The sequence below is a fragment of the Borostomias antarcticus genome (assembly GCF_949987555.1).
Source record: "Borostomias antarcticus genome assembly, chromosome: 2".
NCBI lineage: Eukaryota > Metazoa > Chordata > Actinopteri > Stomiiformes > Stomiidae > Borostomias > Borostomias antarcticus.
In genome coordinates this window covers 13,946,417-14,007,713 of record NC_140235.1, presented here as the reverse complement: position 1 = coordinate 14,007,713, position 61,297 = coordinate 13,946,417, and the positions used below count along the sequence as shown (strand labels likewise).

At 43.4% G+C, this 61,297-nt stretch overlaps 2 protein-coding genes across 2 annotated transcripts; one reads left to right on the top strand and one right to left on the bottom strand.

The window, feature by feature from the left end:
- Positions 1 to 13,431: 13,431 nt before the first annotated feature.
- LOC311321404 (E3 SUMO-protein ligase ZBED1-like) lies at positions 13,432 to 49,121 on the bottom strand (the record flags this gene model as incomplete). The annotated part of the gene is made up of 7 exons (XM_084453380.1): positions 13,432 to 13,905; positions 14,074 to 14,184; positions 14,380 to 14,909; positions 15,035 to 15,646; positions 18,712 to 18,963; positions 19,567 to 19,670; positions 48,880 to 49,121. The coding sequence occupies 7 exons, from the start codon at positions 49,119 to 49,121 to the stop codon at positions 13,432 to 13,434; spliced, it is 2,325 nt and encodes a 774-aa protein (XP_084309506.1).
- A 5,427-nt stretch (positions 49,122 to 54,548) lies between these two features.
- LOC311321393 (uncharacterized protein) lies at positions 54,549 to 56,835 on the top strand (the record flags this gene model as incomplete). Its single annotated transcript, XM_084453369.1, has 3 exons — positions 54,549 to 54,563; positions 55,003 to 55,923; positions 56,011 to 56,835. The coding sequence occupies 3 exons, from the start codon at positions 54,549 to 54,551 to the stop codon at positions 56,296 to 56,298; spliced, it is 1,224 nt and encodes a 407-aa protein (XP_084309495.1). The 3' UTR covers positions 56,299 to 56,835.
- Between the last annotated feature and the right edge of the window lie 4,462 nt (positions 56,836 to 61,297).

The window sequence follows — 61,297 nt, the reverse complement described above, 5'->3', positions numbered from 1 at the left end:
ATTACATTACATGACCCAGAATATTCATTTGGCCAATTTCAATTCATTTTTAATGCAATGTCAATTTAACAGTCAGCAAGTCTTAAATATTATGGCATATAGATAAATCATAAATAAAAAGTTCACAGATTCTTTAACTTAAGGTTAAACCTCCTTTGAGGTCCTCTCCAGAAATTCTCTCAAGAGTACTTCAAACCCCGCCTGGGAAGCTTTGAGCTGGGCAAGGTTTTCCTCATGCCTCCTCTGACTGGAAGCCTCCGACTCACGCAAGAACTCAAGTAGAGAGTCTTCTGTTCTTCGTCGCTTGCCTGTAGTTGCTGGTACTTGATTCTCTTTACCACCTTCCACCACCAAGGCCTCCGGTCTGCGCACCTCGATACCTGTAGCTGTCCCAACTACTGGAAAGTCAATATCGTGGTGCCCGCTCAACAGCTCCTCCATCTCATTATAGAATTGAAAACGCATAGCTCCTTTGCCAGTAGAGCGGTTATTGTCTTTAATTTTCTTATACGCATCCTCTAGTGTATGCCATTTTCTAGCCACTTTCTCTGCGTCGAACAACTGCATGAACTGGTCTGACATTTTTTGTGCCATTCACGCCACGTGTTTTTTATGACCTTTTGTTCCTTTTACTCTTTCGTTGAGCTCCAAACTTTTGGGGAGACCTCCACCATCAATCACCAACTGGTGCCGCATCAAGTCTATTAAAAATAGTGTTTGTTCTTTAGTGAAAGACTCATTGGTAGGCAGGGGTGTGGAACTTGGACCTGGTTCTTCTCTCTCCATTTCCTCACAGTTGACTTCTATAATGAAGAATAACACAATTGATAGACATATGAGTAACACAATATTATCAAAATATAGCCATCCAAGTTATACGATGGCAAAAGCAGGTTACCACTATTTCAAAAATGGTAGACAAGCACATGATAACTTTATGCTTTTATTCTGATCCTTCATAATAAAAGCATGCTTCTGATTTCATCATGCTTTAATTTTGATCCTGTTTAATCTGATGTGTAACATGCAAGTGACCAGTAGGAGGACTGACACCAGTAACTCACCAGCAGCATGCAACTGTACTTGGACTGTCAGGGCCTGGTCCAAGTAGTAGGTGATGGGGTCCCATTCAGCCTGGTACAGGGGGGTAGGGAGAGGAGTCCTCAGCTCTTTGTCCAGGAAGAGGTTCATGTCTCTGTCTGTATACACTACAGAATTGAAGTGTATAGTTAAGGGCAAGGTCATTACCCAGAGAGTTTTAGAACATTGTAGACACTTTTTTATTCAGTTTGTCTTATATGAACTACACTGGGATAAAAAATATAATCTTGTTCTAACCATTTTTTAAATGACATTACCTAGATACGTTACCTAGCTAGCTAACGCGTTAGGGCTAAAGCTTGCCTGTAACGTTAGCTAGACGACGGTTGTGACCGTTTCATCACTTTTGCTAGTCGCAAGTTACAACTTCACCGTTGAAAAAACACTGAACGGCTAATAACGATAGGTTTTAGTAACTACTGCATTAGAAAGTTGAACATTGTCTTTTCAATTCACACATTTGTGTTTAAATAATATTTTTACTTACCGTTTATCGTATTTGCAGCCATTTTGGATGACGTCATCCGGCAACTGGGGGCTGAAAAACATATCCGAATTTGCGACGAGGAAGTGCGAGTTCATGCGGCGTTTTATTTAATAATTCCTAGTAGCAAGTCGCAATTTGCGACCTCCCAGTTATAAACGAACGCACCATTATAGGCCTATGTTAGACTAGACCTGGTCCAGGGCGATATCCTACGTATAACGCCCTGTTACTCTCAATGCAATTTGCCTATGAAAGCGCTTCATCGGCCCGGTCGTCCGACTCTACAGACAAAACCGTTTCTTTACTCACCAAAGTAAACACATCGTTGGAAAGATGAAAGCCTTTTCTCCTAAAGCGCTACAGTTTGTAGTCCCCCACCTTTCAAATAAAGGACAAATTTGTACACTTAAATGTTTTATATCCACAGCGCATCGACTGTCTTCTTCTACCGGCGAATCGGCGCTCTCCGCTTTGTTTAGCCTACTAACTGCTGCCGCCCATGTCGGGGATGATGCATTACATCTTAGTCTCTCAACACCATTTAAGATGTATGCATCATCCCCGAAATGGGCGGCAGCAGTGAGAAGCCTAAACAAAGCGGAGAGCGCCGATTCGCCGGTAGAAGAAGACAGTCGATGTGCTGTGGATATAAAACATTTAAGTGTACAAATTTGCCCTTTATTTGAAAGGTGGGGGACTACAAACTGTAGCGCTTTAGGAGAAAAGGCTTTCATCTTTCCAACGATGTGTTTACTTTGGTGAGTAACGAAACGGTTTTGTCTCTAGAGTCGGACGACCGGGCCGATGAAGCGCTTTCATAGGCAAATTGCATTGAGAGTAACAGGGCGTTATACGTAGGATATCGCCCTGGACCAGGTCTAATGTTAGACCTGGTCCAGGGCGATATCCTACAGATAACGCCCTGTACTCTCAATGCAATTTACCTATGAATGTGCTTCCTCGTCCCGCTCGTCCAAGTCTACAGACAAAATCGTTTAGTTACTCACCAAAGTAACAAAGATGAAAGCCTTTTCCCCGAGGTCGCTACAGTTTGTAGTCACCCACCTTTCAAATAAAAGGCAATTTGTCAATTCTTAACCAACATACAAAATATAACATCCACATATACATATAACCCCCCCCCCCACACACACACACCCCTTAACTTGTCATCACTACATACAGAATTGCATTAGGTTGTCTACAAGAATATCCTCCCTCGTCTGCATTGGATACGTAAAATAAAACATAACTATACCTTTAGAAAACCATAAAGATCAACATAAGTACAGTACATACTTTTTGTCCATGCATAAAAACAACACAACACCATATACACGTCTCCCCACATACTAACCATCCTTGTCAGTATCCCTCCAAAAAGGTTAAATATTTACCCCATTTTCTCATATACACATCCAACCCACCAAACCTTTTATACGACATTCTCTCAAAAGCTGCCACCCTTGCCATCTCGGCGATCCATTTGTGGACTGAAGGCACACCCTCTGTCTTCCATTCTCTGAGTAGGATCTGTCTGCCTATCATGATACTAGTTTGCACCCAGCTTCTAATATGTTTGCCCCCTTCCGTTAGGACTGCACTATCCCCTAAAACAAAGAGTCTAGGGTTGAATGGAATTCGGAACCCTAAAATCTCACATAGACTATCATATATCCTGGTCCAAAACTCTTGTACTTTATCACAGGACCACAACACATGAAGTAGATGACCATCCTCAGACTTACAACGCCAGCAGTCCGGTGTATCTTTCAACCCAATTCTAAATAATCTGGAAGGAGTCCAATAAAAGCGTTGCATAGTTTTAAATTGAATAAGGCGTAGCCTTGCATCCCTTGACATCTTTTTAACATTCATACAAATCCTCCCCCATTCCCCATCTTCTAATGTCAGATTCAGGTCCCTTTCCCACGTCTTTTTGAGAGCTGACATTGCCCCGCTACCCAGGTCCTGCATCAGCATGGAATAGTACACAGACGCCTCATGTCCTTTCCCATAGTTCCTTAAAATTGTATCTAATAACTCGGCAGGTGTGGGAGCTGATGTACTAGATCTGAATATCCTCGAGAACAAATGGCGTAGTTGTAAGTATTTGAAGAATTAAGACCTGGGAATTCCAAATTGTTGTACACAGTCCTCAGAAGATTTCAATATCCCATTATAATATAAATCACCCAATGTAACCACACCCTTCTCTAGACAGTTTTCCCAGCACATAGGGGATTTATCAATACATAACTTGGGGTTCATCCAGATACTTGAGGAAACATTTAGATATGGGTCTAACTTAAACAACCGGGCAACTTTGGACCACACTGATTTCAGATGAGCAATTATAGGATGAGCTTTTGCTTCACTACTCAGTTTGATAGACAGACTTTGCATAGGTGACAATGGGGCAAGGACTGATTGTTCAATATTATACCAGGAAGGGGCCCTCTCAGGAGGAAGTGACCAGTGGGCCAGGTGTCTCAAATTAAAAGCATAGTAGTAAAATAAAATCTTAGGCAAACCTAGACCCCCTCTCTCAATTGGTCTTTGCAGTTTGCTAAGGTGTACCCGGGGTCGCTTGCCACTCCAAATAAACTCCTTTGTTATCCTATCAAACCAGTTGAAATATGAAAGAGGAACTTCTAGTGGAAGAGAATGAATAAGGTAGTTGAGTTTAGGAATGCAATTCATTTTTATGATATTCACCTTCCCAGCTATTGATAAATTGAGAGCTGCCCATCTAACAGTATCACAAGAGATTTTATGCAGTAACGGATCAAAATGTACTTTAATTAGATCTTTCAACTGAGGAGGAAACAAGATGCCTAGGTATCTAATCCCTTGCTTAGGCCACTGAAACACCCCTGGCCGCAAAGCCGTAACAGGGCAATATGCTGTTAAAGGCAGCGCTTCAGACTTGGACCAATTCACCCTATATCCTGAGAATTTTGAAAAGGAGTCAATGATCCTGAGGAGGCTAGGTATTGATCGAGCAGGGTCAGACACAAATAATAATATATCATCGGCATAAAGCATCAACTTGTGAGCCACCCCCCCTGCCAATATGCCTGGGAAATCAGTATCCACCCTAATGGCAGCTGCTAAGGGTTCTATAGCTAAGCAAAACAACAAAGGAGATAGGGGCGAACCTTGTCTCGTTCCTCTCCCAAGAGCAAAATATTCCGATATAAGCCCATTGGTTTGCACTGCAGCCTCCGGGAGATTATACAATAACTGAATCCATTTTATGTAAGTATCCCCAAACCCAAATACCCTCAAAATTTGAAATAAATAGCCCCATTTATAATAAATAAATAGCCCCATAGCCAACCATATCAAATGCCTTTTCGGCGTCTAGAGAGATAGCAGCTATAGGAGACTGGACCTCACCTACTGACCATATGATATTAATAAAACGTTGTATGTTATCTGAGGAGCTACGACCTCCAATAAACCCCACCTGATCTGTATGTATTAAAGAATGAATTACCCTGTTCAACCTATTTGCTAGGACATTCGAAATTATTTTGACATCCACCTGCATTAAAGAAATTGGGCGATAATTTTTACAGTCGCTATGGTCTTTACCCTTTTTAGGAATCAGACTAATCAATGCCTGCCTCAAAGTCGGTGGCAGTTCACCCCTCTCCAGTGCCTCAGTGTACACCTCTAACAACAATGGAGCTAGCTCTGGTGCAAAACTCTTAAACTCTGTGGTGAAGCCATCGGGCCCCGGTGCTTTAGCTGTAGGCAAGGCTTTAATCACCTCTACAATTTCCTCCTTAGTTATGTCTGCATCAAGAAGTTCTCTTTGCTCTATTGTCAATTTAGGTAGCCCTAATGGCTCCAAGAATACACAGATTTCCTCCTCAGTAGAGGCAGAGGTTGAACTAAGAAGATTAGTGTAAAATACTTTGAACGCCATATTAATGTCTACAGTCCCAGTAAGTACTTCACCATTCAGAGACCTGATAGAGGGTATAGTGGAAGCCGACTCCCTTTGTTTTATATAGCTGGCTAGCATCTTTCCTGCCTTATCTCCTGACTCAAAATATTTTTGCCTCGCCCTAAATAAATTAAATTCAACCTTCTGAGAAAATAAATTATTATATTTATATTTTAAACAAGTCAGTTCTCTCAGGCCACTCTGTGACATTCGTCGTTTCAACTCTGTCTCAGCCAGTTTAATTTTATTCTCCAATTCTATCAGTTCTTGTGCACATCTTTTTACGGAGTGAGGAATGTTGGATAATGCGTCCCCTAACCACAGCCTTAAGGGCCTCCCATGCTACTCCCTTAGATGACACTGAGGTTCAATTAATCTCTAAATAATGTTTAAGCTCCGTCCTCAACCACTCTATATTTTCTGGTTCTTGTAAAAGTGATGAGTTAAGACGCCATCTACTGGATCGCCTTCTTTCACTTTGAGGCAGCAAATCTAAACACACCCAGGCATGATCGGAAATTATGATAGTCCCTATTAAACATGCTGCAACAGAGGAAACAAGTGTTTTGGAAATTAAGAAGAAATCTATCCTAGAATAAATCTTGGGCACTGAAGAAAAAAAAGGACAGGGTCCATTATCAAATTAAAATCCCCCCCAAGAATAATATCATAGTTCCCTGCGGCTTGTAGCTTATTTTCATGATCCACAAAGAACGGCTGATCATCAATATTGGGTGCATAGATATTAGCTAAAATAAGAACTTGCCCCTGTATTTCACCCTGCACAATAATAATTCTACCTGATTCATCTTTGATTTGTTTGAGACATTTAAACTGCAAATGTTTGCTAACCAGTATAATAACCCCCTTGCTTTTACTAGAACCCACACTGTAAAACACATGTCCAACCCAATCTCTGTGAAGCTTGTCAGACTCTTCTGAGGACATATGCGTTTCCTGTAAAAACACCACATCATATTTGTTGTTCTTAAGACTGGTCATAATCTTTTTCCTTTTGACGCAGTTCCCCAACCCCTTAACATTCCAAGTGGAGAGACGTACAGAGTTTAGCTTAGACGACATGACTGCCTACAAGTAAATGATACAACCATTCTCAGGGTAAATGACAACATAGTAGCGATGACTGAACACAATAACCCCTCCCCAACAAAACGTGCACTTGAACCTGAACATTGCACAACCGTCCCTCTGAAACTCGGGAAACCGACAGTCCGTGATTCGTCCACGAGTCCGCCCTAAGTTACGTGCCTCACAGGCTCCGCTACCGTGAAAATAATCCGAACCAGTGTCTTTATATTAATATTCATGAGTACAGTAGAAAAACATTTTACAAAATTTTTTTTTTTTTTTTTTTTTTTAAACAAGTAAAAGTAAACAATAAAGTATGCTAGGTAAACTTTATCCCCACCTTGGGATGGATATTAAGTCCCATCTCATCCCCTAGCTCCTCACTCCATAGCATCAATGAAGGCCATAGCCTTCCTGGGGCATTCAAACATTTTCACCCTGTCCTTGGCCTCAATGTTTAGCTTGGCAGGAAACAGCATTCTGAAGCTCACCTTCCGGTCATGCAGCTTTTTCTTGCACTCCTTGAATTTGTCACGTTTCAACTGTGTGGCCCTGGAGTAGTCCGGGAAAAGCATTATGTTGGTATTTCTCCAGCTCAGCTTGCCTTTGTTTCTCGCCGCTCTCAACACTGCATCCCTATCAGATGATCTCAGAAACTTTGCCAGTAAGGGTCGGGGTCTGTCTCCTGGCCTGGGCTGTTGGCTTGCGACTCTATGCACCCGTTCGATCTCACGTCTCCCCTCTATGTCCAACAACTCCGGGATCAACTCTTCCAAAAATGATGCCGCATTCCCCCCTTCTCTGCCCTCAGGGAATCCAATAAAGCGAACATTATTGCGCCTCGAGCGATTTTCCCTGTCATCAATTTTCTCCCAGAGCCGCTCGACATCCACCTTGCTAGCAGGCGGATTATCCTGCCAATCTTTCTCGGCCGTTTCGAGGTACTCCACTCGCTTCTCGACTTCATCTATTCGTGTGATCAACGTGGACAGTTTCGCCTCCACAGATGCGGTGGTTCGACGTATTTCTGCCAGGCCCTCCATATCACCAGAGATCTTCGTTAGTGTCGCGTACATTTTTCCAATGTCCTGATTTATGTCATGAGGCTGTTGCTCGTTAGCGCCTCCGAGCCCCTCCGAGCCATCTTGATCAAGCATAGCTTCAGGTCCTTGTGAGCGAAGATGTCTTTTCATATCCCCACAGGCCGAAGTCTTCGCAAGTTTTGCCATCTCAATGCACCCTTACAGTTTACCAACCAACTAAGCACAAATTTTACTGGTTATATTATCTTTTAAAGGATAAAGGTAGCAAAGCAATGCGGAGCTCAATACTCTTTGAGCTTTTTTGGGCTTTCTCTCGCATTGCGTCACGTGACCTCATAATACTGTATTCTTGAGACAAGAATGTTGACACTTCATGCAGGCTATTCAACATGTTGAATGAAATTAATTAATTAAATATTCATATAGCCTAGGCTTTGAAACATTCTATATTTTCTTGCCTATGTGAATGAATATAGGCCCATAATCTGACTTGCCGTGTTGCTTAGCTCTGGTCCAGGCAGTCAGGAGCCATTCACCTTTCACTTTTGTCACCGTTTGTAATATCTACAGAAATTGTTAATATTATTTCGTTACTCACGAAGTGAAGACAGTTTTCGAACAATGAAAGACATGAAGTGCAGACATGGCCTAAGAGAAAGGAGGCGCAGTTGAACAAAACGTGGATATTGGAAAGAATAAGCACTGTGTTTTGAAATGTTGTGGTCAATCATGCAGCTGTAACTGACTGCCCCCCCTGATCAAAAAGTCAAACTGCGCGTATGCCTGGCAGCCATATTGGTCAGTCTGGGGTGCGGATGCGGAAGTGCCCGTTGACTTCAATGTTAAAAGTTCGCTGTAAAAACACCACTTCAAGAACCAAAATAGTCAAAATAACAGGCTGAATACACTATCGGGGTTACAAACTCATCATTACCAGACTCTTATTGTTTTTCACTGCCGGGTGATTCTCTGAATTCGGTGCACTTTACGTCCCACAGGTTTACATCAAAGATTTTAATATAATGTAACCCATAAAATGTGTTTTAAAGCAATGGATAGATCCATGTGTCTTTAAATTATAACACAAAAAAAAATAAAAAAATATATGTTTTCACTTGTTTTATGGGTTGCTTAGGAGTAGATTACAGCCAAATGTGCATGTCCCCACTGACCAAAGCTCCTTTTACATTGAATATAAAATGAATAAAAATTGCAATTGAACCCAATTTTTTTCTGCTAATATAATTACTTGGCTGTCTATTTTAACCAAAATAAAATAAATCTGAAAAAGATACATTAACTCTTTATGAAATAGCACTATTTAATCATGTCCCCTAGTTTAGTTCAACCCCGTAACAGCATACCAATTTCCCCCCTTTTAAAAATAATGGTTCAGTCCAACATCCTCAGCATTAAGGAAGTGACATCGCTCAAGTCTTTTCAAGGTCATGCTGTAAAGAGAGGTAAGTGTTAGCATATTTTCTTACCTATATTTCATTGTTTTTACTGTCAGATTGACATCGTTAAGCTCAACCTTTCAACACTGTTACATAAATAAATTATATTGTTTAGGAAAAAACAAACAATAGTGTTGAAAAATATATTAATTTCATGATTTCCTAATGCCAAGTGTTGTGACATACCCTACTTAATTATGGACTTCTGGCTACTTTTAGCTAAAATCTTCAACCCAGTAACATTCAACCCCATAACAAAAAACACTGATACGGGGTTGAATTATTGTTACGTGGTTGAAAGTTGGACAGTTCTTAAGTCGATTCATTTGGAGAGATTTATGTGAACTGAGTAACACTTTACATTAAGTGTTTTAACTACTATGTAATTACATAGAAATTAATGCATTTATTACATAGTAGTTACAATTACTTACTATGTAAATACTATGCATACTATGTAAATACTATAGTGTAACCATAAGTGTAATTACACTAGTATTTACATGGTATATGTAGTAATTACTGTAATAATGTAATAAATGCATTTATTAACGACAGTAGATACATACACATAAAATGCATTTATGTAATTGATATAGTAGTTAAGAACATTTAATGTAAAGTGTTACCGTGAACTGTCTGAGAGAATAATTCATCTTAAGGGGAGACACGGTAGGTGAAAACATCGTTTTTCAACGCCCTGGTCAAATGTGAGATTTTGTGCTAGTTTGCTTCCATAACATGTCTTCTTTCATACTAGTGGAAATAAAACATCAAAAATACGCATTTAGATGTTTATTTTACTTCATTTAGTCTGTTTGCGTCTGTAGATTCTTCCTAAAATCACCAAAAGTTAGCCTTTTTTCGGAACTTCTCGCAGCGTTTCTTTCGTCTGGATCCCGTCATCCGGGGTATCTTTAGAAAGCTCTGGCTCTCTAGCACACTATTATCGCAACCAAACGTGATGGTTTCATTTGTATCAGCAACCAATCGTGGAAATACAAAGGCGGGTTTGATGCTAACCGTGAAATCTCATTGGCTGTTGTTGATTTCTGAGAACGTGATTGGTTCAGCGCGTCATGTGACACGTTTCCACTTCCTTATATCTAATCCAAACAATTCCGTCTGTAAAGCGTTCTAAACGTAATAAGCAACAACGACAACAGTGTTTGCCCGCAAGGTTGAACAGAAAACAAGAGAAACTAAATGGAAAGGTTTACATTTATGAGATATAAAGTGCCTATTCACGCAAGTTGTCATTAGCAGGTGCTAGCATGTCCAGTGAGCAGCAGAAAGATGCGGTGCGATTGAATGAGCTGATAACTGGATTGATTTGTCCTAATTGTGCAGGGACTGGTCTTAAAATTAACATAGATCCTCAGAATAGTGGGTTCTGTAGTACTTTGCTCTTAGAGTGCAGTCTTTGTGAGAAATGGCTATCGCAAAAGTGTCTACACATGAACTCGGCTTCATGATGCAACTAGGAATGACGTTGCATTTGATGTCAATGTGAGGATGGTCCTCTTAGCGCACGAGTTAGAGTTGGGGTATGCAGCTCTCCAAAAGATTAGTAAAGTGTTAGGGATCCCAGGGCTTCATCTGAAAACGTATCAGAAACATGACAAGAGGGTGACAGGTAGGCTATTGAAACGTGTTCCCTCTCTCTCTCTCTCTCTCTCTCTCTCTCTCTCTCTCTCTCTCTAGCCAATATCAGAAGCCTATACATATGCACAGTAGTCTCCCTCTCTCTACCTGTGGCATTTCTACATGCATCCATAAACTGACCAAATAAACTGTTTAAATTTCAGTTGCTGAAATAGAGGTCTGGAGTCCTTGCACAGAAGCAGAGAGCAGATTAGGCAGGCATATGCAGATGTGGACCCAGAGGTAGGTAAGCTGACTGCCAATAAATACAAAATGTTACAAAATTATTACAGTTATTGAGAATTATTACAATAATTCTCAACCAGTGTTCAGTGGACAACATGAAGGCGGCAATATGGGGTAGTCTGCTTCACTGATGACAACCCCATGCGCACCAGGAACATGACAGGAACAGGTTTTAGGACAGTTTTGTTGACTGCAGCTGAGTGGGTTCTACAGACCAGCTGCTTAGAACAGTTTTGTGAACTCCAGCTGAGTGGGTTCTACAAACTAGCTGCCTAGAACAGTTTTGTGGATAGCTAGTGTGGTGCCATCTGAGGAGTGACTCTGTAGACCTATGACGGCGTAGCTTGATGTCTCCTATGGTGTTGCTTTTGACGATGGTTATATCACTTGTTTGTTTGGCAATCTATATTTAGCTTCCATTGGTGTTTACCCTGCATTGTTTACCACATCTTGTCCTGTGTATTTATGAATCAGCTTACTCTTCATGTTCATTCATTCATTCATTCATGTTTTCTCCATGTAAAACGCTTAAAAAAACACAAAAAGCTAGATAATCTGTTTTCTCATGCATGTCCTCGTCAAATGTGTCTATCTTTGTCCATGATCTGTTTAACAAAATAATACAAGCTTTCTAAAAGGGAATGTTCTCTTCCCTACTAACATTGTCTCGTCTCTAGTCTCGTCTTACTAACACCCCACTCGTGGGCTGTACCTTGACGTGGTGAGTGGGCTTCCAACTAAACAGGTCTTGCTTCTCTATACAAAATGTCTACTCCTGGACTATTTTGAATCCACAACATGCTGTGTTATTCAGTTTTCAGTTTTTCTGTGTTTTCAGATGTTGTGTAATGTTGTTACTAATGATGTGATTGGATATTGTGTTTGTAAATATTGGTTTACAATGCAAATGTGTTTTTTTTACAATACAAATTTTCAAAGCCTGTTTTCTCAAAATGAGTTATTTCTCATCTTAGGGACATCAAAACCACCACTTGAGTAGCACCTACATACACCTAACTTTCCAGTTTTGTTCCAATCCATATTCTGAAGGGTTTGGCCAAGGGGGATTTTTTAAATTTCATTCATAGCCTGATTTATATAACAGTTTATCCCTAAAACATGGCGAAAATTGGTCTTTTTATGACTGTTGACAAGTATTTTCTTGTTCTTTTCTGAAGTGAAGAAAAGAGATATCAAAAATCCCCCTGGCCAAAGTTTTGAATAGGGATATGTGAACAAAATGAAACAAGAATTTTGAATCTGGCTTGAACCAGTTTAAAAAATTGATGTCCCGAAATTATGCAAATTAGCGCATATTTAGCGCATATAATGCATAATTTGCATATTTATCCATAAGATTTCAGAAAACTTGTAATACAAAAAAGATGCTCCTTAATGTACCTAACAAACTGGGGGAGTTTGATGGTGATGCCTATTAAGGATTTTTTTTTTCCTATTCACCTGGGGTGTCTCCCCTTAATGTTATTTCATGTCCATTATTTTCAGATATCAGTTGGCAAAATCAAATCTAGAGAGGCAAAGAGAGTACAGGGCAAGAAGAAATATAGATCCACAGAGAAGGGAAGAATATCTCAGGAAAGAGCGTGAGAGGTGGAAAAGAGATACTGAGGCAGGGAAAAATAAATCAGTTAATGACCTGAGTGAGAGAGCTAAAAAACATAAGCGAAAGATATGGCGGGAGGCAAAAAGATAACACTATTGTACAGGTTAGTAGTTACATAGCAATTACATATGGACAAAAGTGAACTACTAACATATGAACTACTCTCAGATAGATAGATACATAGATAGATTAATCTGATTATTATAATAGTTCATTGTAGATAGATACATAATTAGTGGTGGGCATAGATTAATTTTTTTGATCTAGATTAATCTCACTGCAATCCTGGAGTTAATCTAGATTAATCTAGATTAAAATGGCTCATTTGAATTCTGACGAAGGCATTCAAAATGTGTGCGCTACCTAAATAATGACCAAAAGTAAGCCCTTGAGAACGGGTTTCTCAGGCCAGGTGGCCCATTAGACCAGGAGCCCATCTACTTTTTCAAAAATACATCACAAACCGCTTGAGAAAGTTGTTCTACTCTGATAATTGGTAATGAAAATAACGTTCAATAAGATGTTCTTGTGGTTATCAATTGTTTATTCACTTAAACATGAATAGCCTTACCACCAGGCAATTTATTTGACACATCCTGTAGTTCTGTCTCTCATGTGGACAAAGCTCTTTCCTGAACTATCTGGATTTAAAAGCAGAGGGTGCAAGAACAACCCACATTTCTGGGATAATGACATTAAACTGTAGGCCTACATGAGAGGTCATGAAGAACTTTTTACAGTCAGTAGCTTTGTGACATGGCTTAAGTCAATCAGTCCAACCTCTACTTCTCCTTCTTCCACCAGTCACTCAGGCAGACCAGCTTGTTCACATTTTCTGGTGACAAACTAGATCTCTTGTTCTGTACAATATGGCCTGCTAAAGAGAACAGTCTCTCACATGGGACAGTTGTGGCAGGAGTCCCCAAGTACTTCTGGGCAAAGTGGGCCATCTTACCATAGACAGCAGCGTGCTCTGACCACCACTTCAGTGGACACTGATCCAAGCTGGCACTGGGCTCTACCTTGTACCTCTCCACAGCACTGTCTACTGGCGTCTCCTCATCCGACTCGGAGTCTGATCCCATCAGTAGCAGGGCTGTTTTTTTCTTAGGTGGTTCAGGGTTCTCCTCCCTGGGCGGCTGCAGAGCAGGTTCTTCTCCCCTCACCAACTCACTCAGCTTTGCCCACACTGGCTCCCTCTCTGCTCTGGGCAGGCACTTGAGGTCCTTAAATCGTGGATCCAGAGCAGTCGCCATCTTTGATGAATAAAAAATTATTATTGATTGATGAAAATTTAACTTTCCAAATCCAACCTCCATATTTCTTCATGACTCATTAATCTATTCATTTATCAATCTACTGGCTTAACAGTCTACAGTATAATGGTCAGACAATACAGTTATCTTCTGGTCAGTCTGACATACCTTCAGCCATTCCAGGTTTGTTTTCTCCCTCCGCTGGTTGAGGTCCTTTGAGAAGGCAGCCTTGAATCGCACAATGTAGGCAGGATCATCATCTGACATCTTCATCGCTTGCTGGAGGTGGCACAGGGCAGGTAGAACCACAGAGCAGGATACATACTTTTCCCCACCAAGGAGCTCAGTGATGTACCTACACACACACACACACACACACACACACACACACACACACACACACACACACACACAAATGAATGGCTAATTCATTTAACTCAGATAACACATTTTTTAAGTTCTTAATCCTATTACATTTAAGGGCATGAGACCATACCTGCATGGCTCCAGCAGTTTCTCCAGCTTTGCCAACTTCTCATATTCAGCATTTGTTGGGAGGGTCAGATTGTGCTTCTGCTGGGCCAGCGTTGCGTGCAGTGGGTCTCTGTTGCGTCTCACGCGCTTGATCATCTCGAGGGTGGAATTCCAACGTGTTGGAACGTCTTGCACGAGTGCCTCCTGGTCTTGTCCAAGGGAGGCTTGCTGGGCATTCAGCTCGTCTGAGTTGGCCGGACTGTGCTTGAAATGTCCAACCACTTTGCGGCACTTGGCCAGTACACCATCAAAACCACTGTCCCGAAGTGACATTACAATGGCCCTCTGTACAAGATGCGCAGCGCAGGGCAAATGGTCGAATGGCAGTATCCTCCCTGCTGCTATCATGTTGGGAGCGCTGTCTGTTCCAATTGTGGTTATTTTGTCAGCTATCCCCCACTGATTAGCGACGTCGAGAAACTGCCTGGCACACGCTTCTGCTAAGTGGCGCTCCTCTGTTCTCATCACACCTAACATTAGGACAGAAAGTAGATCATAATAAGTTCGCTAGAGTAGTTGGCTAGAGGGCAAACGTAGCTAACGTTAGCAAAACTGTGTAAATGTTAGGCTGAATTAAATACACTACATAACATACCTAAGGCGAACGAGTGAAGTTCCCAGCTGACATCGATAAGTTGTACAGTAACGCCGAGGTAGTTTTCGTTGTTGACAGATGTCCAATGGTCCCCAGTCAGTGCTACACACGTCGCCCCTGCCAACTTCTCATCTCTCGCGGCTTTCTCTGCGGCGTGCTGGTTATGGATTCTCCTCATGATAGTTCGCCTCGCAGGTAGTTTGTAAGATGGGTCGCCTGTGGCCGCCTGGAGAAGAAGCTCAAGCCCATCATCTTCAACCACACTGATAGGCCGGCAGTTGATGGCAATCCACTGAGCTAGGAGGTTAGTTAGCTTGGCTGATAGAGCTGTGCTGACGGGCTTGCCTCGGTTACATTCGAACATTGTACTTTGACGAACACGACTTTTTCCCGGCGCTTCATCAGTGCTTGGCCCGGCATCCTTGCTAACATCAACTAAGGGATGCTTTGCATTTAGGTGGTACCTGAGACTCGAGGAACTCCTACAGTAAACTAATTCCGCTTTGCACAAGGTGCACACAGCCTTGGTTTTGTCGAGGTTTCCATTGGGAAGCTTCTTGAAAACAAATTTGCCCTGGAGCAAACCCGGCTTCACAGCGTCCTCCATGTCAGCTGACATTTGATGTGGTAATTAATTTCACACATGTGCGGACCAGGTTCAGTCTTGTTCTTGCCCCCTACAGCGTAATTCGGCCAGGTATACATCCGCGCTAAAATATAAAAGTGAAAGTCATAGCTTGCTCACTATGTAGACCCAGCTCCCAGACCCAACTTTGAGAATAGATATAACGGCGATATTTTTTTTTTATCGCGCGATAAGAGTCTGGCGTTAACGCAGCACGTTAACGCCGATAACGGCCCAGCACTATACATAATACAGTATACTGAAGAACACTGCTATATACACTGCTATATACATGATTTAGAAATGCACATCTGTAGGAAGGGAGCCATGCTTTGTTGCTTTTGGTAGTGAATTCAGACATGCACAATACGCGCGTACTTATGGAATTTGTATGTTATTACACTCTTCTGCATATGTAACTACTAGTCTGTTAAACTAAACATTACCTTTCTATGTTCACTGCTGTTATGGTAATTGTTTATTGCATGGTTTTATTTTAGGCGATCAGCAGGCAAGAAAGTATCCAGAAAAGCAAGAGACAAACGGCGCAAAGAAAAAACTCAAAGGCACTTAAACATCAGAAAAAGCAGAAAGAAAAGTACAAGAAAAGACTCCAGCGATTAACCAAAGATAATGACTCTCCCAGATCCAAAGTCTGTCAACTGGTCAGGAATTGTACAGTGAACAGCAAAGTAAGGAAAACCTTGCTGCACCATAAAGCCCTTATTGCTGACATTAGAAGAAAATACAAGAATGCCAGAAATGAAAAAGGTAAACGAACTGTAGCTATGGTTACTGTAGGGAAGATTGTGAGAAAATACAGGCTGCAGAGGTGGTCTGAAAAAGCACTGGGATTCTCAAGGAAACGCAGGACCCTGTTGAAGAATGAAGACCTGAACAACTCCACCAGAAATTCTTATAACGGGTATGCCGATAAATCCATGGAGTGCAAAGTGAAGACATTCTTCACAAGAGATGATGTCAGCCGAATGACCGCAGGGAAAAAACAAACAATTACAAGAAAGAAAATAAAGATGCAAAAAAGGTTCCTTGTGGACACAATGAGAAACCTTCACAGGAAGTTTCTGGCGCAGAATAATGAGAGCCACATTTCCTACTCGGCATTTTGCCGGCTGCGACCCTTTTGGGTTGTCAACCCCTCCCTGTCAGATTGTGAGACTTGCCAGTGTAAGCTGCATGCAAAACCAAGGTTTTCTGGCTGAAAAGCTTTGTCAGCTGAAGCTAATTGAAACATCAAATGTAGAGAGCCTCACTGAACTTGTCTGCTGTGACATTGGCAGCAAGGTCTGCATGTACGGAGAGTGTGAAGATTGTAAGGACACAACCGTTCACCTCTCAAATTCATATGATGGTGCCCAGAAGGTGACCTACATGCAGTGGGCAACAGAAGAGAAAGCTAAAAAAAAATTATGAGAGCTCATTTGCAAAAATAAGTCAAGCAAATGGTTGAGAGCACTCAAGAGGAACTTGTGGAGAGGTTCCACACACACCTCACCAAGTTTAAAAGGCATCTCTTCAACATACGGCAGCAGTATGCCTACTGCCGTGAGCTGTGCAACAGCATGGCCAATGACAACTGCCTGATTCACATTGATTTCTCAGAGAACTTTTCTTACAAGTACAGTACTGAAATCCAGTCAGTACACTTTGGATCATCTCATCAACAGGCCACACTTCACACAGGGGTTATCTATGTTGGTGGAAACAAAGAGCCGACTTGCTTTACCTCAATCTCACCATCAAAGCACAAGAGTCCAGCTGCTATATGGGAGCACCTGAAACCTGCACTGGACTATGTGCAGACCACCTATCCAGAGGTGTCTGTGGTACACTTTTTCAGTGATGGGCCCTGTACCCAATACAGACAAAAAGGCAACTTTTTCCTGTTTAGCACTGAGCTAGCAAAGAGAGGCCTGAGAGGGACTTGGAACTTTTTCGAGTCGAGCCACGGGAAAGGAGCACCAGATGGTGTTGGAGCAGCCTTGAAGAGGACAGCAGACATGCTCATAAGCCATGGCCGGGACATCCACAATGCCCACAAGCTTTTCAAGGCGCTTTCAGAGACCAACACTTCCATCAAGTTGTTCTTTGTCGAAGGTGAAGCTGTCGAGCAGGCACTCGAAAGGATGCCATCCAACATACCAGCAGTCCCACAAACCATGAGGATACATCAGGTGGTAACTCTTGCTCCAGGTGAGAGAACATCACGAGATGTCAGCTGTATGTGCTCAATCTATAGGAAACAGTTACAATGTGAATGCTGGAATACACATCATTTCAGCTTTGTCAAGAAAGTGCAAGCTACTGTGTTACAAGGGCAGAAACAAATCAATTGGGATGCCCCAGAGGTCATAGGTCAGTGGTGTGTGCTTACTTATGATAAGGCATTGTATCCAGGAATAATCCTTGCCATAGACGAAACCGACGTTCAAGTCAAATGCATGCACCACGCCGGATTAAAGAGGATGTACTGTGGTGTCCATTCGATGAGGTGCTTGAGCTCATTCCACCTCCTCAGCCTGTGACAGTACGTGATGCACGTCACATGCAAATTCAGAAAGAGATTTGTGACAGACTGAGTAAAGGATGCAAACATAAGTTATTGTGGTCTGTCACCTCACTAGCTAGGCACAGTGGGCTATCTTTCCATGGGTCATTACGACTCACTCCCTCTGTGTCACACACACACACGGTAGTTCGTTGTCAGCTCATTAATTTCACGCTGTTTTATATACAGTGGGGCAAAAAAGTATTTGGTCAGCCACCAATTGTGCAAGTTCTCCCACTTAAAAAGATGAGAGAGGCCTGTAATTTTCATCATAGGTATACCTCAACTATGAGAGACAAAATGAGAAAAAAAATTCCAGAAAATCACATTGTCTGATTTTTAAAGAATTTATTTGCAAATTATGGTGGAAAATAAGTATTTGGTCAATAACAAAAGTTCATCTCAATACTTTGTTATATACCCTTTGTTGGCAATGACGGAGGTCAAACGTTTTCTTTAAGTCTTCACAAGGTTTCCACACACTGTTGCTGGTATGTTGGCCCATTCCTCCATGCAGCTCCTCTAGAGCAGTGATGTTTCGGGGCTGTCGCTGGGCAACATGGACTTTCAACTCCCTCCAAAGATTTTCTATGGGGTTGAGATCTGGAGACTGGCTAGGCCACTCCAGGACCTTGAAATGCTTCTTACGAAGCCACTCCTTCGTTGCCCGGGCGGTGTGTTTGGGATCATTGTCATGCTGAAAGACCCAGCCACGTTTCATCTTCAATGCCCTTGCTGATGGAAGGAGGTTTTCACTCAAAATCTCACGATACATGGCCCCATTCATTCTTTCCTTTACACGGATCAGTCGTCCTGGTCCCTTTGCAGAAAAACAGCCCCAAAGCATGATGTTTCCACCCCCATGCTTCACAGTAGGTATGGTGTTCTTTGGATGCAACTCAGCATTCTTTCTCCTCCAAACACGAGAAGTTGAGTTTCTACCAGAAAGTTCTATTTTGGTTTCATCTGACCATATGACATTCTCCCAATCCTCTTCTGGATCATCCAAATGCTCTCTAGCAAACCTCATACGGGCCTGGACATGTAATGGCTTAAGCAGGGGGACACGTCTGGCACTGCAGGATTTGAGTCCCTGGCGGCGTAGTGTGTTACTGATGGTAGCCTTTGTTACTTTGATCCCAGCTCTCTGCAGGTCATTCACTAGGTCCCCCCGTGTGGTTCTGGGATTTTTGCTCACCATTCTTGTGATCATTTTGATCCCAAGGGGTGAGATCTTGCGTGGAGCCCCAGATCGAGGGAGATTACCAGTGGTCTTGTATGTCTTCCATTTTCTAATAATTGCTCCCACAGTTGATTTCTTCACACCAAGCTGCTTACCTATTGCAGATTCAGTCTTCCCAGCCTGGTGCAGGTCTACAATTTTGTTTCTGGTGTCCTTTGACAGCTCTTTGGTCTTGGCCATAGTGGAGTTTGGAGTGTGACTGTTTGAGGTTGTGGACAGGTGTCTTTTATACTGATAACAAGTTCAAACAGGTGCCATTAATACAGGTAACGAGTGGAGGACAGAGGAGCCTCTTAAAGTCCAGGTTAACCCAGTTCAAATTTTTGTTATGAGCTTCACACACCACAGGAAAACATGTCATTAACCGCCCAGCCAAATCTGAGTGATTAAAAATGTCGCTAAGTATATAAAATAAGGCTTCAAAATCGGTTAAAAATCAGCAGCATTCTCTGGTCTGAGACTGTGGGGGCGTGTCTGCTGAAGGCACCGAAGCCACACCCAATTGCGTGGGGAGGGGGTGTGGAGGGAAGAACCTGTCAAATAGTACCGTTCTCTGGTCTGCATATTGTCACACAGGCACGCCGTCTCTTTTGTGGTAGGAAGGCACAGCTTTGTGAAAACAGAGAGGAGTTGAAATTACACTTGTCTAATGAGTCAAACGCACAAATGCTTCCTCCTAACCTACCTCCTGACAAACAACACAGGTAAAACTGTAGCTACTCTATACCAACGCGCCAGTGTTACTGCCCTTAGATGCAAAATACAAAAACAGGCAACGAGGAATGTATGAGTCTGTCCCTATTTTCTCCCTGCCACCTCCGGACCCATTCCTATCCCTCCCAGGCGATCCTGTCGTCCCTTGGGATCAATGGAAAAAGTTGTTTAAAATGTACCTTTTAGTCACTGGCTTGAACAGCGCTGATAGCGCGAAGAAGCGTACACTACCGGAGTTGATAATCGGGACAGACTCATCCACTCTCGTTGGCAATGTTATGTGTGAGAATAACGAGCACTCGGCTTCAACTTTCCCGCAACATATCCAACAGAACTGGAATGTTCAGCCAGTAGCCGCCGAGCACCGCTTCACTGGGAGAGGGTGCGTCTTTCTCCAGCTGCAGCTGGTCTACCTAACCCTCCCCCTCGCTCCCGCCTCCCGGTCTCCCGCTGGAGAAATATACTGTTACCATTACCGGTGAACCCATACGCACATCAGGTGCCACAAATATGGCAGGCAGTTTCTGTATAGTTAACGCTTATAGTCATAATATATCATCCGTAACGTTATTTGGTGGGTGGTCGCCTGTCGGTGCTGCTAGCTATGTAAGCTAGACTAAGGTTATATACACACTCCCATCTGCAACAAACTACATAGCTAATGTTAGCTATAATTCCTCCTAAGATTACATATAATTCATCATAGCTGACATTACCACATAAATGTCAAGACACATTTTGTAGATTAACGTAGCAGTGTATTTTCCTATTGCTTACGTTACCTAGCTAACGTTATAACGTTAATTAGCTATAAGCACACAAGGCAGCAGTGTCGGCACCAAAGGTTGATGCGACAGGAGGAGAATGGAGGCCGGGGAGGGAGATGGTTGGCTCCGCCGAATTCACCAGGACCAGTCGTGAGTCCGTGAAACCCAAAAGCCTCATATTATAATTGCATAAGCTTTCGGGAGTGAAATGTTTGCTGCAGAGGCGGGCGCTAGCGGTGACAGACTCCTCTGTGACACCATGGCTCTTCAAAAATGCTAACCATTTGCTTCTCATTTCAGCTTTACTCGGGAGTGAAAGAAGGAGACATCATCCCATTCCTGCTGGCGTCCAGGAAGGATGCATTTTCGTTTAGTTTTATGCATAGGCATTGCTAACTAAGAAAAACTAGCTAATTCTAGACTCAAGATTGAGCAGGAGAACCGAAGATTCAAATCCGTTCTAGCTTTATATAGTGTTAGGGCGGGGATATGCTAAGAACACCGCTCTACGTCATCCGGTACCGTTTTAAGCCCGCCCAGAAAATCCAGAAATCAAAACTGGTCAAAAACACAAAACTGGTCTAACTTCACAATTAAGTACTACACATGGTTCATCCCATTTTTACATGTTATCAGCAATGCATCACTAACACACAGAATGTGTTTTCAAGCAAATCTCTGATTTTGGTTAACTGGGACTTTAAAGAAGAAGTTACAGGTCTATGAGAGCCAGAAATCTTGCTTGTTTGTAGGTGACCAAATACTTATTTTCCACCATAATTTGCAAAAAAATTCTTTAAAAATCTCACAGTGATTTTCTGGATTTTTTTTTCTCATTTTGTCTCTCATAGTTGAGGTACACCTATTATGAAAATGACAGGCCTCTCATCTTTTTAAGTGGGAGAACTTGCACAATTGGTGGCTGACTAAATACTTTTTTGCCCCACTGTATTTGCAAGGGACCTCAGCAGTTAGGCTATATACAGTAGTAGCCTACATATTGTAGCAGCCTAGAATAAGAAATATTAGATAAATTATTGTAATTATAATAACTACTTTTCACTCACTTTTTGGGAAGGAACTATTCCTGTTTGCGTGGTTTTGGTATAAGGACATGTTCCTAGTGTCCGTATATAAAAGACACAGTGGGCTATGTTTCCATGGGTCATTACGACTCACTCCCTCTGTGTCACACACACACCGTAGATCGTTCGCAGCTCATTCATTTCACGCTATGTTTTATATATTTGCAAGAGACCTCAGCAGTTAGGCTATATACAGTAGTAGCCTACATATAGTAGCAGCCTACTTTACAATGCAAAAAATGTAAAATGTTAAGTTTTTTCCTCGTCTGTTTTAATGAATTCATTAAAATCAATTTCAATTGGATTAAATGTTGTCATTAATTTCTTAGGCAAGTAAATCCATACAGAATTGAAATATTGTCACTTCAACCCTGTTACGGTGAGTTAAACCCTGTTACAGTGAGTTCAACCCTGTTATTTGATAGTTGTTCATACATTTTCGGATAATAATAAGAAATATTAGATAAATGTTTGTTTAACTGTATGTAGAATGTAGTGGACAACCAGAAAATATATGAAACCCTAATCAGATCTTAGTTAATGCATATTTTCATAATATATGAAGACCGTTTTTACATAAAGTCGCCATATCCTACTTGACGGTCAAATTATTAATATTTAAAATAAAATAAAATCTACTTATTTATTTTAAACAAGGGACAGATGATTACCAATATTCTGCAAGAATTAGTTTGTATATTATACAACTTAGGTGACAAAGAAATGCTTAATGTTTGGGATTTCATGCCTAAGGTGGGGAAAGGTTTTTTCTCAGAGGTTTAAATAGTCCTTTATCAGATGCAATGTTCAGAAACACAATTATTTGTTGTATTTTTTACAAAACCCAGACAAGTCAATGTGCACCGAATTCAGAGAATCGCAGAGCCATAGTTGCATTAAATCCCATGTATTTCCAAACGCGAAAACAACGGCAGTGAAAAACAGAGTCTGACGGTGGGCTTGTAACCCTGATAGTGTATTCAGCCTATTATTTTGACTATTTTGGTTCTTAAAGTGGTGTTTTTACAGCGAACTTTTAACATTGAAGTCAACGGGCACTTCCGCATCCGCACCCCTAATTACGTCAGACTGACCAATATGGCAGCTGAGGTGAATAAGGTGAATAGGGCTTCACTTTAGATTTCAAATCCTGGGGGCCTGAGACAGTGGTATCCTAGCCTCGTGAAACGTGAGAGGTACTGTAGCCTAGCCTACCTTGCTATGTGGGCAAGAAATATAAGCTATTGGTGTTAGGGAAACGAACCCACAAGTACAGAACAGTTTTGGTAGGCTACTGTTAGGGGTGTTACGGTACGAAAACATCACGGTTCGGTACGTACCTCGGTACGGACGTCTCGGTTCAGGAGTGGCGCGCCTGCACTACTCTGATTCCTTTTCTATTCTTTGAAAATGATCTTGAATCAATCTTTTTAATATAATTTTATTTACTAACAGCAATACCTTTCAGGCTGCATCACTGCCCCCCCCCCCCCCCCCCAAAAAAAAACCAACAACATAACAAAAAACAATGTTGACCAGTGGAATAGCCTACAATGCTGTGTCAAGTAACTTTGCTGTTTCTTTTTCTTTTAAGTGTTTCCCCCTCATTCATACCCCATTTACCCCACTTCACTCAACCTTCATATTTTTGGCCAGAAAAATGTCAACACTGTCAGCAGACAGGGAAGACCTGCTGGCAGTGACGATGTCCCCAGCAGTAGAAAATGAAATTAAAACGAATAGCTTACTTAAAAATATGTTTTTGAATCACTTATTTAAAACAAATTAAATGCAATAAAAATTGAAACTAAATAAATTATAATCTTTACAAAAAAATAAATCAGCCTTTTTTCCCACAGAGATATAGACTGTGTGCGCAAACGTGCATGTACAAACGAGCGCGCGCTGTGTGCAGCTTCGGAGTTTCATTTCTCTCATTGCAAGGACTATAGCAGGGGTGGCCAACCAGTCAGAGACTAAGAGCCACAAAAATTACTGTGGTACCACCCAGAGCCACACCATATATACCAGCGTTTCTCAACCTTTTTTTCAGTCACCGCACCCTTCATAAGTACTTAAAATCCCAAGGCACCCCAGTCTAAAATAATAAGAAAAACGTTATTGTCCATTAAATATACATTTAAAGTTAATTTATTTAAAATTAATACATACAACAAGATATTTTCTGACATAATATATTTTGGACTAGGTTGGGTTAGGCTGGGCTGGGCTGGACTGGGATGGGTTAGACTGGACTGGACTGGACTGGGCTGGGTTAGGCTGGACTGGGCTGGGCTGGGTTAGGCTGGACTGGGCTTGGTTAGGCTGGACTGGGCTGGGTTAGGCTGGACTGGGCTGGGTTAGGCTGGACTGAATGGGCTGGGTTAGGCTGGACTGGGCTGGGTTAGGCTGGACTGGGCTGGGCTGGGTTAGGCTGGACTGGGCTGGGTTAGGCTGGGCTGGGTTAGGATGGACTGGGCTGGGTTAGGCTTGACTGTGCTGGGTTAGGCTGGACTGGGCTGGGCTGGGTTAGGCTGGACTGGACTGGACTGGGCTGGGTTAGGCTGGACTGGACTGGACTGTGTTAGGTTGGACTGGGCTAAGCTGGACTGGACTGGAGATTTGAGGCTTTGAAATGTCCCAATGATGTCTGGCATATCAGACAGAATGGCTTACCATTACGTTCTATGAAGAAAAAATGACTCTCCCACTCGGGTAAAAAATGTCCTGTGTTCGTCTTCATATTTTCTTTTCGCTGCGCATTTCTTTCTTTGGTTGTGTAGCCTAGGCTACGTTAGCTTTTGTCGTAAAAGAGAATGACCCACGCAAAGCAAATTATTTTGTTTACAATTATTTTGTTACCAAGGTGATTTGCTACCTATATGATTGGTTTGAAGTGGTTCTCACGCGACTTCCTCGCGACCTAGCGAAACGAATCATATTTTATGACAAATCTGCAATAAACTAAAATGGGCTGGAAGAAATGCACAGCGAAACTAGAGAGAGATAGAGAGACGTTCTTATGGAATGAATGAATTTATTTTTTTAATGAAAGGATGGAAGAGTCGCAAGCCAACTTTTTTTTTATAAATGGATGGAGGAGCCGCACATTGACGGGCAAAGAGCCGCATGCGGCTCGCGAGCCGCGGGTTGGCCACCCCTGGACTATAGCCTACATTGGAACCTCCGTGATATAGAAATGATTTCCTTAGCCTACCTGTGTTTCATTATGGTGCATTAGGCTAAGGCAAACGAACATAATTAATAGTTTTACCTCAGGAGGACGGTAATGAGGACGACTGAATATCAACGCGAGCCCACTGACAAATGTGAGTTGTGCGCTGATATGATGGTACTGCTCGTATAGGCTATTCGTTTCCAAATCACAGACGGGTCACACGGGACTGTAGCCTATAACAAATGACTTATGTGCTCGGCAAAATATGGTAGGCCTAAGTTACTTGCGGTACAATTAGATGAGAGATGGATTACAAAGGTCCCCATGTATAGCCTATTTCGCTGTGTGAGCGAGCCGAACTGAGGGGGGGAGGGGGGGGCGCACACACACACACCTGCGATGCGAGGAGACTCGTTTTCACAGTGACAGAAGCGATGGCAGAGAGAGTGAAAGGTTCAAAGTGTGGCGCTATTTCACAGGAGCCGATTAAGAAACAGCCCATTGTCACAACTGTGACAAATATTTTGCGTCAGTCTACTGAAAGGGATCTGCTCGAATGATCCATCGGGTCGCTCAGCACATGACTGTACTGTACCGAAAGTAGGACCGTACGGTACGAATACATATGGTGCATTCGTTTGTGGTCGGAGGTGGCAAGTCGCAAGTGGCAAAATACCTACCTCCGACCTGTGTGCATTCGAGCTATATACCATTATATCACAGTTACCTAGTTATATCTAGTGCATTCGAGCAACTGGGGGCTGAGAAACATATCCGAATTTGCGACGAGGAAGTGCGAGTTCATGCGGCGTTTTATTTAATAATTCCTTGTAGCAAGTCGCAATTTGCCACCTCCCAGTTATAAACGAACGCACCGATATACCGTTACACCCCTAGCTACTGTAGATGGGTGTCTTACTGTATTCACTGACTTCAAATATTTTGGTCAACAACTAAGCAGTCAATAATTTGTATGGCGTTTAGTCACACAAATATTTGCATTAGCCTAGTTACAGAATTGAGAAAGAGGCAAGATGTCCCGAAGACAGTCTGTAGTGCCTTGATGTGTTGGCTATTTTTTGACTGACATTTTTATGTGGTGAAAGGCCATGTTCTTTAAAGCAGCCCAACGTAGGATGTGGTATTTTTGTGATTTGGCGCCCCTACAGGTTCACTTTTGCACAACCGTCGTAAAATTGCTCAGTACAGCTGCACGTCTGCATTTGTGAAACCAGTCCCCAAACACCCACATGAGACAACAGAAAACAGTTGATAGCTGGAATAAAAGGGCCTAGTTAGTGTGTGTGTGTATATGTATATATATATATATATTCCTAGATGTAATGTATGATAGTCACAACTAATTTTGGTCTATTGACAGCCTCGTTGGCCCAACTTGCAACAGTACGTACACACACGTGCATGCATCCATCTCTCAATGCGGTAACTACAAATCATACAATGCTGCACTTCATGGCTCCTGACAATCCGTGTGGTTAGCCAACTAGTCATGAAATGCTGCACAATGCTCCTAACAATCCTATTGTGTGGGTAGCCAACTAGTGCTGCAATATGTTATAAAAACCTAACAAAACTAACTCAATTCCACATACATACCACACACTTTGTCAGATCGCCAACTCTAACTCAACTGTTACACTAGCAAGCAAACGTCAGCCTAACACATGCAATGTAGTCAGCATGCATCCTCAGACATTCACAGCTAACAGCTAAACGTCAAGCAATTCTAACAACATAAGAGTCAGTCTCATAGCCAGACTCATAGCCTTTCATTGCAATTCGTCAGCACGCTAACTCGCTAGCAATTAGTCTAAAAAGTTACTACACTACCAGATTGAAGTTTAGCTAGGGAACATGGTGCCCCAAGCTAGCTAGATTATATGCATCCTCATACATTCACAGCTAGCACAGCCAAACACCAAGCAATTTCAACATAAGACATAGAAAGCTAGCTAGCCTAATATAGGCTAGCTAACAATAGTAGCCTACAGTACTTACAGTACAAGTTCAACAGCAAAGAGGCCTGCTCCGCGTCAGTCTTGCAGCCTTTCAAGCTCCCGCCAGCAAGTAAAAGCCAAACCAATATTAACTCTAGTTTGGCTTCTGGCTTGGTTTCTTTCTGTGATGTTCCTCTTTGGTCTTTTTCGCCTCCACCATGATGTGTATAATACTGTGATTTGAGAATTTCTACTATTATTTAAGCAATAGCCAGTGGAGGTTGGTGTGTGAAGTAATGCCGTAAAGCGTTACGGATTTTCCGCAAAAATAGTGGCCCGCTACAACAAACTTATTATTTCAATAAGAAGCATTTTGGAGGAGGGTTGGGAACAAAAGAGGCAACTTTCTGCCTATTACAAGACAGTGTACCATCATAATGATTTTGAAGCTGTTATTTTAAGGTTAAAAAACTACATTGAGTCGCTTTTAAAGGGGTAGTGTGCTATTATGGACATGTAGCCCTATTTGTGGACCATGAACCTGAAACATAGAGACCATAATTTTACTGATCGTTCCAGTATTGAGCTAGGGCTACAATGAAAGTCATAAGGGCGTTAGTTAGATCAATCAAAGTGAATGAAAGTCCTTTTAGATCAATCAAGATTCCTTTTATTCGTCACATGTAATGTACGGTGTACAGTCACAGTGAAATGCTGCTGCTGGCTCCAAGATTATGCTACAGATAAACTGTAATACTCAATTACAATTTACAAGTTACACTTACAGAAAAACAGCAGACAGGTAGTCACCCCTCCTGTCTGATCCTGGAAGAAGGGTAATGATGTTGTTTAAAATGTCTAGCCATAGGATAGTCCATAGGATAAATCTATATCGTCTATACCCCTTAAATTCAGATTTCAACCAATTACTAGGTCGATCAGATGGTAGATGACTGTGTGACACTTTTAGTTGGGGCCCTCTTGAAGGCTATCAAGGGAGGTTCAGGGCAGTGCTTAAAATTCATTTTTCAAACTGGGGGGGAATTCCTCCCTATGTTTCTCAGATGGGGGGGATTTGGAGACTTTGGGGGGGGGGGGGGTCTACTTGAGTTTAATCACACGTCTTGCAAAGTCTTAATTGTCCTCAGAGGTGGTAGAAGTACACATATTCCATGCCAAAGTGCAAATACTCACCCAAAAAGGGTAGGGAAGGGTGCACTATTATAATCTACCCACGATGTCATGAATGTCACGATACCAAATTTTTGACTACGATACGTATACCAAATTTAGTATCACACTACTCAATACTGAAGCGATACTTGAAACTAAAACGATACTAATTCGATACTCGATACTAGGGGTTTAACGGTACTCAAAAATCACAGTTCAGTAGGCTATAGTACCTGGGTTTTGAAGTCATTTAGCTTTTGTAAACATCTACAGTCACTTGCCTGTGCCTCTCCCCATCTCTCCCTCTTGTGTTGGGAACAAGGTGTCTACTCTACTCACTGTTCATTAGTGATGACACATCAATAGCTCATTTAAAATGACACCAAATCTGAAAAAAATGTGGCCATAAAAGCCCAAATGTGGTGGCTACTGACACATTCTAATGCCACTATTCCATCACTGATCTTAATTATGGGGGATTTTCCTGTATCATCGTGCTGCGTCCTTAAACTTGATCCACATTGGCTACTGTGCATGGTCGCTGAAGCACTTCACACTGCTAATGGGGGATGAGCTGCCTTGTTACTGTAGCGAATGTCTGAGCTTCCTGATGTTGGCTACCCTAGCTAGCATGATGCACTGTTCAGTAATTAGTTTAGTTTAGATAAATGTTGGTCAATGCCAGCTGCTCTAATTAGCTGACTGGCTAGCTAGCTAATATAACGTGATTGCCAACTTAGCTCTACCAGATTGCCAGTGTTGTGTTAACATACTAACTTATCAGAGTTAACTAACTGCATCCGTTTTGGACACGTGTGCAGAGGTGATATCACTAACCATTCGTGTAGGCCTACTCCGGATTGATTCTACTCAGCTGTCTCCGACATGTGAGCGCAGGGAGAGGAGCGGAGGAGGGGCTGTTACAGACAGGGCCAGTGTGTGTGTGCGAGGGAGAGAGGAACAGAGGGGCCGAGCCATTCAACGCGCTGTGCGCAGTTATACAATGAAATACGAACAACATTTTACTGTACCCTAGCCTACATTAGGGCTGCACAATTAATCGTGAATTAATCGAAATCGCGATTATGACCTCCGAGATTAACTAATCGCAAAAGGCCGCAATTAATGTGATTAATAATTTTGCTTTGAATTGAGTATGCTAGGACTACACGGATGAATCACAGGCCCTTATGCTGTCTGACCAATCACATGCGTTCCCGCTGAGTGCGCTGTGCATAGCAATTTCACTGAGAAGACAGATAGCAGTAGGTCAAGACAAGTGTCACGAGTACCCGCAGCTGTGAGTAGTGAAAAAATAAGCGAAAATGAGGTCAGTGAGTTAGTAGCAAGAAAGGGATCAACGTGATTTGGGAGCATTTTGGTTATTATATGTTAATATTTTAAATATGAATCACAATTATTAATCGCAATTACCATTTTAAAAGCAAATAATCGCAACTAGAAAGTACATTTCCTGGAGAAAATGTGAGGTGGGCTAGCTGCTGCAGCTGTATGTAACAGCTACTGCTAGAACTACTACGGACCGGGTAATCTCCATGCACCGAGACTCCCCCTCAGGTCAGAGCTGGTCAGGGACAGTGTACCCCTCTCCGGCGCCCGCTCCGGGGAAGACCATGTGTCTCTAGCCCACTCAGGGGCTGAGTTGTGGGGCCCGTGGCGTGGATAGTGGTGTGCTGGTTAGGCTCCGCCCCCTTGGGTCACAGCTAGTCGGGGACAGTACAGTGACCTCCGGGCAATTTCCATGCATCCACCATTGAAGTCTGTGTGTCTCTTACCCACTCGGGGGCTGAAAAGTGGGTTCTGTGGTGTGAATAGTGGCGTGGTGGCGAGACTCCGCCCACTCAGGTCAGAGCTGGTCGGGGACAGTGTACCCCTCTCCGTGCCACCTACCAGACTCCACTGGTGAAGACCATGTGTCTCTAGCCCACTCAGGGGCTGAGTTGCGAGGCCCGTGGGGTGGATAGTGGTGTGCTGGTTAGGCTTCGCCCCCTTTGGTCAGAGCCATTTGGGGACAGTGTACCCCTCTCCGGGCCACCTACCTGACTCCACCGGTAAAGACCATGTGTCTCTAGCCACCTCAGAGGCTGTGTTGTGAGGTCCATGGCGTGGTGGCTAGACTCCGCCCCTTCTGGTCAGAGCAGGTCAGGGGCAATCTCCATGCACTCAACAGTGAAGACCGTGTGTCTGTAGCTCACTCAGGGGCTGAGATGTGGGGACAGTGGAGTGGATAGTGGCGTGGTGACGAGACTCCGCCCCCTCGGGTCAGAGCCGGTCGAGGACAGTGTACTGATCCCCGGACCACCCTCATGCACCCAACCGTGAAAACTGCGTCTTTAGCCAACTCAGGGTCTGAGATGTGGGGACGGTGGCGTGGTGGTGAGTCTCCGCCCCCTCAGGTCAGAGGTTGTGGGGGGCAGGTCAGTGATTGCCCGGCCATCCCCATGCACCCCTCATTGGAGACCATAGCTGTGTTCGGAATCGCTCCCTATTCACTATATAGTGCACTATATAGGGCGTCAGCCATTTTGTTTGTAGTGTCCGAATTCTCCACGTAATTTTCGTTCCCTATAGAGTCCACTATTTATTACGCACAATTCACCTTGATTTCCAGGGAACAGTGCATGTACCCTTCATTTTCTCTGTTCCCTAGGTAGTTCACTACATCGTGAACCCTATATAGGGAATAGGCAGTGAGAGAACGAGGGAGCGATTCCGAACACCGGTCATGTGTCTATAGCTCACCCCGGGCCGAGCAGTAGCTGTGGACGTGTTGTATGGAAGTTGAGGTTAGAAGCAGTAGCAGTGAAAAGCAGTAGGTGTTTGTTATAAGTACTGCTAGTACTACACTCAAAAATAGATTAGACCACTCATCATAACTCATAGTTTTATTGAGTTCAATAGCTAAAAGAGGAGAAAATATATTGAGTTTGCAGCCTGAAAAAGTGTCATTCTGAATATTTCTTTGAATATAAGGAAGGAAGGAAGGAAGGAAGGAAGGGTGGATGGATGGATGGAAGGAATATGAATGCCACCACAGTAGTCATAAAAGGGTGCCTGTTGATGAATCTCGTTGTCTTTTATTATTGTCCTTGATTAGCTCTGCGTTGTGTTTTTCATTTCAATAAAAGACGGCCCCCAATCTCACACAATACCACACAGTCCAGTGTCTCCTTGTCAGGTGTATTCCAAATTAATCTCTCCAACACGGGATTTGAGTCTCAAGCAAAAGCGGTTTATTCCAGAAGGTATAACATACAAAAGACGATGGCATGCCTAATGTACAGTTGACCTCTCTGTATGCTGTCTGAACCCAAATCAAAGCATTGGTCTTGTTGCAACGTTCTTATGTGGTTTGAGTGTCCCCCCCCTTCCTCGTCTCTTCTCCAATAAGACTGTCTCTGGTCTCTTCTGTGGCCTTGTTTAGTCCCATTAACCTACGCCGCCTCGGCGCCCAGGCCTTTATCTCTAACCACAACAGTGGTGTTTGGCCCAGAGTGTACCAGCCATGGAATGTCGTTATCTCATAACTCTATGGAAGAGGGACACCGTTGCTTACCGAAAACTCAAGCCGACAGCCATACTCAGAGGTCAATCATCATAATTAGGAAATAGCTAACAGGATCATATTAAAAGGCATTTCTCTGAAAATGACAACAATATTCAACACTGTACAGAGAGCCTGCACGTGTCCCCAAATTCAAATCCCAACTGACACTGAGCATCCTCTCATTCACTTCAATGGAAAGGCATGTTGGCTTCAGACAGCTCTCTCTCAAAAAGTATAAAGGTCACAGCCTAGATATTGACACCGTAGGAATCCTGAGAAAATGCTGAACATTTTAGGCTATGATATGTCAGTGTAGCTTAAATACTGTAGGCATGGCGACAAGTTAGAAAAAGGCAAAATTAGCAGCTCAAAAGGTAGTGTGGGCCCATACGTTTCAATGGAGAGCGCAGTTGCCGAACAAATCGTCATACAGCGAAAAGTCACACGGCTTAGATACTTAGATTGTACGAATCAGCACAGTTATATAATGTGTGTGAGCTGTCAAAACTGTAGGAGTGCCAGCAGTTTACAAAATGTGTGAATATTTTCAAAGCAACTGCTGCCACCACTCTAAAAACAAAGTTTCTGAACATTCCAAAAGCAGTTTCAAGAAGTTTCAATGGGACAAAAAAACAGTTTTAACAGTAAAATTTCTAAAAAAAAAAAAAAAAAAAAAAAATCTGAATGGATCCGTTAAAGAGCTAAACATTGTGAACATTTTAAAGTTTGAATGAAGTTTCTAGGACAAAGTATGAAGAAGTAGTTAAGGAGACAAAAAATGGGGTGATTAATAATAACTAGAAAGTACATTTCCTGGAGAAAATGTGAGGTGGGCTAGTTGCTGCAGCTGTATGTAACAGCTACTGCTAGAACTACTATGGACCAGGCAATCTCCATGCACCCACCGGCGAAGACGTCTCTAGCCCACTCGGGCTGAGTTGTGGGGTCTGTGGCATGGACAGTGGCATGGTGGTGAGACTCCGCCCCCTCAGGTCAGAGCTGGTCGAGGACAGTGTACCCCTCTCCGGGCCACCTACCCGCCCGCACCGGTGAAGACCATGCGTCTCTAGCGCACTCGGGGGCTGAGTTGTGGGGCCGTGGCGTGGATAGTGGCGTGGGGGTGAGACTCCGCCCCCTCAGGTCAGAGCCAGTCAGGGACAGTGTACCCCTCTCCGGGCCACCTACAGATGTGGGAAGTTAGAAATGTCACATGCTGCAGCATTTCACCTTCGCGGTATTTGGCAGGGAAATCCCGTTGGAAATCTCGTGGGATTTCAGACGGGTGTTATTTCGTTTTAGTGATGCACCACCGCCAGGTGGCGTCTTTGAGTAGATTTAGCATGCTGGGCTCAGTGTTTTTCTCCTATAGTCTACGAATGAAGCATCATTAAGTTTCACATTCTTTAATTTAAATGCTCTGTTGTAAAGCACTTTGAGCTGAATTTATCTGTATGAAAGGTGCTATACAAATAACGTTTAATTGTTATTATTACCTTGTTCTCAAACACGTTTTCTCCATCCAGATGTAATTTAATTATTACGAACACCTATATCTAGGCCTACAGTAGCCTATCTATCTCGGTAACTGACGTCGGGTCAAGACGTGGTGGCTGTTAGGTCAAATGGTCTATTTATATGCACAGTTTAGCGCTACGTAGGCTATTATAAATAAGTATTATTCATTGGGGGAGCTTGGACTCGCTGGGGACTGGTGGAGAGACGCAGAGCCTCCCCAGACGCGACATCCTCCAGTTGGCTGAAGAGCTGCGCGCTCTGGCGTCCAAACAGCCACCGGCGGCGCCCCTCGCAGTGTCCACAGAAGAATACCCCCACCAAAATACCTGCATGGTGAAGACAAGCTGCAGCAAGAACAGAACTGTCTACCAATGCATGAAATGCACCATAGCTGTCTGTGAGAGGCTATAGCAGAGGATATGTGCGAAGTGTATTTGAGCTGCCGCCTCAACCGTGCGTAAGAGCAGAGCGCATCAACTCGTGTATAGCTACAACTAGTAGCCCATAGCCATTAAAACGACTTATTGTTTTATTCATATATCAACTACATAATTCGATAATAATGAGTAGCCTAGTAGGCTATAAAAGGAATTCAATAGGGTTTAATAAGCCTTAAGTTGTAGCCTAGGCTACAGAACAATCACAAGACGCATAGGCCTAGCCTATCGTAAAAAGTGTTAGATACTTAGATAATTATTAATTATGCTCAGGTCATAACGTCCGTTGAAAATAATTCCCTCTAAGCAGAATTTGAATTGTATTAAAATAGGCTAAAATTAAATTTCCACATATTCTGATTCCTTCTAGGCCTATATCATTTTTATTTTAATTTTTTATGTGTAGCCTAGGCTATAGGCTTCTGCGATGAACAAAACAGCCACAATGTAGCCTGCTTAGCGAGCGAGAGGGCAGTCTACCATAAAGTGTAGGCTATAGCCTAACCATAATGTAATATATCTAGACTACATGCATTGTGGTATTTCTTTATATAGCCCAGCCTGCAATTGTTTCTCAATAAACAGTTATGTCATCCTCCGAGTCTGAATGTAGGCTAATAGACCGACAGCTCTAAAAGCCTTCCCAATCAATGAGACATGGTTGTAAAAATGATGTTTTATTGATGAAAAGGGTAAAACTGAGAATCTTGTGCATACAGAGCACAAACAATGAAACAAATAGATTTCCTCCCTGTCTGTCTGTGGCATTCGCTACCAGCAAACACTGAAAATACAGGTCCTCAATTTATTTAGATTAGACTAGCCTATCCAACTGGACCACACCAATGAATGTTGAACGTGGCCTACTTTTATTCTTTAGGTTTTACAGAATCGGCCTACAATGTCCACACATCTGACTAGCTCGCCACTCGCCAGCGAACCTGGACTAGACTATTGTAACCCCCCCCACCCCCCAAATTATTTTATATTCAAATAAACTGGATGGACCGGTTTCCTAGCCCTGGATCGTGAGGGAGGAGGGTAGCCTACGTTAGCGGGTGCTTTGCCATGACCGGCCACAGGTGTTGGATTGAATTCCCTAGTTTGATTGATAGATGGATGGATTTAACGTCCAAAGTAGATTGTGCAAGAATTGTATAGGCCCATGTGTAAGAGATGAATGGTTGTAACCATAAACTCAGCCAGAGGTAGCCCCTCGCTACTGTAGATTATCAGCATTATCACCAGTCTCAATTTATGTTTTCCTCTAGGCTACATGTTGCCATTCATTTAAACCACCATCTCATCTAGACTACTTCTGTTGCTGCATTTTTACATTTATGCTTTCATGATTTTAGAGCGCAATTAACATTTTCCAGGATTCCAGTAAGTCCATCTATTCATCCAACTTTGTGCTGAGCGCAGCGCAGGCTGGTAGCCTACTGTCAAGGCTCACGACTGATGCACTCCCCAGTGCGTAACACGTCTCGCAACTCCCCAGACCATCAAGATAATTTCAATATGAAAGACCTTAAGTGTGGTATTCCAGGAGTTAGCCTAATGTAGCAAGTCGTCGGTCTTCATGACGCACTGTTATGCTTGTTTGCTGTAGATCCAGTCATAGAAGCGGGCATCTTGTCCGGCGATTTGAAACAGCTGGTCAATTCACCCCAACAAGAATAGCCAAGAGAAGGACAAAAATGAAACCACAAACGTTACTACTGGTCTTGAAACAACTGTGTTAGCCTAGTTCCATATGAGAACACTCCTCGGTCCAATTCCGTATAGTAGATCAGTCTGTGTCCACGTAGTTGCTAGGGGAGTGTAGATGTGTAGGGGAGAACCGTGTCAAAAGTAGCACTTTTTGGTTTGATTCCATTTACTCCGAAATTAATAGAGATAGAGATTCCACATTTTATGACAAACAACTTGCACATGTCCTTCACTATTATCAACTGTAATGTTCGTGCTAGGATATAAGAGTTTAACATAAATAGGGCGAGAACGGAGTGCAATGCGCCTTTTGTCCCTGACGAGCGGGACAAAAGTCTCATAGGAGAGGGGCAAATGTCGCACTGCTGCAAAGTGTGTCCTATCTGATTTTTTTGGCATGTAATTCTCTTTACTTTCAACGAATGTATTATTAGACATAATATCATAATATATATAGCCTTCAACGACTTCCTGAGCTGCCTGCCTGATGGTCTCAGGGCTAAAGAGACCGCGCGTCGTTTTCCTCACCCTAACTATCAGTGCATGCTATCAATGAAAGAAAATACATTGTAAATAAACATGGTTTTAGGCTATTGTTTTTATGTAGGCCTATAGGTTAAGCTATTTGTGTTCATAAGGTAACGTCATTGTAAACGAAAGTAGCCTATAGCCTATAATCCAATTGACTGGAACCAGGGGGTTTGACAAAAGTTAAGAGGCAAAATAATTTGTCTTGACTGCATTCAAGATGCATCTTTCACATTAAAACTACATACAAAGCTGACCAATAGCATTAGAAAGATCTCTTCGAGAGCTTTCATTTCACCTGTTCATTCTGCACAAATGTCACTCGCGCCCCCCTCTGGTTCTAAGCCATAACAATGCGACTTCTGTCCCTCTACGGCAGGGGTGTCAAACTCAAATACACAGTGGGCCAAAAATTAAAACTTGAACAAAGTCGCGGGCCAACATTGAACAAATGAAAATTTTAATATGGACCCAAACAAGTTTTGCTTTAACATTGAATATAAACTTATCACTTTCGCTTTTGGTGCGCATCAATGGTGTGCACTAACATATGTGAATACGCCCTCAGACACAAGTGTTGGTGCTCCATCTGCTCAGTAGAGAAGCTTGTAAAACCCTGACTGTCCTACAGCCAGGCAGACAGACAGACAGCCGGCATGCAGACAGACAGCCAGGCAGGCAGACAGGCCGGCAAGAAGGCAGACAGGATTGAATGAACAGGAACAGAGCAAACACAGCGGCCGGCTAGGTCAACACAGGTGTCTCTATCACAGTGAGACGTTACATAACGTAAACCTTCTGTTTTCTGCCTTTCTTTTCACCATTTTTAAGAAGGGGTAACACGGTTACAGTTGTAGTATGAGATTGCTATGACTACTGTCACAGAAGAGAGGGCGTTTCTGGGTCCTGTCTTGATTGACGCGCCAAAACAACAGCAGAGCATTATGGGATTTGTAGTATTAGCGGTGAATGCGCTGTATAATACTGGCGGGCCAGCTCTAGTAGTCATTTGGTATTGCCTCGCGGGCCAAATATAATTACACTGCGGGCCAAAGTTTGACACCCCTGCTCTACGGGATGCGACTTTTGTCCCGCCACGGTCTCCTGTCATTTCTCCCTGGCTTGCAGGCACGACTTGCTCACACGAAACTTGAAAGCTATGTTATCATGTAGCCAGTAGATATGCTAAGAAAATTGCACAGACCATTATTTTACTTATATGGGGCAAAAGTGCTTTCTCTTCCTGCTTCTGCCTAAGCCCTCCACAATACCACAACACAATGGTTTCATGTTTTACCGAAGGAGAAGTGAAGAAGACGGTAGCTAGCAGTAGCACATGTCCTTCACTATTATCAACTGTAATGTTCGTGCTAGGATATAAGAGTTTAACATAAATAGGGTGAGAACGGAGCGCAATGCGCCTTTTGTCCCTGCCGAGCGGGACAAAAGTCTCATAGGAGAGGGGCAAATGTCGCACTGCTGCAAAGTGTGTTCTATCTGATTTTTTTGGCATGTAATTCTCTTTACTTTCAACGAATGTATTATTAGACATAATATCATAATAATATATATAGCCTTCAACGACCTCCTGAGCTGCCTGCCTGATGGTCTCAAGGCTAAAGAGACCGCGTCGTTTTCCTCACCCTAACTATTGGCATGCTATCAATGAAAGAAAATACATTGTAAATAAACATGTTTTAGGCTATTGTTTTTATGTAGGCCTATAGGTTAAGCTATTTGTGTTCATAAGGTAACGTCATTGTAAACGAAAGTAGCCTATAGCCTATAATCCAATTGACTGGAACCAGGGGGTTTGACAAAAGTTAAGAGGCAAAATAATTTGTCTTGACTGCATTCAAGATGCATCTTTCACATTAAAACTACATACAAAGCTGACCAATAGCATTAGAAAGATCTCTTCGAGAGCTTTCATTTCACCTGTTCATTCTGCACAAATGTCACTCGCGCCCTCCTGTTTTACCGAAGGAGAAGTGAAGAAGACGGTAGCTAGCAGTAGCTAAAGCAGTTAGCTAATGTTAAGATCATTCCTCTAGCTGCTTTGCTGCTAATGCGAGTTCGTCTCCGTTCCTGCCCGAGAAACAGAAGTTGAACTAATAGCATCAAGTCAAAATAGCTACAGGAATCATCGTTGTAAAGTTAGCTATCTGCTTTTTAGCCACCGACAGCTACCGTTAATATTATGGAAGCTGCTGTCATGAGCTAACTTGCTATCACGGTCTTATCGTGCAGCTTCACAGCCTGCTATTAGCAGACAGCACTAAAGTTGACAAAATCACACTTGCACATCATTAGAATTCCAACCATTTATATGGGATTTATCATTAAACTAAACATGGAACCTGAATACTACCTGATATTTCAACCTGCTGCCATCAGTGATCGGCGCGTCTGCTTGTTTGACTCATGAATATCTTACGCAGTTACATTCCATGTAGTGTCCCAAAACTGTTAAATCATTCCCCATGTAGTTCACTATGAGTCACACTCAATACATCCATGGTAATAGGGAATAGGGAGTGAGTGAACCATTTCAAACACATCTCTGGTCATCTCCGTTAGCCATCTTACTCGTCCTGATGCCATGTTCCATATGAGAACACTCAGTTAGCCTAATGTATTTAACTTCTACTTGTCCCGACAGTTAACAGAGATAGAAACAGACCCGGCGACAGTTACAGAGATAGAAACTATAAATAGATGGGCTTTGCTCGTAATAATTAAATTACAACCAGACAGAGAACAAGGAGTTTGAGAACGGTAGGCTCATCTAATGTGCGAGATGAGCTACAGCAATGGGTCAATGGGTGGTATTACTGCGCCCCTATGGGCAGGCGAGCGGTGGTGCGGAATGCCGTAAAGCGCCTGTTCGAATACCGCGGGTCAAGTTACATTCTTATGTTCCCACATCTGTACCTGACTCAACCGGTGAACCGTGTGTCTCTAGCCCACTCAGGGGCTGAGTTGTGGGGCCCGCGGCGTGGATAGTGGCGTGCTGGTTAGGCCCTGCCCCCCCTTGGGTCACAGCTAGTCGGGGACAGTGCAGTGACCTCTGGGCAATTTCAATGCATCCACCAATGAAGACTGTGTCTCTAGCCCACTCAGGGGTTGAGTTGTGGGGCCCGTGGCGTGGATAGTGGCGTGGTGGTGAGACTCCACCCCCTCAGGTCAGAGCCAGTCAGGGACAGTGTACCCCTATCCGGGCCACCTAAATGACTCCACCATGAAGACCTCCGGGCAGTCTCCTTGCACCCACTGGTGAAGACTGTGTGTCTCTAGCTCAATCAGGGGCTGAGTTGTGGGGTCTGGCGTGGTGGCGAGACTCCGCCCGAAAGAAAGAAAGAAAGAAAGAAGGATGGGAGGATGGAAGGATGGAAGGATGGAAGGAAGGAAGGAAGGAAGGAAGGAAGGAAGGAAGGAAGGAGGGAGGGAGGGAGGGAGGGAGGGAGGGATGGAAGGAAGGATGGATGGATGGAAGAAAGGAAGGAAGCAAGGATGGAAGGAAGGAAGGAAGGAAGGAAGGAAGGAAGGAAGGAAGGAAGGAAGGAAGGAAAGAAGGAAGGAAGGAAGGAAGGAAGGAAGGAAGGATGGATGGATGGAAGGAAGGAAGGAAGGAAGGAAGGAAGGAAGGAAGGAAGGAAGGAAAGATGGAAGGAAGGAAAGATGGAAGGAAGGAAGGAAGGAAGGAAGGAAGGAAAGATGGAAGGAAGGAATGAATATGAATGCTACCACAGTAGTCATAAAACGGTGCCTGTACAGAGAGCCTACACGTGTCCCCAAATTCAAATCCCAACTGACACTGTGAGCATCCTCTCATTCACTTCAATGGAAAGGCATGTTGGCTTCAGACAGCTATCTCTCAAAAAGTATAAAGGTCACAGCCTAGATATTGACACCATAGGAATCCTGAAAAAATGCTGAACATTTTAGGCTATGATATGTCCGTGTAGCTTAAAAACTGTAGGCATGGCGACGAGTTAGAAAAAGGGTAAAAATGCAAAATTAGCAGCTCAAAAGCTAGAGTGCGTTGCCACACGTTTCAATGAGGAGCGCAGTTGCCGAACAAATCGTCATACAGCGAAAACTATAAGTCACACTGCTTAGATACTTACATTGTACGAATCAGCACAGTTGTGTGAACATTTTGATGTATAATATGTGTGTGAGCTTTCAAAACTGCCAGCAGTTTACAAAATGTGTAAAAAAAAGCAACTGCTGCCACCACTCTAAAAACATAAAATTTCTGAACATTCCAAAAGCAGTTTCAAGCAGTTTTAATGGGACAGAAAATAGTTTTAAAAGTTACATTTCTAAAAAACTATAAAAAATATCAAACATCTGAATGGATCCATTCAAGAGCTGAACGTCATGAACATTTTAAAGTTTGAATGAAGTTTCTAGCACAAAGTATGAAGAAGTAGTTAAGGGAAGACACGGTAGGTGAAAACATCGTTTTTCAACACTCTGGTCAAATTTGAGATTTTGTGCTAGTTTGCTTCCATAACATGTCTTCTTTCATACTAGTGGAAATAAAACATCAAAAATACGCATTTAGATGTTTATTTTACTTCATTTAGTCTGTTTGCGTCTGTAGATTCTTCCTAAAATCACCAAACGTTAGCCTTTTTTCGGAACGTCTTGCAGCGTTTCTTTCGTTTGGACCCGGTCATGCCAGGTATCATTGGAAAGATCTGGCTCTCAAGCGCATTGTTATCGCAACCAAACCTGATAGTTTCATTTGTATCAGCAACCAATCGTGGAAATACAAAGGCGGGTTTGATGCTAACCTTGAAATTCCATTGGCTGTTGTTGATTTCTGAGAACGTGATTGGTTCAGCGCGTCATGTGACACGTTTCCACTTCCTTATATCTAATCCAAACAATGCCGTCTGTAAAGCGTTCTAAACGTAATAAGCAACAACGACAACAGTGTTTGCCCGCAAGGTTGAACAGAAAACAAGAGAAACTAAATGGAAAGGTTTACATTTATGAGATATAAAGCGCCTATTCGCGCAAGTTGTCATTAGCCGGTGCTAGCATGTCCAGTGAGCAGCAGGGAGATGAGGCTAGCGTTAGCATGTCCAGTGAGCAGCAGAGAGATGCGGCGCGTTTGAATGAGCTGATAACTGGGTTGATTTGTCCTAATTGTGCAGGGACTGGTCTTAAAATTAACATAGATCCTCAGAATAGTGGGTTCTGTAGTACTTTGCTCTTAGAGTGCAGTCTTTGTGAGAAATGGCTATCGCAAAAGTGTCTACACATGAACTCGGCTTCATGATGCAACTAGGAATGATGTTGCATTTGATGTCAATGTGAGGATGGTCCTCTTAGCGCACGAGTTAGGGTTGGGGTATGCAGCTCTCCAAAAGATTAGTAAAGTGTTGGATCCCAAGGCTTCATCAGAAAACGTATCAGAAACATGACAAGAGGGTGACAGGTAGGCTATTGAAACGTGTTCCCTCTCTCTCTCTCTCCCTCTCTCTCTCTCTAGCCAATATCAGAAGCCTATATATATGCACAGTAGTCTCCCTCTCTCTACCTGTGGCATTTCTACATGCATCCATAAACTGACCAAATAAACTGTTTTAATTTCAGTTGCTGAAATAGAGAGAGGTCTGGAGTCCTTGCACAGAAGCAGAGAGCAGATTAGGCAGGCATATGCAGATGTGGACCCAGAGGTAGGTAAGCTGACTGCCAATAAATGCAAAATGTTACAAAATTATTAGTTATTGAGAATTATTACAATAATTCTCAATAACCAGCGTTCAGTGGACAACATGAAGGCGGCAATATGGGGTAGTCTGCTTCACTGATGACAACCCCATGCGCACCAGGAACATATTGTGGTTTTAGGACAGTTTTGTGGATTGCAGCTGAGTCGGTTCTACAGACCAGCTGCTTAGAACAGTTTTGTAGACTGCAGCTGAGTGGGTTCTACAAACTAGCTGCCTAGAACAGTTTTGTGGATAGCTAGTGTGGTGCCATCTGAGGAGTGACTCTGTAGACCTATGACGGCGTAGCTTGATGTCTCCTATGGTGTTGCTTTTGACGATGGTTATATCACTTGTTTGTTTGGCAATCTATATTTAGCTTCTATTGGTGTTTACCCTACATTGTTTACCACATCTTGTCCTGTGTATTTATGAATCAGCTTACTCTTCATGTTCATTCATTCATTCATTCATGTTTTCTCCATGTAAAACGCTTAAAAAAACACAAAAAGTTAGATAATCTGTTTTCTCATGCATGTCCTCGTCAAATGTGTCTATCTTTGTCCATGATCTGTTTAACAAAATAATACAAGCTTTCTAAAAGGGAATGTTCTCTTCCCTACTAACATTGTCTCGTCTTACTAACACCCCACTCGTGGGCTGTACCTTGACGTGGTGAGTGGGCTTCCAACTAAACAGGTCTTGCTTCTCTATACAAAATGTCTACTCCTGGGGCCTCATTTATCAAAGAGCGTGTAAATTCCGGTGTAAAAGAGGGCGTACGACGAAAACGCGGAAAATGCGAAATCGAGCGTACGACGAGAATATATACACGCTTTTCGGATCTATCAAAAAGGTCGTACGCTCTGAAATCCGAGACGGGCGGAGAAGAGAGCGTACGCGCACGCGCCCCGTGTTCCGCCCTCTCCACGCCCAAATCCAACCATATATGGTCAAAACTATGACAGCTCACAACGGGGATACCCCGGAAGGAACCGACATAATATAGCGTGGAGCAAAGGCAAGACAATTACGTTTATGGAAAAACGCGGAAAGAAGAGAAACTTTTCGGAGACGGAGGTGCATGTGCTTGTTGGTGAGGTCCACGCGAGGAAAGAAAATCATCTTCGGAAGGTAAGCTATTTGTACGAGCCTACATTTGTCTGATCGCTCCTACAGTTTAGGTAGTCTACTGTATTTCGTGCATCCTGTATGTGGCGTAGGCTACACGGACATGCTGTATTATGTGGCAGTGAGGAAAGCAAACATTCCACACATTCTGTGGTAGGCTATGATCGATTCAGGACCAAAAACAGGGAACGATAACACAGATGACCACTTCATAATGTTAGACCACATTATTAAGACTCTCATCTAAATCACCCGGTAAATCACACTTAAGCATTTATTTGGCTGCCAACAGAAAAACATATCAATTGAATATGGCTACACAATAAAATGTTTAATGCATAATCAAGTTAACAGACAAACTCAAAGAAAATGACTGAAATTGTTTCTCCAGACTCTGACGTGGGGTGGGACTCAGAGGAGGGGGAGTCTGCAGTGGTCCTTGACCTGACGGTCGTGCCCCCGCCGGTTGCAGCCTCTACATCCAGTGCCACGACCTCCACCTCCAGCGCACCGGCCTCCACCTCCAGTGCCATCTCCAGCGCCTCCGTCTCCACCGCCCACGCCTCCACCTCCGGCTGCCAGCGTCCCTGCCTCAAGGGTCCCTGAGGGCTGGGCTTCCTATCAGACGCTGTGCTGGAGGCTCATGACCCTAGAGGCCCAAAGGGAAATGGCAGAAGGGATTGGGGCAGTTGTGGGGCAGTTGTTCAGCAGTTGGTGGAGGTCACCACACTACACCACCAGAGCCAACAGGACATCCTCACTGCACTTCATTCCCTCACACATGCTGTCACGGACCTCACACTGTCACTCACTACCACACTCACGGACCTCACACAGTCACTCACTACCACACTCAAGGACCTCACACAGTCACTCACTACCACACTCACGGACCTCACACATTCACTCACAAACGCACTCACACACCTCACACAGTCACCCACCAACAGACAATAAAATGGTAGAAATGTGAACCTTACTTGTTTGTGTCTTCATAGCTGGCGCATGACCTCAGTGTGGGCCCTTTGGCCCCGCTGGTAAACCTCATGACGGGGAGGGGGCTGAGGGCTTGGGTCCTCATTTTGTGGTGGGGTCTTGACTGGTTCTCATTCTTATCAGCTTTGAATATACATCTTGGCAAACATAACAGAATGATGTACAAGGAGGGGACAGATACCTAGTGAAAGTACTATTGGTTGCTAGTAAAAAGACAATAATGAGGGCTTGGTATAAGGTGGGACCCCCAACCAAGGAGCAGTGGTGGGTGTTGTGGAGGAGATATATGAGATTTATTTATGCATTGAGGATGCAGGAAGGAAAGTTTGAAGGGAGATGGTAAAAAAGGATGGATTATAGAAGGAAGTGTGATGATACCACTAATATTAAAATTGTCATATTTGAGTAAGAAAAAAAAGCTGCATGGATGGAAGTACCCATAAGCTGTTATTGTAAGTTTTTATGTTTTATTGTATTGTCGTTGTATGGATGGAAAATGCTAATAAAGATTAAAGTAAATAAGACAAAGAATATGTATCTTGGCTATGGACACACCAACAAGCCAGCCGTCACGCGCAGCGCCTGCCTCCAGTCTAGCCCCTACCCTGCTGTGCGCCAGGATGAATGAGTCATGCGTGGAGCCAGGCCACCGTGCCACTACACTTGTGATGAGCATGTCGGCGTCACATATGATTTGGGTATTTCTAGTGTGCACATTTTAGCGATTCACATAGACGTATTCATTCACTGATGGTGCCCTTATGTGGGTGCAGTCGCCATCGCCGTCACCTCTTTGGAGTTCTATCTCGGCCAGTAGGCCGAGTAGCGCCGGATTCATTTAGGCTCGCATTACGCACAGGAGGACTGTCATTTATATGCTTACCAAAGAGCAAACAGGTCCACATGATCACATATTAATGACAATCTAATTGGTCAATTATTGCCGTTTGATGGAGTGCCTGCATTAGGTGTGTGACATATAGCGCGGAAAGGTTTGGGACAGCGCATAGGTTCCGTTTGGGGAACAAATCCATATCGGAGCATGAATGAGCCGGTTAGAGGACACGTCTAATCTTGCATTGCGATATATGTTTGTGCTGAATTGGGCTATTAGCCTACATGTTTGTGCGTTCATGAACTGTCGCTCTTATTCTCTCCGTCAAACATAGTAATTCACCGACGCACCACCTGCGTCGCCAGTTCCCCCTGTGTTCAAAGAGGGCGTAGAACACCGTGTAAATCGGTACGACAACTTGAGAGGTGTCGTACAAAAGCGCGGAGAAAGGCGACTAAATTTCCGCCCTTTCGGCTTGATAAATCGCAATGTGGGGGGGGCAAATGGCGTACGCCTGAAATCGCGAAAAAGACCGTGTAAAAGAAGGCGTACCTCAATGATAAATGAGGCCCCTGGACTATGTTGAATCCACAACATGCTGTGTTATTCAGTTTTCAGTTTCTATGTGTTTTCAGATGTTGTGTAATGTTACTAATGATGTGATTGGATATTGTGTTTGTAAATATTGGTTTACAATGCAAATGTATGTTTTTTTACAATACAAATTTTCAAAGCCCGTTTTCTCAAAATGAGTTATTTCTCATCTTTGGGACATCAAAACCACCACTTGAGTAGCACCTACATACACCTAACTTTCCAGTTTTGTTCCAATCCATATTCTGAAGGGTTTGGCCAAGGGGGATTTTTTAAATTTCATTCATAGCCTGATCTAAGTTTATCCCTAAAACATGGTGAAAATTGGTCTTTGTATGACTGTTGACAGTATTTTCTGATTTCTGAAGTGAAGAAAAGAGATATCAAAAATCCCCCTTGGCCAAAGTGTGAACAAAATGAAACAAGAATTTTGAATCTGGCTTGAACCAATTAAAAAAATTGATGTCCCGAAATTATGCAAATTAGCATATAATGCCTAATTTGCATATTAATCCATAAGATTTCAGAAAACTTGTAATACAAAAAAGATGCTCCTTAATGTACCTAACAAACTGGGGGAGTTTGATGGTGATACCTATTAAGGATTTTTTTTTTTCCTATTCACCTGGGGTGTCTCCCCTTAAGGAGACAAAAAACGGGGAGAATAATAATAATAATAATAAAGAAAGAAATAGTGGGAATATCACAAGTTGGGCTATCTTTTGCAAGCTAGCCCACCTAATAAAGAAAGAAAGAAATAGTGGGAATATCACAAGTTGGGCTAGCTTCTGCAAGCTAGCCCACCTAATAAAGAAAGAAAGAACTAGTGGGAATATCACAAGTTGGGCTAGCTTCTGCAAGCTAGCCCATCTACTAAGAAAGAAAGAAAGAAAGAAATAGTGGGAATATCACAAGTTGGGCTAGCTTCTGCAAGCTAGCCCACCTAATAATATTAATAAAGAAAGAAGCTAGCCCACCTAATAAAGAAAGAAAGAAATAGTGGGAATATCACAAGTTGGGCTAGCTTTTGCAAGCTAGCCCACCTAATTATTATCTTTTGTCATCGTGCAGCCCTAGCCTACATGTGACGAATAAAGAATCTGATTTGATTTTACTTAATAGTAAAAAAGGGAGACTAAACAAATGTGCGGTCAACTAGGCGCATATCCTCTCGAGGACACGAGACACATTTGACCTACAATAAGTACCGAACGTTGGGAAATTCTAATACCAGAAATTCTAATAACAAATGTAATAGCTGCGGAACTGAATGCACGATGCGCTTGGTCGGACACTGCTATGCGAGATAGGCTACTAACGCAATAAAAAGCAATGTTGTACACGTGTGCGGAATGGTCGCGCACCAAAATTTCAGATTTGATAGATCTCTTAAGATTGTGTGTGAAATGCACGTAAAAATAATCAAATTGCGATACATTTCACAGGAGAGCATAGTGAGACAGGTGAAATTACACCCTGTGCTTTCCGTCTCAGAAAAGCACATACATCATAGTTTTTACAATTCATTTACATATGCCCCATTGACTTCCATTGTAGCCCAGTGAAAAACCTGCATAAAAACTGCAGGTTGCTCAATACTGGAACAATCAGTGAAATTATGGTCTCTGTTTCAGGTTCATGGTAGACAGACCACAAATGGGGCTAAATTCCAAAAATACCACACTAACTCTTTAATTTTCAGACACAGCTGCCCCCTTTGAATAGTATGGGAGACACTGGCTTGTGTTTTATAGAGATGTTTTCTTTTATGTAGGATCACAACTCCAGTGCTGTCCAGGTTGGTGACACAGTCCTTCACCAACAGCCCAATAGACAATCTGTGGTAAGTCAAAGTGCAGTACTTGATTCTGCTCCTCTATCTCTGTTTCTTCCTCATTCTCCATCCATCTTCACATCTCTACTACTTTCGCTCTGTCCATGTTTTAAAGATGGGTGTTTGTGTTTTCTTGTATTTTCACGCAGATTTTGTGTGAAAAATCCAGTTCTGCCCAGCCCATATTCCTGAACAGTCAACCTGTTTCAAGCAACAGACATAAAGATGTGGTTGGCCTGTGTGCAGTCCCAACCTGCTGTAACCAAAGTGAAGAGTGGAGCACGGTCACTTTTCATCCTCTTCCATTTGATGACCCAGAGACACTGAAGTTGTGGCTTGTTGTTCTCCAACAAGATGTAGACACTGCAATAGAAACGCTCCGTACAGCTGACCTACGAGTATGTGAAAATCATTTTTCGGATGATGATTATGATCGAGCAAACAAGAGAGAGATTAAAACCCCTGCTAAATACCCTGCCCTGAAGAAAAACAAGGGCTGGAGAACTTCCCTGAAGAAAACTGCTGTTCCTGTCGCAGTGCCACGGTGTCAACAACAAGGAGGAATTGGGGTAATAGCTAATTACCTTTTGGCTAAGTTTTCTCAGTTAATAATACCTGTAGGTAATTGCAGGCATGAACTTACTGAAAACGTGGGCTCTAAAGGGTGGAGACATTTTCTATTTTTTTCTGAAGAAATTACTATGGAAACTTAAGCTCAGGAATTTTGCTCCATTATGAAGGCAAAAAAACTAAAAACAAATCCTCCCCTACCGAAATCTAGAAGAAAGGAAGACTAAGACTGATTCGATGACAAAATATGAATGAAAAAATTAGGCTAATCAGTATATAAACCTGTCAAAAAAAAGTTTGGAAATTTGTGTTTGGTGGATCATAACTCTGTTGCAACTGTATATTTAGCATTGTATCTTATATCATTGGAAAGCCTCTTCATCTCCCTTTACAATGATGTCCCAGTGATGTTAAAATGATGTTGCTCTGTGATAACCCTGGCCCTGTGATAACCCTGGCCCTGTGATAACCCTGGCCCTGTGATAACCCTGGCTCTCGAACGTTGTCATCTTGGAGGATGGGGTTAGGTCCCCGATTGTGGAGATATGGGATCGCCACTGGCTGCAGAATTTCGACTGATGTCAGCATTAAGATGGCCTTCAATGGTGACAAGCCTTGTTTTGCCAGTGATGTTCATGCCGGCCCACATCATGATACTGTCCCCACCAAAAGCTGTTGCTTGATCGATGCAACAATCAGCATTCTCCACGTGGTCTCCATACTTTGACCTGCCATCCCCAACTTCCGTCCAACTTTGGTCTGCCAGTCAGATCATCGGTCATCCACAGACGGGCCTCCCATCTTTGTCTCCAGTTATCCCGGTCCTCCATACACCTGGTGATCTCATCGGTAGGACGTACTCACTACTTGCGTCCGTGCAATGGAGATGGCTCCCATAACACCAGCTTGCTGGCCGGAAGCTTAAGGTGTCTGTAGCAGTGCCCAGCCAGCTTTATTCTCCTTGCTGCCATCTTCCCACTCACCCTTGGCCTCTCTCTGTACAGATCTTCAATACTGACGTGCGCGTTAGGACTTATGTCCAGTGCTGCACATAGCATTCTGGTGTAACATCCATCCAGCGACCTCTGCAGGGAGTGGCTCAGAGTCCAGCACTCACAGCCATACAGGAGAACGGCCTCCACGGTGGCGTTGAAGAAGTGTAGCTTGATTTCACGGCAGAGTTTGGATTTCCACACACTGCTCATGCCGTTTAGAGCTCTCCAAGTGAGTGCCTTCCTTTTGAGGTCCTGCTCTGTTGAGTTGACCCAAGAGCCCTGGTAGATGAAGTCTTCAACCTCCTTCAGACCAGTACCTTCAGCTGTCATTAGGAGCAGATGTTCTGGGGTGTTATAGGTGATGACCTCAGTTTTCTTGGCATTCAGTGCAAGACCCACCTTGGCACGTTCCTTTTCCACTCTGGTCAGGAGCTCTTGTGCTTGCCTCAAGTGGCTAGAATCAGGCTTTTGTTTTCGTTGCTGCAGACAACAGCAAAAAACAAAACTAGAAACAAATATAGCTGCAAGCAGCAATGTGGGGGCCAAGCAGTTTAGCTGCAAGCAGCCAAGGAATCAGCTAGACTGACGTGGCGACATGAGACGTGTTTGACAAGGTTCAAGGATGGTCGTGAGAATTTCGATCAGACATGTGGTATGTCTGATCGAAGGATTCTCTGTACCTGCTGCTTGCAAGGCCGACATGCTATCCACTGTGCTACGCCAGATGTTGCAAAGGTGACTCGCCCTAGTCCACAAGGCATGTCAGGCTTCGCTAACCCCCTAACCCTATTAGCTGAAACCCAATCTGAGTGTGCAAACCACCCTTCCGCCCCCTTACACTTGAGCCTGAGTCCTGAGCACTTAATTAATGTCAGCTGGAAGGGTCGCTTCCTCTCGGTTGAGTGAGGGGGGGGGGGGGGGGGGGTGTCGGTATTTAAATTGGCACACGGCGAAAAGTATACATAGCAGAGCGTAACTATTTAGACGACTACTATAAAATCCAGACAATCACACAAACATTTAGAGGTATAATATGTCCTTCTGTCTTCAAAGGTGTAGGAGAGGTGACGAGTTAGAAACACAACATTGATTCAGTCATTTTCTGAAGTTAGTGTGGCTCCATTGGTTTCAATGGAGGGAGGGAGTCATCATTCGAACTGTCACACAGTGAAAAATATACATCGGAGAGCTTAGCTTTTTTGATTTTATGAATCCCAAGAGATGTGTGAACGTTTTGATATATAATATCAAATATAATAATATGTGTATGAGCTGTGAGAATTAGAAGAGGGATGGCAGTTTAGAAAATGGGACTTTTTCCAAAATGTGCCTTTCACCACTCTGAAACTGGTGAAATTGTGCAGAAGACCAAAAGTGTTCCTTGCATTCTGCAATCAAACAAATGAAGTAATAATGAAAGCATGGGGTGTTTTGAACTCTACATGAGCCAGGGAATCCATTGCTACCATCATTTTGAATATTGGACATACAGTTCAAAAGTTACTGGCATAAACACAACTCCAACTTTGACACGCTGGTGGCGCTAGAGTGCACGAGATGTCAACATGAGGCTTGGTGACAGATGTCATGGGTGTGTCCCGGATGAGTGTGCCAAATGTGGTTTTTATAGATTAAAAGATTACAGAGATATGACCCCAGTTCCTGTTTGCAGCCTTTCTGCCAATTTTGATTGGCTGTCACGAGCGAACGCAATGGACAATCACAAATCCCTGTAAGACTTTTGTGGACATCGGTCTGCACCGCTGCTGCTCACCGCTCCCCCAGGGGATGGGTCAAATGCGGAGAACAAATTTCACACACTCAGGTGTGTGATAAATCAGTGGGACTTAAACTAAGTACAAAATGGCGGGAAATCCAATATGGTGGACAATGACGTCATGAGGTGCGTTGAACTCTGCTTGAGCCAAGGATTCCAAAGGTACCTCGTTTTTCAAAATCAGACTTACGGGTCAAAAGTTGCGTGCATAAAAGCATTGCCAACTTTGACACATTGGTGGCGCTAGAGTGTTGGAGCTGAGGACATGGGACTTGGTGAGAGGGGTCATGGGACTGTCCAATGGCAGAATAATAAATAAAGAAGAAATAAGAAAAGTAGAAACATAACGGTGGCCTACGCAGCTTCGCTGCTTGGGCCCCAAAAATAATAATAACTAGAAAGTACATTTCCTGGAGAAAATGTGAGGTTGGCTAGCTGCTGCAGCTGTATGTAACAGCTACTGCTAGTACAAGTATGGACCGGGCAATCTCCATGCACCCACCGGCGAAGACCGTGTGTCTCTAGCCCACTCAGGGGCTGAATTGTGGGGTCCGTGGCGTAGACAGTGCTGTGGTTGCGAGACTCCGCCCCCTCAGGTCAGAGCCAGTTGAGGGCAGTGCAATGACCTCCGGGCAATTTCCATGCACCCACCAGCGAAGACCGTGTGTTTCTAGCCCACTCGGGCTGAGTTGTGGGTTCTGTGGCGTGGTTGTGGCGTAGTGGGGAGATTCCACCCCTTCAGGTCAGAGCCGGTCGTGTACCCCTCTCCGGGCCAACCACCTGCCCCCACCGGTGAAGACCTTTTGTCTCTAGGCCACTCGGGCTGAATTGTGGGGCCTGTGGCGTGGTGGCGAGACTCCGCCCCCTCAGGTCAGAGCTAGTCGGGGACAGTGTACCCCTCTCTGGGCCTCCTACCTGACTCCACCGGTGAAGACCGTGTGTCTCTAGTACACTCAGGGGCTGAGTTGTGGGGCCCGTGGCGTGGATAGTAGCGTGGTGGCGAGATTCTGCCCCCTCGGATCAGTGGGTCGAGGGCAGTGCAGTGACCTCCGGGCAATCTCCATGCACCCACCGGCGAAGACTGTGTGTCTCTAGCTTACTCAAAGGCTGAGTTGAGGAGTCCGTGGCGTGATGGCGAAACATGCCCCTTCATGTCATAGCATTGCGGGGAGTGTGTGTGTGCGTGCATGCGTGTGTGGCGCGGCGCGGGGTGGCTGTTTTTTTTCCTAAAGTCTACAATCATCTCCACTCTCTTGAGAGCCTTGAGCTCCAGATTGTTAAGAGTTACATCTAATCTGTATCATTCATCTGAAGGTAGAAATATAATGCTACAGTAGTCATAGAAGGGTGTCTGTACCTTTAAGAGAGGCTGCGGATGCACCCGAATTCAAATCACAACTGACACACTGAACATTCCATCAATTGTTTGCATGGGAAAGCATGACCAGCTTCAGACAGCTCCAGCTCAAAAAGTATAAATGTCACAGCTTAGATGTCTACATCATAGGGATCCTGGGAACCAGCTGAACATTTTGAGATATAATATGTCCTTTTAGCTTAAAAACTTTAGGAGTGGTGACAGGTTAGAAAATGGGTATGAATTCAGAATGAGCAGCACAAAAGCTAGAGTGGAGTGCCATTAGTTTGAATGATGAGCATGGTCCTCAAACAAATGGTCATAACGCAAATCTCTTTAAGATACCTTCAAGCTCTCTCCTGTGAACTGTCACCATAGCAACCACAGCACAGCAGCACAGCTAACAGCACCTAAGCACAGAACATTTGCTGACTCACTCGCCATACGTTTCAATGAGGAGCGCAGTTGCCGAACAAATCGTCATACAGCGAAAACTATAAGTCACACAGCTTAGATACTTGCATTGTACGAATCGGCACAGTTGTGTGAACATTTTGATGTATAACGTGTGTGAGCTGTCAAAACTGTAGGAGTGCCAGCAGTTTACAAAATGTGTGAATATTTTCAAAGCAACAGCTGCCACCACTCTTAAAACATAATGATACTGAACATTCCACAAGCAGTTTCAATGGCCCAAAAAATACTATTAAAAGTTAAATTACTAAAAAACTATAAAAACTATAAAAAATCTGAATACATCTGCGCAAGAGCTTAAAGTCGCACTGAAACGGACGTTTCAGATCATCTACCTACCCTAGTTTGATGTATTTCCGACGCAAACAAGCTATGAGGGTGGGACATATGTTTAGAGGAATTTGGTTGGACGGGAAGTGGACGGGTTTTAAGAACTTTAGACAGATTCGATAGAAGGATAGCGTTGATTGAAGTGTGAATGTCGTGAGATTATTGGCCTATAATCTAAGTGACCTACCGTTTTCCAGGAAGTAAAAAATTATATACTTTGATATAAGATTACAAAAAAAAAAAAAATTGTTGAATAGGTGAACACTATGACCAATTATGTGAACAGAATGCTTTTTTCATTTCAGTGCGACTTTAACATCATGAACATTTTACAGTTTGAATGAAGTTTCTAGCACAAAGTATTAAGAAGTTATAAAGCGGCAAAAAACTGAGGAGAATAATAAGAAAGAAAGAAAGAAAGAAAGAAAGAAAGAAAGAAAGAAAGAAAGAAAGAAAGAAAGAAAGAAAGAAAGAAAGAAAGAAAGAAATAGTGGGAATATCACAAGTTGGGCTTGCTTCTACAAAATAGCCCACCTAATAAGAAAACGTAGAAACATAATGGTGGCCTATGCAGCTTCGCTGCTTGGCCCCCAATAACAAGAGTCCATACCAACATAAACTGTTAACATTGACAGGGAAATCTGGCACATTTCACTTGTTACACACAACCTAGAGCTAAACTATCTCAAGACAGTGGAGATGGTTATAGACTTCAGAAAAATGCAAGCACCCCAGTGACTACTGTTAACTCCTTCCACTTCCTTGTCATTCCATTACCCTAGTGAAATTCCTTGTATGTGTAAACTATGTACATGGTGAATAAACGGATCTTGGATCTTGAATCTTGAATATCAGCTGTGCTGCTCATACCACAAATGCATGATCCTTACAAATGGAACATCATTGTAAAGGGAAATGAACATGCTTTCCAATGATATAAGATGCATAACAATGCTAATGATCAGTGGTAACAGAGATATGATCGACCAAACACACATTTTCAAACTTTGACAGGTTAAGAAATACCATTTATACCCAAACAGTTCCTCAATACTTCCATGGAAATGGGTTCTGATTGTTTCTGGAAATCTGCAACTGTACTGAAAATAATACCTATGACCTACTTTTTTTTCTTTTTTTTACATACAGACAGAAAGAACAGTTCAGCAAACTGCTTCAGTGATTGGCAGACCGGCCACCAATCTTACTCAATTGAAAGCTCCAGTTAAGAAAACCTCAAGTGTTTTGGGTTTCTTCGAAAATAATAGGCCTTCTAGCTTCGCTCTACAGGAGGTTACAGTGAATCTGGACTGTCTGCTGCAGTTGTTCAGGACATGTGGCCAGTGTAGGGGAGACTGTGTGACTGATATGGACGGGGACTGGAGGTGCTTTATGGTGGTTCAAAGATGCCAAAACTGTCATCATCTTAACACATGGAACAGCCAACCAAGCAAGATCTACGAAACAGTCATACAAAGTGGGATCAGTGTTCAGGTGTGTATTCATCTCTTGACCCAATCTCTTTATAAAGCAGACATATAACAATGTCTTCCAATGTACTTTTATACACAATAATCGCATTTCCATTACACCTGGAATTGCGCAAAACCTAAATATCACAATAAAAAATTGGTAATGGAAACGCTTCTAAACCTCTAAAATTTTGATAAAACGTTTTTACGCTCTCATGAGGTGGTTTTTCAGAAGTTTCGATATAGAAGTATATCGCAAAAGTGTAATGGAAACACTTTTTCGAATTTAGGCAGGAGAAGAAGAGGTAGGGGTCACCTGATTTGCTCGCTTCAAAAAATGACGCGATATGCCTCCGGAGCAAGTGGAAGACCCTAAGCAACGATACTTAGCTGAGAAACACGCGGTTTAAGAGCAGAGCCGAGGGGAAAGCTAAAATAAAATTCAAATATTACAACGGTTTGTTTACTTAATACATCCATAGTTTACTTCCTGGTGTGAATTGTGTGGCGTCGCGAGACTAGACTACGAGAATTACGGCTCTTGCGCAAAACACCTTTCAATGGAAACACCTGCAAGTCGCAATTGTACTTTGTCGAAACTTTAGAAATATCACTTTTCTTTTGCGTAAAAGTGTAATGGAAACACAGCTAATATTGCACAGGTATAGTTGACAATAACATGTAACACCATCTGTGCTGCGATTAGCTACAGTACATTGTGCTACTATACCGCTTGGGAAAAGATATTTTGTGTCTAGCCAAGAGTTTTAATGCACGTTTTCTGTTTCTGCTTGGGCTAAGGAGTTGGCGTCTCTGCCTTGTGAGGTGAGAGAAGAGGACCAGGCATGGACAGGTGCTCTGAGGATTGTCGTGAAGGAAGAGGTGACTGACAATGAGACAAACACAGCCCCCAGCGGGGAGCAGGATCTTGTAGGTGGAGGAGAGGAGGGAACTAATGAGGCAGTGATGAAGAGTGAAATGATTGGACTGGAGCTAGAGATGAGTAGAGACTCTAGCTATTCCAAGGAAGAGGTGGAGAAAGACGATGAGGAAGAAGCAGCCATGAAGGAGAATGAGGATGAGGAGCGGGAGGAGGGGGACTGGGATGAGAATTTGAAAACGAATGAGGATGGTGATGAGGAGGAGGAAGAGGAGGATGATGAGTGGGAGATGGAGGAAGAGGATGATGATGAGTGGGAAATGGAGGAGGAAGAGGAGGAGGAAGAGGCACAGAAGAAGAAAAGAGGTGTCAACAAGGAGATTCATTTTGGAAAGTACGGAAGAATTCCAACTAAACTGTTGGGTCAGAGGGTACTTTGTCCGGAATGTGGAGTCCTCTACTCTACCACGATCCACAGGTGTGATCCAAGGAAGAAGTTTCAATGCCCTGACTGTGACAGATTTTTTGTGTCTGAATCCTGCCTGGATGCCCACAGAAGTACAGCTTGTAAGGGTAAAGCTTATCGTTGCAAGTTCTGTCTCCAGCTGTATCACACAATGCAGGAAAAACAAATCCACCAGAAGAGCCACCCTAGGGGGCAGCCCTACCTGTGCTCAGAATGCCCTCAGACATTTCGTAGACAAGTTCAACGTAATAACCATCTCAAAGAGCAGCATCCAAAGAAATACGAGTGTCCGACTTGCTATAAAGTTTTTCCAGTACACAGCTTGCTGGGGAGGCATGTGTTGTCCCACAGCAGTAACAAACCCTTCAAATGCCAGGTGAGCAGGTGTTTGTGTCTCGAGCAACATGACAATGTATTTGCAAACTAAAAATGCTTTGAACTGATAATTAACATTCACCCACAGGTGTGCAGTCGTCTGTTTGCTCAGGCCTCCCAGCTCAAGTGTCACACGCGCATACACACTGGGGAGAAGCCCTACCAGTGCCGGCTCTGCCCAAAGAGCTTCAACCACAATGTCAGCCTGAAGAACCACATCAGACGCTACCACCAGGAGGAGATCCAGCACAGCCCAGGCTCAGATAATGAATCGGCAGAGCAGAGGCTCAGCTACCACAGTCCAGAACAAGGGACTGACAGTGGAGAGGCCCACAGCAGAACTGAAGCAGACAGGGAAGGGGAGGAAGAAGGTTGATGGCGGACGGAGGCTGGGAGAGCCGACTGCAGATTCAGGGTGATTCTGTTGTTTTTTTCTTCCCTCTGGAATATGTATGGGTGGGACCTATGCCAACCTCCCTTCTTCTCTGTAAAGCACATTGTGTTACCTCTGTTACTGATAGTAGATACCACAGGAGGGGAGCTGAGGAGAGAGAGGTGAGGTACAGCGGCCAGTGAGGAAATGACATAAAGGTTGATGTCCGTCCTCTGACTAAATAACTTTGATCCAGAGGAGGAGCTGTCCTCTGACTAACTTAGATCCTGAGGAGGAAGAGAAGGATGCCAGTAAACGCAGAGGGAGAAGGAGAGAAGCTCGCTTGAAGTGCCTAAGTTGCAGTTGAAAAAATTGTTCATAAGACCCAATGTCTAAAGACATTCATTGTTGTTAACTTCCAGAACAAATTGGGTCGTGTATTTGTCCTTCAGATGGAATTTATCCTGTCAGAATTGTTCCACACTGCTAGTTTGGAGCAGGCAGTTAGATACTTCAGCTTGAATTCAGTTGCAGGGATATCAGTGACCTGTGCACTGCAAGACATAATGGCAGGAAGGGCTGCAGAACGCCTGTACCTAATTTTGTTGGTGCACTAATATCCACTACCGGATTATACAAGGCAACCACTCGCTTATCACCCCATATTGAGTATCTTCAATTCTATTGAAAGTAGATCTGTTCTGTTTTCCAACAATTGTAGCCTATGTGCCAAAATGGTGTGAGGGTGTGACAATAAAGACATCTATTGCAGATATAAAATTTTTGTCTTGTATATCACACATAAGCATGAGTTTCAAATGTCTGTTTAATGGAATGCTGATGAATAACTAGGGGAGGTTTGGAAGGATTGAAACAAGTTTAAAGGCTGCTTTTACACAACTCTCCACCAGAGGGCTCTCTCTCCTTATCAGTGAGGAAGGACTGACGCATGTGCTTGACATCTGCATTATTTTGTTCAGTCAGATGGCTAGGAGCTGAAATAGATGGGATATACTGGTCTTGTGAAGACCAGATTGTTTTGCACCAAGACTCTTGTTGCCTACCTCTTACCTACTCTTGTTTATAAATAGTGTTGAAACAAAATATCTCTCTCTCTTTGTTGTATGACCCTTTCAGTTAATTTGCATACAAATACCCTGAGAGCGTGAGAACGAGTAAATGAAGTGATTAAAATGACAGGAACCATCTGTCCTCAGGGTGTCTCTTTCTGTCTTTCTCGGTCCATACTTTACTCTCACTCTGGGATGGAATCCCTTTAGCCACAACCCATTTCATGGAGGAACTGAACCTTGCAATTTCAACAATCAGGTTTAATTTGTGGAGATAAACTCACTATATTGAATATTCTATCCCTCCATCACCACCACCACTCAACATATTTCACTCAGATCTGAAAAGAAAAAAGATATAAACTGTCAGATGGCCTTGGCTGTAACCTTGTCTTTCAAATTCTATACAGACCCCCCCCCCCCCCCCCCCCCCCGAGTATTGTCGCACCCTCACGCCATGGAGTGTAGGCTCTGTAAGAATAACTGAGGCACTGTACGCATAGACAGGGTTGTATTTTTGGTCTTGAACCCTGGGATTTGACACACTTTTCAACTCTTAAATGTAGGCCAGATGAGACAACTCGTGAGAGGCCGTAGTTTGCCCCACAAAGTGACAGGAAAAAACTGGAGGAAAATTCCTTGACACATTTTTCATCTCATCTTCGTTTTCTGGAAGGCAAACCCTGGCCCACACCTGGCAACAATCGCTGTACAGCCAATACCAAGCACAGACTGCATGATTTATGACCTCCGCCCCAGCGACAGCTTAGCGCTAGAGGTAATGTTTTCAGTGGCGTGTATTGGTTGGTTGGTTTAATGGTTTGTTAGCAGAATTACGCAAAAACTACAAGACCAATTTTCATGAAACTCGATGGAGGGGTGTAGCCTGGGCCACCTTAGAACCCATTCACCTCATTTGGACTTGGCTCAGAGGCCAAAATTTCCCCCATCCATTGTCAGCGGGGGGAATTGAAACAGCCATATCTCAACATGGGAAGGTCACAGAGACAGGGTTTGGACTGATATAAAGCTCTCGACCTAATGCAGCAATACCAAACATGTCCTGCTCGTGCACGCGCACAGAGCCACAAAATGCATTCATGGGCGGAGATCTGTGCTCTCTGAACACCATTCCTAGTTGTATTGATGCGTATTTTGTATTTCATTGTGTTGAATTTGTATTTGCATTGTATTGTTGTATATGTGTGTGTGCATATTTGTTGATGTCTAAAGTAGCCTATGACTTATATTTTAGAAGAGATTGGCCTTGGCTTCTGTATGACTCCCTGTATAAATAAAGATTGAATGAATGATCAATTCCAAGACACAGGACACATGAAGTTAATGAAAGCCTAGAGGCTGAAATGGTTTAGAGAACCCAGGGAAGCTATTTGTGGTAGATATGCATATGGATTTCATATAATTAGAATAGATGCAGTGAAACCAAACACAGTAATGTCTTTTATACATACATTTCTATAGCACAGTACAACAGAGACTGCGCTCCACCGTGACCTACAAATGAGCAGGCGGCTTCATCTGTCTCAGCTTGTACTACCAAAGTGTGGATTATGCTCAGTGTTGACAGCATGCAGAGGATGGGAAGGTGTGGGTGGGTAGAGAACCAGGGAGCTGCTACGCCGTGGAGAGGGAGATGACAGTGGGGAGAGAGGAAGACTCATTAGATATCCAGGGTCTCTCTGCCCTGCGCACGTGGCGGTGGGAGGTTTGACATAAGTGGAGCTTTCAACTCAGGGACTAGGAACAGATGGCGTTAGAAAATGAGGCTCCTCCAAACGCCCCTGTCGGTCCGTCCCTGGAGCCACTCTCTCTCTATTTCTCTGGCCCTCCCCTTCTTTCTCTTTGGATCTGACACTCCTTCTCTCTCTCTCTATTTCTCTGGCCCTCCCCTTCTTTCTCTTTGGATCTCACACTCTCCTCTCTCTCTCTCTCTCTCTCTCCTTGCCCCTCTCGTACCACAGGTCCCATCTCTACATCATCATAGGACACAAGCTGTCTCTCTCTTTCCCCTGTGTTCCTTCTTTCCTGCTTTCAGCACCCACAGCTTTTTTCATTTAGTGAGCGGACCGGTTGAGTGGTACTTGGTTGGTTGAACGAGGCAGTAATCGGTTACAGGGTAAGACAGAGGTAGGAAGAGAGAGTTGAGTGGAAACAGTCTAGAGCAGGGGTGGCCAACCCGCAGCTCGCGAGCCGCATGCGGCTCTTTGCCCGTCAATGTGCGGCTCCTCCATCCATCCCCCCAAAAAGTTGGCTTGCGGCTCTTCCATCCTTTCATTAAAAAATAAATTCATTCATTCCATAAGAACGTTTCTCTCTCTCTAGTTTCGATGTGCATTTCTTCCCGCCCATTTTAGTTTATTGCAGATTTGTCATAAAATCATGATTCGTTTCGCTAGTGAGGAAGTCGCGTGAGAACCACTTCAAACTAATCATATAGGTAGCAAATCACCTTGGTAACAAAATTATTAGGTGCTTTTACATGGACAGTTTGAATCGGTTTCAAATAGGTTTGGAAGACCAAACCGATTGAAAATATGTCATATAAACACCTCAATCCGACTGAAATGCCCCAACCCGATTGAAATTCCAATCGCTTTCAAGGAGGTAGTTTCAACCTTTTCGAAACCGTTTGGTCCGTCATGTATACTACCTTGAAACGGATTGATGCTGCGTTCTGCGTTCATTTTGCGCATGTTCAAGACTTGACTAATCAAGGCATGCTCGACAGTTCCGTAGTCAGATGTTTGTAACCATCGTAACGCAATCACTCACGGCTGCGTGCGCGTTCGAAACATTTGTTTCGTCGTCGCATGTAAACATCCAACCAGTTTACTTTGTATCCCATGTATACGCTCAAGCTGAAATCAGCTTGAAACCAACCAGATTTAAAAATATTTGTCATGTAAACGCACCTATTGTAAACAAAATAATTTGCTTTGCGTGGGTCATTCTCTTTTACGACAAAAGCTAACGTAGCCTAGGCTACTGTACACAACCAAAGAATGGCTGGAAAGAAATGCGCAGCTAAAAGAAAATATGAAGACGAACACAGGACATTTTTTACCCGAGTGGGGAGAGTAATTTTTTCTTCATAGAATGTAATGGTAAGCCATTCTGTCTGATATGCCAGACATCATTGGGACATTTCAAAGCCTCAAATCTCGAGCCCAGCCCAACCCAGTCCAGTCCAGCCCAGCCCAACCCAGCCCAGTTCAGCCTAACCCAGCCCAGTCCAGCATAACCCAGTCCAGCCCAGCCTAACCCAGCCCAGTCCAGCCTAACCCAGCCCAGTCAAAAATATATTATGTCAGAAAATATCTTGTTGTATGTATTAATTTTAAATAAATTAACTTTAAATGTATATTTAATGGACAATAATGTTTTTCTTCTTATTTTAAAATGGGTGCCTTGGGATTTTAAGTACTTATGAAGGGTGCGGTGACTGAAAAAAAGGTTGAGAAACGCTGGTATATATGGTGTGGCTCTGGGTGGTACCACAGTAATTTTTGTGGCTCTTAGTCTCTGACTGGTTGGCCACCCCTGGTCTAGAGGGACAAAAAGAGAGACAGACGGCTGTTTAATATGCAGCACCAGAGAGGGGGCCAAGGCAGGGCTGGAGGATGGTGTCTGTCACCTGGGTACTGACAACCGCGGCACTGGGCCCCAGCACCAGATGGTGGGGCAGAGCCAGGGGCCTCCAGGGGCCGTAGAGTGAAGGGAGGAAAAGAGATAGTTTCCATCTCTTTCCTTCTCTAACAGTCTATGACAGGAAACAATGTATGAGCAGAGTGTTTGTCAGGGTAGCCTAATTGTGCTTAGATTCCCCCGGATGTTACATGTGCTGGATTGTGACCAAAAAGAGCAAAAGAAAGCAGCCATTTTCTTGGGTAGCCTATGCTGTGCAGTCTAGT